The sequence below is a fragment of the Cryptomeria japonica genome, chromosome 6, assembly GCF_030272615.1.
Source record: "Cryptomeria japonica chromosome 6, Sugi_1.0, whole genome shotgun sequence".
In the NCBI taxonomy this organism is placed as follows: Eukaryota; Viridiplantae; Streptophyta; class Pinopsida; order Cupressales; family Cupressaceae; genus Cryptomeria; species Cryptomeria japonica.
The window spans coordinates 187,917,564-187,989,652 of NC_081410.1; the positions used below are offsets into that span (position 1 = coordinate 187,917,564).

General features: G+C 35.5%; 1 protein-coding gene across 1 annotated transcript; it reads left to right on the plus strand.

Moving 5' to 3' along the window:
• Window positions 1-34,424: 34,424 nt before the first annotated feature.
• On the plus strand, window positions 34,425-35,315 carry LOC131077647 (uncharacterized). Its single transcript, XM_058015190.1, has one exon. It carries the CDS (start codon window positions 34,425-34,427, stop codon window positions 35,313-35,315), a length of 891 nt encoding a protein of 296 aa, XP_057871173.1.
• Window positions 35,316-72,089: the final 36,774 nt, after the last annotated feature.

Sequence of the window (72,089 nt, forward strand, 5' to 3'; positions counted from 1 at the left end):
AAATTAAATCATTTGTTACATACATTTATTAAATTTTATAAATTAAAATATAAAATATTTAGATATTCTTTTGGAGAATAAACGAACTTAGTTATTTGACTAAAAAAAAAGTAATAACAAATATTAGTAAATATATAGATTGTGTAACTATGGAATAAAAGAATATATATAGTGTGGCGGGGGGGGGTGTTATTTGTAAGTTCTTGGATGGGTATTATTACTGATGTTAATATTAAAGAAATATTAATACTAATGTTAATATGGATGTGAATGAGAATATCAATTGAATTGATATGGGGTTTAACTTTATTAAATAACATGGATATTAATATTCCTAACATTGATATTAAGTGAATGTTATTAGGGGTATAGGATGGTAATGTTAATGGAGGGCAAGTAATTTATATTATTAATAATGGGAGTAAAAATAATATTGGCAGTGGTGCTATTATTATCATTAATAAAAATATGAGCATTAGATTAACAACATTAATAGTAAAGTGTAATATTAAAACAATAAAGAATTGTATTATCTTGTTATGAGTAAAATTAAAGTGGATACAAGAGATAATAATGTTACTAGTGAAGCATAATGTCAATAATGGTTCTCTTGTAAATGTCAAAACACAACTCATTGCTTGATGCGGAGCAACTAACCATACACAGTCACCCTTGTTTGTGATTTACACTTAGATACAAGTTGTGATATGATATGACCTTTTCATACAATATCTTATGATGTTAGTCATACATTTCCATCATTGCATTAAACAAGTGATTGGTTATTTACATAAAAGAAATTATTATTATTTTTTTACCCAGTGACATAAATCGAGCATGTCGAGTTTTGGTAAAAAAAAATGTTATGCTAGATTTTCTTGCATATTAAATATGGACATGACATTTATATAGACATTCGGAACTACAAGTCTTGCCAAATTGCAATTCCAGATATTCGACACTAGGACTCTCTCTTTCTTCTTGTTATACCCCCTTCTCTAGAGGCTAAAACCCCATGGTGGAATCAATGTTTCTTTGATTCCTGTACAATGATCAATAATGAATTAATCTAGTCTAGACCCTAGTTTACACCTTTTTTGTGTCTTCATTGATCGAGGGAGTTGTATGATTATCTCTTCAGAGAACTTCCTCTTTCCCAAACTAGAAGACTCTACATTCCTAGGGTTATGGTTTTTGCACAAACACAATGAAACAATAGCGAGAAGCTTTTAAAATTTAATTCAGGCTAAACTCTTGGCACTCTGATAGCTATAAAAAATCTAAAATTATGCAGAGAAAGACAAAAGACTAAAAGGAATGCAACAAAAAAGCATATGACAATCACTTCTCAAAAATTCTAATTATGAAAGCATAAATATAGAAAACCCAGAACATAGATAGAGCATTGTAAATGCACATAAGAGCAAGATCGGTGCTAAAATAGCTGAAAATGTAGATCATAACAAGCAAATTGGGCTCATTTACTGCAGGAACGTATGTTGGTGTGATGTCAGGAGAGAGTCGTTATGATTCATATTTGAACGTTGGGGCCCCAATAGTAAACTATGTTGGATATTGTTGGTCATTGTTGCTGCTAGGATATGTTGTTATCATTGATGTCAATATATTCCTATGATTTGCTCCAATGATTTCATTTTGGGAAGGTTTTATGATTCGGTTTGTATTGTTGTTTTGTTGATCACTATTTTGCAGAGTTTGGTATTTCCTCCAGTATATTCCACTGTGATCAAACCTTGTGCTGAGATTTTGGGATATTGTTTAGGATGGTCTTGTGTACCTTTATTTTAGATAGTTCGTTAATTGGTGCTCTGTAAGTTATCTTTCTTCGTGATAGTTGTGGATTGGTTGTGTTCTTGAGCTTTTAGATGTTGACCAATGAAGATTTGAAAAGTGATGTTGGTGCAGCTAATCCTGATGATTCTAATGTGCTTGATGGTGTTTCCCAGTCATTTCCTATTTTTTTTGGTGATCCAAATTGATTTTGTGCGAGTTCTTGGTGGTTTGCATCAACTGGTGATGATTTTCATGTTATGCGGTTCTGGTGGTGTAGCGTCTTGCGGTTGATCTTGGCGTGATTTTTTGGTGGATTTGAACATTTGGGAATTTGATTCAAGTCCATGTTATACTATGTAAATCATTATATCGGTCTGGTGGTCGATCTTTGTATCATGTGTTGTAATTTTGTAATTGAGGGTTGAGGATTTAGCCAACCTTGTTGTCAAGGCCGATGATTTGTATATATAGGTGATATATTCATGTAATTTCGGTGTCGATGTTATGTATACATTATAACAGAGAGTTTTATGTGCGAACAAGTGATTTATCCTTCGGTGTTGAGTTTGAGGTGATATTGGTGTTGCAGGGAAGACATTTGTGATTAACCAAAACCGTAATCAGGCATTTGGAGATGTTATTCTTTCAGTTCACTTCTTCCGGATTGTAGTTCGAATCTTGTTGTAAGTGAATGAGACTTATCTGAGGGTTGTAACCTTCCGGGCCATTATATTTGAGTTGTGAGCTCTAGGAAGTGTTCCTGAATGCATGTGCATTCTCCATTGTAATATTTACACATGCTACTGCAAAGTATCACCGTATTGTGGGTAGGTTCCCACTGTAGTTTTTCCTTTGACCAGATTTTCCATGTCAAAATCTTTGTGTTGTGTGTTGTGATGTTAATTTGCTTATCTATCTTATTACTATATTTTATCAGATTTGTGTTTTGTGATAGATTTTGATGCTCTGGTGAAGACTGATTCACCCCCCCTCTTCATCTTCCTTCTTGGTTGCTTCTAACAATTGGTATCAGAGCCAAATCCTCTAGTAGAAGCTTAATCACTTGAGGAGATCCAGGATAGCAACTCAAGGCATTCTCTTTAAGAAGGAAAATTTGAGGTTTGATGGAAGTAACTATACTATATGGAAGAACCGAATGGAAGTGCACTTGAAATCTATTGGAGAAGATTACTGGAAGATTACATATAATACCTATATTGTTCCTTAAAATGGATCGTCTACTCCTGATGAGATCAAGGAAGCTGAACATAATATTAGAGCGAAGGAAGCATTTCTTAGTTCCGTAACTGATTCCGAGATGACAAATGTAATGGGACTTCAGATTGCACATGAGATCTAGGAGAAGATTGAGATCCTGTATGAAGGTGATAAACGAGTGAAAGTTGCTAAGTTGTAGAGTTTGAAAGGAAAGTATGAGACATTGAGGATGGGAGATGATGAGAACATACACTCTTTTATGGCTAAGGTGAACGATTTGGTCCTAGGTATTAGATGTGTTGGTGGAACATTGAGGAAGATGAAATTTTTACTAAGGTGTTGATATCTTTTCCTCCTGCTTATAAACATAAGGTTGTTGATATTGATGAGATCTGGAGTGTGACTATAGTGACAAGAGTTGTGTTGGTTGGAAAGCTTGTTTCATTTGAGCTAAGTGAATTTCAAGAAACACATGGAAAGTTTGAGACAACATTCAAAGCATTTACATCTGTATTTAGAAAGAAGAAGTATGATCTCGATGAATGCAGAATATCTGGATATGAGAGAGAGAAAAGAGATGGAAGAGCAAGAAAGAGAGCTAGATGAGCTTGAAGCATTGATTTCCTAGAGATTGCCTAAAGGAGCTGGTAAGTATGATGGAAATTTGCCTTTGAAATGTTTCTATTGTAATAAGATAGGACATTTTGATTCTAGATGCCCAAAGAGAATGACTAAGTATGACAGGGATGATAAGTTTGACAAGCATGATAGGAATGATAGATTTGAAAAGCATGAGAAGTATGATAAGACTTACAAGCCTAACTAGAAGTTTAAAAATCATAAGTATTTTTATTATGCTGCTGATGAAGGTGTTACAGATGAAGAATCAAAAGGAGATGAAATTGTATTTATTTCCATTAAAGAAGATAGACCTTTATCTGTCGATTCCACTTGCTACACTATTGAGGAGAATGCTTTAGCTGCTAAAGTTGAAGAGAAAGATGAATGGGTTATTGATAGAGGTTGTTCACATCATATGACAGGTGACAAAAGAAATTTTTTGAGCATAGAAAGGTATGATGGGGGAATAGTTAGATTTGGAGATGACAAAGCCTATATGATCCGTGTGATAGGTTTTATTTCTTTTGATGGTAAGAATAACAATGATGATGTCTTGTATGTCGAAGGTTTGAAACATAATATTTTGATTGTTGGATAGATGGTTGATAAAGGTTATGATTTACAGTTCAAGGATGGAAAATGAAACATCCTAAATGCCTCTGGTATAGAGATTGCATCTAGAACTAAGACTAAAGGTAACATTTTTCATTTGAATGTTGGTGAGAAAAGTTGTTTGATTGCTTAGATTGATGAGGTTTGGTTATGGAATAGGAGAATGTGTCATATAAATTTTGATTCAATGATCAAGATCAGTTCTATAGATGATGTTAGAGATATGCCTAAGATTGTTAAGCCTACTAATCTAGTATGTAAGGAATGTCAATTGGGTAAGAAAATAAGGATTTCTTTCAAAAGAAAATAGTATACACTTAATGTATTTCTAGATCTTGTGCATACTGATCTATGTGAACCTATAAATGTTAAAAGTGTGCAGGGTGATAGATATTTTATGCTGCTAATTGATGATTATTCCAAGATGATGTGGGTTGTCTTTTCGAAAGAGAAATAAAAAGAATTGGAAAAATTCAAGATATTCAAAGCTAAGGTTAAGACTAAGTTCAGGTTAAAGATGGAGTGTTTAAGATCTGATAGAGGTGGAGAATTATGTTCCGGTGAGTTCAATTCACTATGTGAGATGCATGGAATTAGGAGACAATTATCTATTACTAGAACCCCTCGGCAGAATGAAGTTTTTGAAAGGAAGGACAAAGTTGTTTTGGATGTTGCAAGGACTATGTTGATTGAAGGAAATGTTCCAAAGATCTATTGGAAAGAATCTATTAGCACTGTTTTTTATGCATTCAACAAAGTTCACATTAAAGGTGATACCGGTAAGACCCCTTATGAGCTTTGGTTTGGTCATGTTTCTACTGTAAGATATTTCAGAGTATTTGGTAGAAAATGTTATATCAAGAGAGATGAGGATATAGGAAAGTTTGATTCTAGAAGTGATGAAGGCATCTTCTTGGGATATTTGACAAAGAGAAAATCCTACTAGTGTGACAATAAGAGACTGAGAAAGATAGTGGAGAGTGAAAATGTGAAGGTGGATGAGAACCTTGGGAAAGAGATTAAAGCATGTGGTTATGATGATAGGCAACATATTATTTTAGCCCCTATTCAGACTGAAGAGCCTAAGAAGAATGGTCCAGTAGAAATTGTTAATCTGGATGTTTCTATTTCTGGTGATGAAGTGCATGAACCTAAGAATTAGAACAATCAAAAGACTCTAAGGTATGTAAGATCGAATCATTCTAAAAATCAAATTATTGGTGACACGAATAAAGGTGTAATGACTAGAAGAAGGTTAGCTACTAAAGAAGTATATTTGATTTATAAAGTTGAACCCAAAGATGTTGTTGAAACTTGTAAAGATGAAAGTTGGATGAAAGATATGGAAGAAGAACTAGATCAGATTGAGAAGAATAATACATAGGAACTTGTGCGTAGACCTAATAATAAGAATGTTATTGGTACTAAATGGGTATTTAGAAACAAACTAAATGAAGCTGGCTAAGTTGTCAGAAATAAAGCAAGACTGGTTTGCAAAGGATATTCACAACAAGAAGGAATTGATTATGAGGATACCTTTTCTCTAGTAGCTAGACTTGAAGCTATTAGACTATTGTTTGCTTATGTTGCTTATAAATATTTCAAGGTATATCAGATGGATGTCAAATCTACCTTTTTGAATGGTAATCTTGAGGAAGAAGTCTACATTGAGCAACCTGATGGATTTTCACTATCAGATGATGGAGACATGGTATGTAAATTGAAGAAATATCTTTATGGATTGAAACAAGCCCCTACAGCTTGGTATGTTAGATTAGATAAATACTTGTTGAAATTGGGATTTAGTAAAGGTGTTGTTGATAGTAATCTATACTTTAAGATAGAAAATGATAACATCCAGATTGTTGAAGTCTTTATTGATGATATTATCTTTGGAGGTGATGATGACTTGAGCATGAAGTTTTCCGGTGATATGCAGAAGTAATTTGAGATGTCTATGATTGGTGAGATAAAAAAAATTTTAGGTTTGCAGATTTCACATACTAGAAAAGGTATATTTATATCTCAAACTAAGTATGTGAAAGAATTACTGAAGAATTTTGGGCTAGATGACTCCAAACTAGTTGGAACTCCTATGGTGACTGGTTGTAAATTATCTAAGGATGATGAATCTCTTAAAGCTAATCAGAGTTTGTATAGATGTATGGTTGGTGGACTGCTATATCTTACTCATACTAGATTAGACATTATTCATGTTGTGTACATAGCTCCTAGATATCAAGTTGATCCAAAAGAGAGTCATGCCATTGTTATTAAGAGGATATTCAGATATTTGAAGCAAACTGTGGATTATGGTTTATGGTATCCAAGGAATGATGAATTCATGTTATGTGCCTACATTGATTCAAATTGGGCTGGTGATGTTGATGACCAAAAGAGAACTACCAGTGGAGAATTATTTTTGGGTAAGAAGTTGGTTTCATGGGCTAGTAAGAAACAAGATTCAATGTCCTTATCTACTGCTGAAGCTGAGTACATTACTGCTACTAGTAATTGCACTCAGGTAGTTTGGATGAAGCAAATGTTGAAAGATACCAGAATTATTTATGATGAGACTACTATTATTTACTGTGATAATTCTAGTGTTATTATCATGTCAAAGAATCTATTACAACATTCAAAAAATAAGCATGTGTCAATCAAATATCATTACTTGAGATAGTAAGTAAATGAAGAGAAGGTGAAGCTGGAGTATGTATCTACAAAGGAACAAATAGCTAATATTTTCACTAAACCTTTTCCTATAGATACATTTGTCTACTTGAGAGACAAGTTAGGGTTATCCACCCCTCATGTTGAGAACTAGATGCATTAAGTTGTATCGATCTGGTGGATTTTAGAGCCTTATCCTTTTATCCAGATTAGTGTGTTGGTGCTACTCCTCTGCTAGAGTAGTCTGTGTTTTGGAGTGAGTTTGGTCTTATGTTTTGAGATTTTTTGATTTTTTGTCAAAGGGGGAGAGAGATAATGTGAAAAACTATTTTATCTATCTTTATCTTAGGGGGGTTTTGTTGGAGATATCTTCTTTCTTTTGCATTGATTGTTTTTCACATTCATATGTTGCCATTAATATCAAAGGGGGAGATTGTTGGATATTGTTAGTAATTGTTTCTACTAGGATATGTTGTTTTCATTTATGTCAACATATTCCTGTGATTTTCTTCGATGATTGTATTTGGGAAGATCTTATGATCTAGTTTGTAATGTTGTTTTGCTGATCACGATTTTTCAGAGTTTGGTATTTCCTTCAATATATTTTGATGTGATCAGATCTTGTGCTGATATTTTTGGGATATTTTTTGGGATGGTCTTGTGTATCTTCATTTTGGACGGTTCATGATTTGGTGCTATGTAAGTTATCTTTCTTTGTGATAGTTATCAATTGGTTGTGTTCTTGAGCTTTCAGGCCTTGACTGATGAAGATTTGAAAAGTGGTATTGGTGCAACTATTCCTGATGATTCTAATGTGCTTGATGGTGTTTCCTAGTCATGTCCTATTTTTTTTGGTGATCCACATTGATCATTGTGCAAGTTCTTGGTGGTTTGCATCAACTAGTGATGATTTTCATGTTATGCAGTTTTCCTAGTGGTGTAGCGTGTTGCGGTTGATCTTGGTGTGATTTTTGGTGGAGTTGGGCATTTGGGAAATTGATTTAGGTCCATTTTATACTATTTAAATCATTATATTGGTTTGGTGGTCTATTTTTGTATCATGTGTTGTAATTTTGTAATTGAGGGTTGAAGGTTTAGCCGACCTTGTTAAGGTTGATGATTTGTATACATATGTGATATATTCATGTAATTTCCATGTCAATGTTATGTTTACATATTAGAGAGAGGTTTATGTGTGAACAAGTGATTTATCCTTTGGTGTTGAGTTTGAGGTGAGATTGGTGTTGCAGCCTGTGAGTTGTTTCTTACCGTGTTTTTTCCTAGTTTTGATTTTTCACATAAATTTGGTGTTCTCTTGTGCGTGATGATTCAATGCTTTATTTTTCATTGTTGAACTAATAATATTAAGGCCGGGCTAACATTGAATTGAGTTATAAATTTTAAGTTTTTTATCAAAACTAATTCAACCCCTCTCTCAGTCTTGGTGTGTGTTTAACATTCCTTTGGCTAAAAAATGCACTACATATGGACAAACTTGATTAGAAAAACAACGTAGAAGTCAAAAAAGAAAAAAAAAATATTTACCATGTATGTAGGCATTTGGAACCCTTATGATGCAACACATAGAAACAACATAATTTACTGATTTTCACTCGATGATCCATACTTATTAAACATGATAGAGATATTTTCTATAAATCCCTCTCATGCCTACAAATACATAATCAATCATGTCCAATGACATAAAAAATGCAAAGGAGGAGCATGCTTCTACAAGAAGGGGAAAAAACTAGTAGAAAGATCCATGGAAAGAACAAATTATCTCTACGTTAACATGTGATAATTTTGGTAAAAAGAATATGGACCTACAAGAAATGATGATAATAGGTTAAACATACACAACCTAGAAATGATTTAAATATGGAAAGCCAAAATAGATTGTCATTTTGTCATCTCATGGGCATTTGTTATAAAATAAATTACTAAGTATGCATCAAAAGAAGAGATAACATATGAGAGTTGTAATGATATCCTAGCACAAGTATCTACAAACCAAAAAAAAGATGACCCATCCCTACTAGCATATAAAAAAGTAATGATAGAAAGTATGGTATATTGTGATATAGGAGCACAATAATCATGGCATAAGCTCCATAAAATACCCCTTGTTGTTTTCAATCAACCTTTTATGTATTTAAATTTTGGATGAAAAGTGTTCCATCGACTAACAAGAACAACAGATGAAAGAAAACTCCAATCTAGCTGCTTACATTCTTATATCAATCAACCTCTAAATCTAGAAAGAATAACACTACTTGAATCTGCAAGATCTTTCTCCTCTTTTGTAGGTCGTAAAGGATGCAATTGTAAAGAGAGGAAGGTAAAATCCATTTTCAATGTTTTCCCAAAATTATACACTATCCCAAAGGAAGACTCGGAACACTTTGAATCATTTTGTTAGAGCGAGCTACTCTTATACAAACATTTTTAAAATATGGAAACTAACATAAGGCTTACTAAAGATACAATAATCACAAATTTGAACCAAATGAATGCAAAAAATTATGATGTATGGCATGTCAAACACACCATCAAAATGGAAGCTAACTCCAAAGAAGAAGAAGATATCTATAATGTCATGAACACAAGGGACATAACAAAAATGAATGAACGAGAATTATTTTCATAAATGAGACTTTCAAACAATACTAACCAAGATGATCTCAAAATGATAGGTAAGCATGAGTTTGATAACAAAAATAGATGGGATCAAGTTATAATACCTCAAAATCTACATAACATTGAAACACAATTCATAAACATCATTTAAAAAATGCAACCCAAATGAACACATGCTAGTTAACCTCAATGTCCCAAACTATACACTATTGCTAAAACAAAATATAGCACACAATAATTAAAAACCACAACAAAAGTCACTAATATAAATAGTTCCATAATTTATCTTTTAAGGAAAAACAAGAATAGGAAAAACCTACCTAATTGATTAGGGTGAACTCACAATGCTAGTTCCCACTTTTTGGTACATCTTGATTTTTGCTGAAATCATACATTTTTTAGAAAATATAATCATTTAAGCTTTAAGAGGTCCCATTTGAAGTAATTAATTGAATATAGGGTATGTGCAAGATCATGGTGTGCAAAAACAGACCCTTAAGTGGCAATGAAATTTTAAAAAATCAGAGTTATGCAACTTGACATGAAAAATTGAATAAGTTATGAACATTATTCTTAAAATATGTAAGAAGAGAATCTATAGAAAATTGAATTTAGTTTCTAAGCTACTAGTTGTTTTTTGAAAAAAAAAAATCCTATTTGATGAAAATTTCAAATTTCAATGCAGTGGTACAAAAATTTTAGGAAAAAGATAAGAAGTAGGTGTATGTCTGACCACACTAATCACAATCAAATCATAATATTTTGTTATAATATTTATAATATAAGTATTAGACTCATGTTCGAATGTGACACATATTTTTTTATAATTTTTTATAAAGTAAATAATTATTTATGAATTTTTTACTACAGCTTTTCAGAAATTCAGAAACTCCTACGTCTGACCACCTTAACTTGGTCAAAAACTTATGAAATTCTTTTTTTTTTAATTTTTCCCTATAGTAGACAAAGCATAGGATGTGATGTATGTTTTAGATTCAAAAAATGTTATGCGGTTTGAAAGTTATGAGTATTCTTCAATTGGTCTATCAATCAGGACTTTTGTCAGAATTCAATTAGAAAATAAATAATAATAATTTATTAAAGTCAAAATAACACATGCCTTATATTGTTGGAAATCTGAGAATGTCCTTAAAAAACCCTTTTTGTTTTATCAATTTTGGCTATAAAAAAGTCGTCAGCTACTAGTGTAAAGTCTGGAAAATCAAGGAATATTGAAAAACATGTTTTTTCAGTTAAATTTTCAAGCTTGTCACTTCCAAGCCAAATCCCAAAGAAAACCAGAACCAAAAGATGGAGGGGAAAAATTATGTTTTAAAATCAGATATCGGATATCCGTTAAAATCAGATATCCGTTTTTGAAAAAATAAAAAATATATTTTAGTAAATTGGGCCTAACTTTTGTGTTTTATATCGAAATTTTGATTTTTTATAGGTGTTGGAAAGGTAATTAAGAGCTCTATGATATGCAATAGGTATATTTTCAATTATTTGTTTTAAAAAATAATTATAATTAATTTAAATTCATCCTTTATTTTTAAAACATAAAAAACTCATGACTTTTTCATATGATTTCCCTGTTGCATGAATTTTTGTAACAATCATCTCAAAATAAACTAAATAAGTAATTAATTAATAATAGAAAATTTATGGATTTTATTGAGTTTTATAAATTTTGATAAACCATGTTATCTATGTTTGTTCATTTCTCCACCTCTCACCCTAAACCTATCACTCCACCTATTTGTTTCTTCCTCCCTCTCTTTTGTCCATATTTATACATCTCTCTCTAGACCTATATCTCTAACTATTAATGAATAACTCATTCAATCTCTCAAGCTTTACAAGGTGCTTATATTTTTACCTCTTCATAAATTCCTCCTCTATGTCACTCTCTCTTCCCTAAGATCTAGACTAGTCTCTCTACATTTCCTTCTCATCTCTAGCAACACAATTTAGAGGGGACAAGGAGAGGGGGAGAGAGGGGAGAAGGAGAGATTAATTGGGGGGAAGAGAGAGAGTGTGTGTGTGTGAGAGAGAGAGAGAGATATAGGTAATCAGGTGGAAGGCGAAGAGAGAGAGGGAGGGGGTGATTGGGGTGAAGAGAGAATGAGAGGGAGAGTTTGAGATTATTAGGGGGTAGGAGGAGAGGGGGAGAGGGGAAAGTATCAACAAAGAGAGAAGAGAGATGGGGATAGAAGTGAAGAGAGACATAGAGAGTAATTAGGGGGTGGGGAGAGGGGGAGAGGGAAGTATCTATAAACCCATAGGAGGAGAGAGGTGATCGAGGGTAATTGAGGGAAATAAATAATGTGAGAGAGAATTGGGTGTAATTATCGGATAAGAAGAGAGGGAGATGAGTAAGTATCAACAAAAGGAGAGAGGGAGAGATGTGGAGAGAGGTGAAGAGAGTGATAGAGAGAGGATAATTAGTGGGAGTAGAGGGGAAGAGGGAAGTATTAACAAAGAGATAGACTAGAGAGAGGGTAATCAAGGGGCTCTCTCCCCATCTCTTCCCCCTCTTCCTTTGTTGATACTCCCTCCCTCTCTCTCCCCCCTCCCCTTCCCCTAATTACCTTCTCTCTAGACCTCTCTCTTTGAACCTCTCTCCTCATCTCTCCCTCTCTCCCTTTGTTGATACTTTCCCATCCCCCCTCTCCTCCCAACACCTAATTACCCCCAACTCTATCTAATTCTCTCTTCCCCAAATGTCATCTCTCTATCATACCTATCCTTACCTCTAACTTTACCATATGACCCCTTAGGTGTCGTTAGGGGTCATATTGTGTCCTAATGAGTCATATAGTGTCATATGAACCCTTAGGACACCATATGATGTTGTTAGGGGTCATATGGTGTCCTAAGGCTTCATATTGTTACTTAAAGGGTCATATGATGTCCTATGACCTCTTAGGACACCATATGACTCCTTAAAACACTATATGGTGTTGTTATGGGTCCTACGGTGTCCTAAGGGGTCATATGGTATCCTATGACCCCTTAGGACACCATATGGTGTCGTTAGGGTTTGTATGGTGCTAAGTGGTCATAAGATATCATATGACCACTCAGGACACCATATGAACCCTAAGGTGTCGTTAGGGGTCATATTGTGTCCTAAGGGGTCATGTATGGTGTCATATGAAACCATATGGTGTCATCATGGATTGTATAGTGTCCTAAGGGGTCATATGGTATCCTATGACCCCTTAGGACACCATACGACCCCTTCATATAACATCATATAACCCCTTCAGACACCATACAACCCCTTAGGTATTGTTAGGGGCCATATTGTGTCCTAAGGGGTCATATGGTGGCTCGTGACACCATGTGACCCCTTAGGACACCACATCATGTTGTTATGGGTCTTCTTGTGTTCTAAGGGGTCATACGGTGTTATATGACCCCTTAGGATACCATATGACCCCTTAGGACACCATATGGTGTCGTAAGGGGTCGTATGGTGTCCTAAGGGGTCATATGATGTCCTATGACCCCTTAGGATACTATATGACCCCTTAGGTGTTGTCAGGGGTTGTAATGTGTTCTAATGGGTCATATGGTGTCCTATGACCCCTTAGGACACCATATGACCCCTTGGGACACTATATGGTGCTATGGGTCGTATGATGTCCTAAGGGGTCATATGGTGTCCTATGACCCCTTAGGACACCATTTGGTGTTGTTATGTGTTGTATGGTGTTTTAAGGGGTCATATGGTGTTCTATGACCCCTAGGATACCATATGACCCCTTAGGACACCCTATGGTGTCGTTAGGGGTCGTATGTTGTGCTAAGGAGTCATATGGTGTCCTATGACCCCTTAGGTGTCGTTGGGGTTTATTTTATGTCCTAAGGGATCCTATTGTGTCCTATGGGGTTATATGGTCTCCTATGACCCCTTAGGACACTATATGATGTCATTAGGGGTCATATTGTGTCTTATGACCCCTTAGGACACCACATGGTGTCGTTTTGGGTTGTGTGGTGTTCTAAGGGGTCATATGGTGTTCTATGACCCCTTAAGATACCATATTATGTCGCTATGGGTCGTATGGTCTCCTACGGGGTCATATGGTGTCCTATGACCCCTTAGGACACCATATGGTTTCATTATGCATCGTATGGTGTCCTAAAGGGTCATATGGTATCTTATGAACCTTTAGGACACCATATGACACCTTAGGACACCATATGATGTTGCTATAAGTCTTATGGTGTCCTAAGGGGTCATGTGGTGTTCTATGAGCCTTTAGGATACCATATGGTGTCGTTAGGTGTCTTATGGTGTGTTAAGGGGTCATATGGTATCCTATGACCCCTTAGGTATTGTTAGGGGTCATATTGTGTCCAAATGGGTCATATGGTGTCCTATGACCCCTTAGGACACCATATGGTATCGTTGGGGGTTGTATGGTGTGCTAAGGGGTCATGTTGTGTCCTAAGGGGTCACAAGACATCGTATGACCCCTTAGACACCATATGATCTATTAGGTTTTGTTAGGGATCATACTATGTCCTAAGAGGTTATATGGTGTCCCATGACCCTTTAGGACACCACATGACCCCTTAGGACATCATATGGTGTCGTTATGGGTCTTATGGTGTCCTAAGGGGTCATATGGTGTTCTATAACCCCTCAGGAGACCATATCACCCCTTAGGACATTATATGACCCCTTAGGATACCATACGACCCCTTGGGACACAACATGACATATGGTGTCCTAAGGGGTCATATGGTGTCCTATGAACCCTTAGGATACTATATGATCCATTAGGTGTCATCAGGGGTCTTATTGTGTCCTAATGGGTCATATGGTGTCGTATGACCCCTTAGGACACCATATGTTTGGGAGAATATATGGTGCTATGGGTCATATGATGTCCTAAGGGGTCATATGGTGTCCTATGACACTTTAGGACACCATATGACCCCGTAGGATACCATTTGGTGTTGTTATGTGTCGTATGGTGTCCTATGACCCCTTAGGTGTTATTAGGGTTTATTTTATGTCCTAAGCGGTCGTATTGTGTCCTAAGGGGTCATATGGTGTCTTATGACCCCTTAGGACACTATATGACATTGTTAGGGGTCATATTATGTCCTAAGGTTTCACATTGTTTCTTATGACCCCTTAGGACACCACATGGCGTCGTTATGGGTTGTATGGTGTTCTAAGGGGTCATATGGTGTTCTATGACCCATTAGGACACCATTTTTATGTTTTTATGGGTCATATGGTCTCCTAAGGGGTCATATGGTGTCCTATGACCCCTTAGGACACCATATGGCTTCATTATGTGTCGTATGGTGTCCTAAGGCATCATATGGTGTTCTATGACCCCTTAGGACACTATATGACCCCTTAGGACACCATATGGTGTCATTAAGGGTCATAAGGTGTGATAAGGGGTCATATGGTGACCTATGACCCTTTAGAACACCATATGACCCCTTAGGTATCGTTAGGCTTCATTTTGTGTCGTTAGGGATCATATGGTGTCTTATGACCCCTTAGGACACAATATGACCCCTTAGATGTTGTTAGGGGTCATATTGTATCCTTATGGGTCATATAGTGTCCTACGACCCCTTAAGACACCATATGGTGTAGTTTGGGATTGTATGGTGTGCTAAGGGGTCATATTGTGTGCTAAGGGGTCATATTGTGTCCTAAGGGGTCATATGGTGTCTCGTGACACCATATGACCCCTTAGGACACCATACCATGTCGTTATGGGTCTTCTTGTGTTCTAAGGAGTCATATGCTTTTATATAACCCCTTAGGATACCATATGACCCCTTAGGACACCATATGGTGTTGTAAAGGGTCATATGGTGTTCTAAGGGGTCATATGGTGTTCTATGGGGTCATATGGTTTTGTATGACCCCTTAGGACACTATATGATGTCGTTAGGGGTCATATTATGTCCTAAGATGTCATATTGTGTCTTATGACCCCTTAGGACACCACATGGTGTCGTTATGGGTCGTATGGTGTTCTAAGGGGTCGTATGGTGTTCTATGACCCTCTAGGACACCATATTATGTTGTTATGGGTTGTATGGTCTCCTAAGGGATCACATGGTGTCCTATGACCCCTTAGGACACCATATGGTGTAATTATGTGTCGTATGGTGTCCTAAGGGGTCATATGGTGTTATATGACCCCTTAAGATACCATATGGTGTCATTAGGGGTCGTATGGTGTGCTAAGGGGTCATATGGTGTCCTATGACCCCTTAGGACACAATATGACCCCTTTGTACACCACACAATGTCCTTAGGGGTCATATGGTGTCCTATGACCCCTTAGGATATAATATGACCCCTTAGGTGTTGTTAGGGGTCATATTGTGTCCTAACGGGTTATATGGTGTCCTACGACCCCTTAGAACACCATATGGTGTCGTTAGGGGTTGTATGGTGTGCTTAGGGGTCATATTGTGCTCTAAAGGTTCCTAGGACATTATATAACCCCTTAGGACACCATATGACCCCTTAGGTATCGTTAGGGGTTATATTGTGTCCTAAGGAGTCATATGGTGTCTCATGACACCATATGACCCCTGAGGACACCATATCATATTGTTATGGGTCTTCTTGTGTTCTAAGGGGTCATATGGTGTTATATGACCCCTTAGGATACCATATGACCCCTTAGGAAACCATATGGTGTCATAAAGGGTGGTATGGTGTCGTAAGGGGTCGTATAGTGTCCTAAGGAGTCATATGGTGTCCTATGACCCCTTAGGACACTATATGACATTGTTAGGGGTCATATTATGTCCTAAGGGGTAATATTGTATCTTAAGACCCCTTAAGAAACCACATGGTATCGTTATGGGTCGAATGGTGTTCTAAGGGGTCATATGGTGTTCTATGACCCTCTAAGACACCATATTATGTTGTTATGGGTTGTATGGTCCTCTAAGGGGTCATATGGTGTCCTATGACCCCTTAGGACACCATGTAGTATCATTATGCATCATATGGTGTCCTAAGGGGTCATATGGTATTCTATGACCCCTTAGGACACCATATGGTGTCATTAAGGGTCATATGGTGTGCTAAGGGGTCAAATGGTGTCCTATGACCCCTTAGAACACCATATGACCCCTTAGGTATCATTAGGTGTCATTTTATGTTGTTAGGAGTCATATGGTGTCCTATGACCCCTTAGGACACAATATGACCCCTTAGGTGTTGTTAGGGGTCATATTGTGTCCTAACGGGTCTCATGGTGTCCTACGACCCCTTAGGACACCATATGGTGTCGTTAGGGGCTGTATGGTGTGCTAAGGGGTCATATTGTGTCCTAAAGGTTCCTAGGACATCATATAACCCCTTAGGACACCATATGACCCCTTAGGTATTGTTAGGTATCACTGGGGGTCATATTGTGTCCTAAGGGGTCATATGGTGTCTCCTAACACCATATGACCCCTTAGGACACCATATCATGTTGTTATGGGTCTTCTTATGTTATAAGGGGTCATATGGTGTTATATGACCCCTTAGGATACCATATGACCCCTTAGGACACCTTATGGTGTTGTAAGGGGTCGTATGGTGTTCTAAGGGGTCATATGGTGTCCTATGACTCCTTAGGACACTATATGACCCCTTAGATGTCGTCATGGGTCGTATTGTGTCCTAATGGGTCATATGGCATTCTATGACCCCTTAGGACACCATATGACCCCTTGGGACACTATATGGTGTTATGGGTTGTATGGTGTCCTAAGGGGTCATATGTTGTCCTATGATCCCTTAGGACACCATATGACCCTTTAGGATGCCACATTATGTCATTAGGGGTTGTATGGTGTCCGAAGGGGTCACTTGGTGTCTTAGGACCCCTTAGGACACCATATGGTGTCATTAGGGGTCTTATTGTGTCTTAAGGGGTTATATGGTGTTTTATTACCCATTAGGACACCATATGACCCTTTAGGAGACCATATGGTATCGTTAGGGGTCATATTGTGTCCTAAGGGGTCATATGATGTTCTATGACCCCTTAGGACATGATATAACCCATTAGGAGACCATATATACTAAGTTTCAAATAAGGAGAGATATAAGGGTGAAGAGACATGAAGAACTAAAGAGAGGGAAAAGAACTAAAGGACAAGGACATAAATAAAGATATAGATATTAAGGAGTATGAAGTGAGAGGGAGAAAAACTAAAGGACAAGGATGGATAGAAAGAGGTAGACATATCTAGATATTAAAAAGGAGAGAGGGCGATAGAGACAAAAAATGAAGATAAAGGGAGAGGGAGATGAATATATATAGAGAAAGAGAGAGGTAAAGACAAAGATAAATATATGAAGAGATGGAGAAAAAAGGATACAGAGGGGTAAAGAGAGAGATAAAAGAAGGAAGAGATAGAGAGATATAAAGGAAGAGAAATATTGATAGATAGAGAGATATAGATAGTGCAAGAGAGTGAGAAATAGAGATAGAGATTATAGATAGGGATAGATAGAGAGGGAGAGAGAAAGAGGAGGATATATAGATATATAAAGGCACTATAGAGAAGGATGTGGGGAGAGAGCCAAAGATATATAAAGATGGAGCAAATAAAGAGATAAAGGTAGAGAAAGGGAAAGATACTTCAAGAGGGCGATAGAGGAAGAGATAGAGAAGTAGATTAACCATGTATGGAGGAACATATAAAAGAGAGATTGATAGGGAAAGAGATGGAGATAGAGATAGATATAGATAGAAAGTGATAGAGAGAGTAAGACAAATGGAGGGAGAGATGGAGTGAATAAGTGAGATTTAGAGATAATGAGATATAAATATACATGAAGACAAATCTATAGGGATATAGAGATAGAGGGGACAAGATAGGGAGAGAAAGGAGGTGATAGAGACAAGAAATATATAAGTATAGGTAGGATAAGGTAGATAAGGGAGATAAATAGAGAGAAAAGAGATTATTAGAGAGAAATATAGAAATAAGGAGTGACACTGATGGAGTGGGAGAGGGAGAGATAGGAATAGAAAGATGGAGATATAAAGATGCATGTAACTTGGGAATTTATTTATCTAGATGGGATAAGAAAATAAGTGACATACGTAGAGACGAAAGAGATAGATAAAGTATATTATATAAGTATAGATAGACAAGTGATAGATAAAGGAGGTGATAGGAAAAAAATGAGACTTTGTATGCAAAATTTGTGAGTATTTACAGTTTTAAAATTGAAGGACTAACTTCAAATGATTATAATTAATTTTTTTTCTATAATATCATCAAAATACCTCATCCATTTGATAGGTCTCTAAATTACCTTTCCAACGCCTGTAAAAAATAAAAATTTCGATAAGAAACACAAACGTTATGCCCATTTTACTAAACTATATTTTTTATGTTGAGAAAAATGGATATTCGATTTGAAAAAAGTATGACATCACAATAGTGACATCATAATGGTGATATCACAAATCGGATATCCGATATTAACGGATATCCAATTTGGTTTGGTATTACCAAACCAAATTCAAATTTTGGCCGACCGAAACAAAAAGTCAAAGCAGATTTTGGCATGTTTGGAAAAGTTTAAAACACATTTTTTTTTCCATTGCCACTTTTTGGCCCCCCATGATCTTGCACATAACCTATAGTTAGATCAAAGGCTCTTAGAACAAAATTTCTTGGATAGAACCTCTCTACTTCTAAATCATACTTGCAATGGAGTCTCCTTTGCATCTATCAAATGCTTATAAAAAAATAATTTTACATTAGCTTTTGGGGGCTCAAATGAATTCATTTAGAAGTTCTATTTTTTAAGTATTAGTCATTATTATAAGCTTTTCAAATAGTATAATTTTTAATATATTTAATTTCATTAATATATTTTTATTTTATTTCTTATGAATGTAGGTTTTTCACCAGACATGAACTTCTTTGTTCAATACATTGGAAAAATAGTAAACTAATTCAAAAAAATTCTGAAAAATATCCACGCACTAGGTATTGATGTCTTCTTTCTAACAAAAAAAATAAAAATGAATTTTGATATATAAAACAAGTTATGTGTTCAAACGTACACCTATATCTAAATTATAATTAGTTGGACTTCAAAACTTAATAAAATAAAAATATTTAACATATCACTATCAAACCAATTGCATGCCCTGGGTATTGATGTTACAAACCAAAATTCAAAAGAATTAAGTTTTTATCATTTATAGAACAAAAGTTGTGTTTCAGGATGCACATCACTCTTAAAAAAATGTTGTTTGTTGTTAAAAAATACTTTTTGAGGGAGATGGAAAATCAATAAAATATTATTAAAAAAAAATTGAAAAAAAACATATTTATAATCTACAAAAAAATTTATCAAATCACTAGTTTACATCATCTTAAAATTCTTAACAATTTAAAAGTTATAGGTGTCAGAAAGTGAAGGTTTTTTACAAAATGTTCATCTAAGTGTCAAAGTTGGTCAAAAAGTGGGAACCAATATTGTGAGTCCACCCATTATATAAGGAGTGCACTATAGAGTAAGACATCGCAAAAAAAAAAATCAAATACTTACACTAGCTCCAATAGGAATTGTTGCTTCTAACATACACACATACACTATACATTTAATGTTTAGGATTCTGATCAAATAAATGCAACAATTTCAAGGACAAACATTAACAACATTTCAAAAAGATATAAAACACGTATGATACATCTTCATTGATGAGATGAGCTTCATAGGGCCAACGCTACTACTAAAATTAGACACTAGGCTATGTGAAGCCTTTCCCCACCGATAGCATGTATACTTCGATGGAGTATCTATAATTTTAATTGGTGACCCTACACAACTACCACATGTGATGGACAAACCTATCTACACATCACATTCAAATGCCAAAACAATATGAGACCAATTTATGACAGTTGTCACCTTACAAACAATGTTTTGTCAATAAGGTGAAACTCCAACACAAGCACAATTTCATCAAACATTGCAAAACATACAAAATACACAACCAACACAAGAAGATCAACAAATTTTAATGACACAAACAAACAAACAAATTACAACAAGTGAAAAAGAACAATTTGACAAACCAATGCACCTATTTTCTACTGATGATTTAGTAAGACTACACAATAGAAGAATGTTGAAATTGCTAAATCATCCAATTGCAATAAGTACTACTAAAACAACTAGACTCACAACAAATATTGAAGCTAATGATGAGCAATTTGAAAAACAAGTGCTACTATGCAAAAACCAGCAAATCATGCTCACAACCAACATATGAACACAAGAAGGTTTTGTAAATGGATCTTTTGGAAAAGTTATTGATATTGTCTATAGTCTTAGCTCCAAACGATTAGATGCTCTAATGTATGTTGTAGCATTAATTGATAATTATAGTGGCCCACCATGGAACCAAGATGACCCACAAAATGTACCAACAATACTTGTATCACTAGGTAATCATAGGGAAATACCACTCAAACTAGCATGGGCTATTACCATACACAAATCCCAAGGTCTAACACTACAAAGAACAACAATCAATATTGGAAATATAGAAAGACAAGGATTGTGGTGCAGGAGCACCTATGCACCAAGAGGTTCTAGGAGATTAAAAGTTATAACATGATAAATATAATTGCATTTGAGTCACTCATTATGTATTAAAATCATTTGAGTCCAATTGAATTCAAATGTAAGGCTATGGAAAGCCAAATTGTAAAAGTTGTTCAACTAGGTCCTCATAAGGTCAATATTGGTCAAAGTATGAAAAAATTCTCAAGGAAGGATAAATTGAATTTAATATATCATATTTGGTCTATCTTGAAGTGTTAAAAGTATCCATGTAAGGGTTAGAGTCATTTATGTCAAAAATACAAAAAATGACAAAAAGTTGTAAAGTGCAACACTGCAAAAAGTTGCAAAAATTGATGTAAAAGGTTTCCATTCAGTCCTAAAGGGGCACTTAATCAGTTATAGGGGGAAATATCTTATATATTTCATGTAATGGTTTAATTTGAGTGATGGTGACAAGGTTGGAGGAAGGCATTGTAAGTGGAGTAACTTTATACCTCTGCCTGTCACCCAATCTACAGGTTGAAGGTGACAGTCATGGTGTTTGGAACCAATTTGATTGTAATTTCTCAGGGATGAATAAAATGGTGTGCAAGGGAGGAAGTCTACACCATGAATATCAAATATTTGTAATGGTTTTGGAAGAAGTAATGAAGATGTGTTATGTTTTGTGTAACCTTTAATTGTTATTTTGTTGACAGTAACGTGGATTCCCTATTTTAATGGATGTTTACATGTTTTATTGGATTGAATGGAGTATTAAATCTATTTGAAATGATATTATATTGAATTAACTTTTTTTGAATGCAATCGAAGCATTGGTCATGGATTATAATGAAAGTTCTAGTGGGTTTTTGTCAAAACTATCACAAAACCCTTGTTTTATGGCAATAAAAATGGGTCTTTGTATGGGAGCATAAATCACAAATGAACCGTTGGATCTTTATGAATGTTTGTTATGTTGTTTTAAACCTAGTTCTCTGCATTCTCACTAGAGAGATTGGCCAAATGTTGTCGTTTATGAAAGTTATGAGCAACAGAGTTATGTACTACCAAAGTTGCAGAATGATGGCTTGAATGTGATCGGGATATGGAGTTAATATTTTAAATGGTACTTGGATGTGGATTAAGTAATCTGATTTATCTTGTTGTGATCAGGATACATGTGGTTTAAGGGTATGAAGGTAAGAACTTGTTGAAAATTTTATGATTCTTGAAATCAGAAATGAGTTATGAATGTGACCTTGAAACATATGGATGGAATGATATTGTAATGATTGGTTGAGTGCTTAAGATGCCTTAAGGAAGTAAGGGTTTGGTTAAATTGTTGATTGGATGTTGATGTAACTATTGGAAGATTGGATCCTAATGATGGATTGTGATAGTTATGTTGTTTGATGGTTGATTGGTTATTGATTATGCTTCTATTATAAATAAACTGGTGATAAAAAAATTGGAATGTTGATTGGATCAGTAAGATCCTTGGTTGTGAGTTGGTTTTCCATGATGCTCTACATCAAATTGGTATCAGAGTTCAGCAAAAGATTTGGGCTAAGCAAGATGTTGTTTTGTGTTGCTAATGAGTTTGGTTGTAGGTGCTTGTCCATCTAGCTGCAAGAGGAAGTTGGTTGTGTGTGTGTGTGGGCAGACAAGGAAGCTCTGTTAGGGCCATGGGATGGTCCATTGGTTGCCAAAAGAATAGGGAGAGAGGCAAGGGAAGGACACCTAGGTGAGGCAAAGGTGAGTTGTTTGTTGGTGAGGTGAAGAAGCAAAGGAGAGGTAGACTTTTGATTGGTAAAGCACCCTGTGTAGCAGCCATTAAATACTCCATTAATAGGAGTCATTGAGGAGGTAGATACAAGGACAGTCCTGTGTCCTTAAACATGAGGTTAATGATAGCAGAGGCATAGAGAAGTTGAAGGAAGATAAGAGGCATGAAGAGGCAAAGAAGGTGAATGAAGAAAAAGGTAACAATGATTTCAACCTAATTTTTTTTTCTTGTTGGTCATTGTACCCATGTTTCCAAGAGGCTTTGAAAATTTTGAGGTCGGGAGTATGGCGCAGGAGCATCTACGCACCAAGAGGTTCTAGGAGATTAAAAGTTATAACATGAGAAATTTAATTGCATTTGAGTCACTCATTATGTATTAAAGTCATTTGAGTCCAATTGAACCCAAATGTAAGGCTATGGAAAGCCAAATTGTAAAAGTTGTTCAACTAGGTCCTCATAAGGCCAATATTGGTCAATATGGTCAAAGTATGAAAAAGAGCCCAAGGAAGGATAAATTGAATGTAATATATCATATTTGGTCCATCTTCCATGTAAGGGTTAGAGTCATTTATGTCAAAAATACAAAAATTGACAAAAAGTTGCAAAAATTGATATAAAAGGTTTCCATTCGGTCCTAAAGGGTTAGTTAATTAGTTATAGGGGGAAAGGTCTTATATATTTCATATAATGGTCAAATTTGAGTGATGGTGACAAGGTTGGAGGAAGGCATTGTAAGTGGAGTAACTTTATACCTCTATATGTCACCCAATCTGCAGGTTGAAGGTGACAGTCATGGTGTTTGTCACCAATTTGAATGTAATTTATCAGGGATGGATGAAATGTTGTGCAAGGGAGGAAGTATACACCATGAAGATAAAATATTTGTAATGGTTTTGGAAGAAGTAATGAAGATGTATTCTGTTTTGTGTAACCTTTAACTATTATTTTGCTGACAAACATGTGGATTCCCTATTTTAATGGATGTTTACATGTTTTATTGGATTGAATGGAGTATTAAACCTATTTGAAAAGATATTTTAATATTTTATTGAATTAAATTTTTTTGAATGCAATAAGAGCATTGGCCATGGATTATAATGAAAGTTCTAGTGGTTTTTATCAAAACTATCACAAAACCCTTATTTTATGACAATAAAAATGGGTCTCAGTATGGGGGGCATAAATTGTAAATGAATCGTTGGACCTTTACAAATTTTTGATATGTTGTTTCAAACCTAGTTCTTTGCATTCTCACTGGAGAGATTGGCCAAGTGTTGTGTGTTATGAAGGTTATGAGCAACAAAGTTTTGTATTATCAAAGTTGCTGAATGATGGTCTAATGAAAGTTGCTTGTCAAGTTCTTGTTTATGATCAGATTTAGGTGTTGTGGCTTAAATGTGATCGAGATATGAAGTTGGTATTTTAAATGGTGCTTGGATGTGGATTAAGTAATCTGATTTATCTTGTTGTGATCAGGATACATGTGGTTTAAGGGTATGAAGGTAAGAACTTGTTGAAAAGTTTATGATTCTTGAAATCAGAAATGAGTTATGAATGTGACCTTGAAACATATGGATGGATTGATATTGAAATCAGAAATGAGTTATGCATGTGACCTTGAAACATATGGATGGAATGATATTGAAATGATTGGTTGAGTGCTTAAGATTCCTTAAGGAAGTAAGGGTTTGGTTAAATTTCTGATTGGATGTTTATGTGACTATTGGAAGATTGGATCCTAATGATGGATTGGGATAGTTATGTTGTTTGATATGGTTGATTGGTTATTGATTATGCCTCTATTATAAATAAATTGGTGATAAAAAATTTGAAATGTTGATTGGATCAATAAGATCCTTGGTTGTGAGTTGGTTTTCCATAATGCTCTGCATCAGATTGACATTTACAACTACATCCAATGTCAAATCATCAAATGGTCTTCGCATTCAACCAACCTTCTCCTTTGAGTGATACTCTAAAATGAAAAAAAATCCATACATAACTATAAGAAAAGGAGACGAAGCTTGATTACAACAATTATCCTAAAAAATCAAGGTATGTGATTCTGAGTCTAATCGCTCTCACACTTCAATTGTTCATGATGCATTTACTTCACTTTTTCATATGTTTATTTTGTAGAAATTGCTCCAAGACATGACAAATTCATTTACAAAAAGTCAATATAAAAAATGATGAATACATATTAGTGACAAACATCAATTGCACTCTAATCCTCACCTAAACTATATTTATTGATATGATTTATATTTTAAAAAAATCATATAAAAAATAAATTTAACTCTCTTGAAAATTTCATTTTGGAGAAATAAGGTCCAATGGATGTCTTCGAAAGATGGACATCAGTAACAAATATGACATCTTAAAAGTCAACATGAATGTTCTTAATATAATCGATTTCTTAAGTTAAATCACTTTAATAAATTCTAAAAACATTTTATATTGTTAAAACATTTTGTACAATTTAAATTTCTAAATTAATTTGCATCTATTTGTATTTTGATTTTTATATATTAGATTTTTGTATTTTAATTATTTATATTACAAATAATTACCATAAATAAATACAATTTTTACATTCTCAAATTTCTACCCTCCAATAAATTAATCAAATATATTTCACCTTACGCGTAACCGTTGCACCTTTATTTGGTGCAAGTGCTAGTTTCATTGAGCTGGCACTATACTCAAATTATAGCATAGAATTTGCGGAGGCTGAATTCAGAGCAATATAAATCCTCTATGGAAGGAAGTTTATAGTTGTTTTGACTATTTAATCGCTGATTTTTCTCGTTTTGTCTATCGTCTATACGTTTGCGACTAACTTTTTCTTGCATGGAAAATTATCTTCTTGCACAACTTGACCCTGGAGTTTAGCAATTACTACATGAGTTTAAAAAGCCATCAATTATGTTGTTTCTCATTTGTACATTGATGCTCTTTATTTAGCTTGAAAGAGAGACGTAATGGATACATAAGACAACCCCAAAAAAAAAAGAGAATTCATGGGTATTTTTTTGAGTTGGTCTAAATGGTATGCAATCTCTCATGGATAAATAATATCAAATTTTATATAATTAATTTATTACTGACATAGTATACTTTATGAATGGTGGATTATGAATGATCAATAAAATAAGTCATAAGTAATTCAAATGTTGTTTAAATTTTAAGGAATTTAATTGTAAGAAAATCATGTTTTTGAAAAGTTTAAAAAAGTTAAAGAGTTCAGTACAATAAGTTATATTAAACATTGTTGGTCTACATATTCAGTGAAAACTTAATGGAAATTTTGAGGTCAATATAAATTAATCTGTTAGATCAAATAATCATTAGTATTGATCATGACCAATTTAGATTAAAAAGTAATTTATTAACTATGATACTTTGCATCTATGTCATATATATAATTGGGAAAAAATGCTTAATCAAATTAGAGTCTTTTAAAAAAGATGGTCCTATTTTTTAGTCAGATAGGATATATTTGTATGGATGTCAATTCTATACTGAAGCAAAAATAAATGTTCAACATCTTAATAGGCATGTTATTCAAAACTTGTTGCAATGTCTCATATCAAGATTCACCACCAAATATTGTAGTAAGACTTTTATATGATTAATAATTATTAGTACACAATTTTGATTTTATATCAAATTTTTAATAGAATACTAATAAATCCCATTATTGACCTCCCATAAAATTTATAAGATATTCTATATAAAAATTAAAATCAACATAATCATTACTCCTTCTTTGAATACAATTACTAATATTTGCTAGCACTTGCATCTGGGTAAGGTGCAATGTGTAATGCTAATAGCAGTTGAAGTCAGGGGGTCATCCGTTGCATACAGCTAAAATAGGCTCGAGAGAATTTCACAACGGATACCCTATTCACCATATACCCTTCATTCGTATAATTCTTCTAATGAAATTCTAAAATGTACGTGCAATATACAATTATAATATATAGCTTTTTATACACATTAAGGCACAGTGAAACCCATCTCCATGTGTTAGACACAAATCATCTATGTAATGAATGGTCATTGTTTATACTTTAATAAAAATTAAGAATATTTTAGGGTGAGCCTATAGAATAATGGGCACCTACTAGCTCCCCAACAAGGACTAAGACATGGTCATATAAACAACAGAAGGCAACATGGACCAGTTGAATAGCACATAACAACAACAACTCGCCGCGAAAAATAGTAGTAGTACAAAAAATGACCAGTTAGAATATACTAAACGACAACATACAATAGCATTACATAAGATGGAATCTTGGAAATACAATTGTATAAGAGAACAACCAATCATAACACACGGGAGCTTCCCTTAGTGAACCTAGGTTACATCATGTGCATTCATAGCATACTAAAGAATTCTCCTATTTTCAAAAAATATTGCCCTAAAAGTAAACTCCATTTTTGACACCTCCCTCCTAATAATGTATACGCTGAATTAAAAACCCCCTATTTTTGCCAAATATTGCATTTTTCATAGCCCGAATTTAAAAATCCCATATTTTCACCAATAGTCAATATATTGTACCCTCATTTTTGGGATATTAAACCCTCCAATATGAATGCACATGATATAATATTGTCTAGCCAGTGAAGCCCCCATGCCATAACACAACTAGGAAAAAAACAACCAGCTGGGATGCTAATTCAAAATGAAAGACCTTAGACCTTGAGCGATGTAGAGCTTCCTATTCTTGAGCAACTGGGCCACTTGGCATTTGATGTTGCGAATTTCCATCTTGGAAAAAGGAATATCTAAGGTTTGAAGAGGGGACAATTGATTGACTAATTTTGGATTTTTTGAATCTTGAGAAAGGGCATTGACTTCTTTAGAAGCGTTCATTTCTTGAATAATATCTCCTTTAAGTTTTATGTTTTTGAGAGAAATTTCGTGAGAGCTTGATCCTTTGCTTTATTTTGGTCCATGAGCTTATCATTAACGCAGGGCACCTTAACATTCCTAGATCGTTTCCTTTTCCTGGAAGCCTTTTTGGATTTTGCGAAAAAAGCTTTACAAGCTCCCCGTTTTGGGACAGATATCTTCTTAAAAGCTTTATTCATTTTGGAGCCACCAACAAGAAGTCTAGAATGAGGGGAGACACACACACATATACATATATGTATACATGTACACACATATACATATACATGTATATACACATATATGTATGTATATATGTATGTGTGTGTGTGTATGTATGCATGTATATGTATGTATGTGCACGCGCATGTGCTGGATATTGTTGTGGCTCCCCACGTGCTTGGTGCAGCCCACAAGTTTACACCATCCTGTAAAAAAAATTATCCCACCACAAAGTGTTTATCAAGGTTTCTTGTCTAACGCATGGGAAAATAGGTAACATTGTGCTGGAAATGGTTGTGGCTCCCCACATCCTTCATGTTGCCCATGCGTTTACAACATCTTGTCCAACCTCGCTAGTAGTGAACACCTGCCTTGTAGATCGTTAAACATCATCATACATTTACCTTTTATTATTGTAGAAAAGTGACGCAATCAAGACAAAGGATAACAAGAAACCGTACCAAGCTCCTTCAGGTTTGCTTTTAATTTATTTGGATATGGCTTCTGCAACTTTTCTTTTGATTGGAATTATTAGGGAATTATTTTACAGGTTTCTAATGCATAGGTGTCCATTACAGATAATAGAAAACATTAACGACTTGCAGAGAACGAGACAAAGCACGAAAGCCATATCAAACTCCTCCAGGTTTCTAATCCCACGTATAGAGATTCTTACTTTTTATTTATATTTGTTTTTAATTCAAATACTTGCAATACTAATATCTCCAACTTTGTGAAATTGTTTGTGATACTACTTGTTAGGCGTAAAAATATATCAATTTGTAAAAAAAAAATTAGGGTTCAATGAAAAATGTAGTATTACCATACAATAGATATAAGAAATCATTCTAATAGGTTATGGATATCCATCAAAGCCTGATGGAAGAATTTTGTTAGGAAAAAAACCTGTCTGCAAGCACTTGAACTAAACATAGTATTGTTGCCTATACCGTAATCAATTGTTTTCTCCCTTCTTTCTCGCTGGTTGTTGTTTTTGCCCACAAATCCTTGTTGGGTAGGATATATTTTCTAGATCATTAGAAAATCTGAACGAAATAAAATCCCCTGTATTTTCTTATTTCCCCCTGTATTTTCTTATTTTCCATATAGTTTAATGATAATGAAACCCATACTCGATAACCCCTTACAAAATAAAAAATTCTTCCATATTTTCTTTGAGCTAAATCTTTGCCATTCACAATGTGACTACAAAGATACCAGTCCTCCTCACTTAGATCATATTATTGTTAATCCCTGCAACAAAAAGAGTCAGGTAAGTTGAAACTTGAAACAAAACAGTAAAATTGTAATCAGAGCTGCTTGTCTTTGCCGTAGGCATCTTAAGTTCTTAATCCATTTGTCATACGTTGAAAAAACATTTTCTAAGCCTTGTCTCAGGCCATGAAGTTCTTTAATGGTAAGAACGTTCCACATTTTCAGTACTAGAGATACCTGCACTCCTTGTCCAATATCTGCTAAATGTAATTCCAAGATCACATATTCATTTATAAGGCTTCGCTCGGCATCCTAGTTACTAGCAATGCGACGGGAGACTTCCGTTTCGCGTTTCGACGATAGAAACAGGTTTCTTGTTGCGGATGACCGTTTCAGCCGTGATTTTTCGTTTTTCTAGCAGTTGCTGTTAAAATTTAAATAAAAACTTAGACATTTTTATCTTTTCCCCAATTTTGAGGTGGAGTTTACATTAGTTTATAAATGCCAATAAAGCCCAAGCTGGAGTTTACATTAATTTGCAATTTTTGTAAGCCTAGTTAAGTATCACACAAATTTATTTTTGTCCTCCTGATTTTACTATACTTAATGTGTGAAATGTTTTATACAAATTATTTTAAACTGAAAGAATGAAATCAAAGAATGTTTAAAATTTTTATAGAGATATATGTTTTATAATTTTTATTTTTAAAATTAATTTTACTATATATATATATATTAAAAATCCGTTTCTTATACGCAACCTTTTAAACTTCTGTTTCTCATCACGTTGTGGTTGCGGTTGCATTTTTCGTTTCTCGTTTCTGGTAACATAGCTCAACATGACCTGCAAGTTTCCTAGCTTGTTACCTGCCATTAACCCATCTCCATAATGTGTTGATTATTTGCTTCTGCACATATAAATCCTTCAGACTGGTAAATATTTTTTTAAATTCATTATTGTATGTAATCTTCCAAACTGTGTTGTTGAGCAAGATGGAATCCTTATTTGGCAGATCATTAAGCTGGTCCACCATTTTGCTGTCTACATTTGGATCTAAAAAGCACCTTTTCTCAATTGCGTTCTTTGCCAACTCCTTCCACACGGAGTCAGTTTTAACAAGCATGGAGCCAATTAAATTGAAACCCAATGTCTGAACCCTCTGTAGCTGTTAGCAATTGATTTGTAATGCCACAAAATAGAGAACAAAACTCCATTAACAATATTTTTTCTTTCACTCTGGCTAGCTCTAGTGAAATGGTTTTTTGTTCATAAGCTTCTAAATGTGGATTCTCAAGCGTTTCGAATTTCTATATACATTTATACCACACTAACTCAAGATCATCCTTCCATTGCATTGGTAGCACTCTTCTTCCATCGTTGTCCAAGCACTTTACCTTGCACTGCTCAATATTCCCTAAAGCATATGTTGAAAAAACATTTTCTAAGCCTTGTCTAAGGCCATGAAGCTCTTTAAGGGTAAGAACATTCCACATTTTTAGTACTAGAAAGACCTGCACTCCTTGTCTAATATCTGTTAAATGTAATTCCAAGATCACATATTCATTTGTCAATGGAGGATCACCTGACTTCAACTGTATACTGTAAATTTAGATCATATGTGGAGACTCTCAAATGTGATATAAACTACTATCAGCGTTACACATTGCACCTTACCTAGGTGCAAGCGCTAGTTATATTTATTGTGCTATCGCTTGAGTTTAACTGAAGGTCATTTGATCTGAAGATATATTTCCCTGGTGTGTGGAGTATTTGATGCTGGGTCATGGATTGCTTGGAGGCATTTGCTAGGCATTGTTTAGGAGGAACTGGGATGTGAGAAAGTTTGGGGGTTTTAGGGGATGGCTTAAATCACACACACTAAGCTTATATTTCTACATTTAAAAGTGTTAAACATTCAGAGTTGACTGACATTTTTTAGGCTTAATATGTTGCTTAAGGTGTGTGGCCACACTAAGAATACAATTCTAAGCTTAAAAGTGTTAAACACTTCGAATTGACTAACATTCTCTAAACTTAATATGCTTCTTAATATGTGTGATTTAAGACTGACCAGGTCTTAACTTCTGCTATTTAATTGTCACGTTGGACGACTCAGTTCTATGTTGAAGATGTGGTTTTTCTATATTTGCTGTTTGCAAACATCGCCCCTATTTGCAGATTTCTTGACAGAGATTTCAAGGGGTTAAGTTCAGATTTCCATCGTGGCTGGCTAGTATAGTTATGTGGTTTCCTGAGTGTCAAAATCTGCCATTGAATGGATTTTCCATTTCAGACCTGAACGTGTGGGTGAAGTATGTAGAGGGTCACAAGCTGGGTGGATTTCAGAACTATGCAAATGTAAAGGTCAGGAATAATATTCTTTGCAAACTTGTATCAGTTTTGATAAATGAATGAAATACTTAAATTTTCAGTCTATTGGTATTTTGGAAGGCTACAACTGTTGTTGCATATTCATTTAATTTAGAGAAAATGAATATTTCTAAAATGCATATCAAACATTGCCAATATCCTTACAAACTGAAAAAAACACATCTGCACTTTCAAGCAAACTGTTTGACAAAAATAACTCGGAGTGTAAAGGGTTAAAAGTCGGTGTTAGAAAAGGGGCAGCATGGTACAATGATTACGGACTCACAGAGTGAGGTGTCATCTTAGGTTTGAAAGAACTGCAGTGCTGCAGTGCATCAGCCAATTTTACTGGCAAGGGTTTGTTTGCTTTTGTTAACTGTGTTACTATTGTTCCCTAAAAACTGAAACTACAGAAGTTATAAGTTACCAAACCAACCTATGTGCCTATTACAAAATGTGTGCAATTACGACAGATTAGATATGTGAAAATACATGCAGTGAACCATAATATAAATGATCAAACATATACATGAAAAAACAAGACAACAAACTCACAGTAGCATATTAATGTGTGCAATTACGACAGATTTGATATTTTCTGAGCCTTGACACACAACTGTTTGGGTGTTATGTGCTACAACATAACTCTTCTACCTTTTCTTTCTAACCATAATGATGACAACAATCAATAATGTATGTTTTGGTTCCATAAGTCTTGGGTACAAAAAGGTGTACACCTTCTTATTGGTAGAATTCTACAAAAAAATTGTAGAAGCATCACTTAAATCAATTAGAGATTTTTTGGGTTGAAAGAAGAGAATATATTATTTCTGAAAGATGGAAAGATTGAAAAAAAATGATCTTAATAAATATTGTTGTAGTATTTCCCAAAGGAGCAATGCTTTTAAAGGTGGTTGATTGTGAAGGAAAAATCAAGGATGCAAAATTCATTTCTAAAATCCTCATTGACTCTATAGAGATGATCCAGGTCCTAAAACTGTTGTCAAAATCATTATGAACAATACAAAAAATTGCAGGGAGCTATAAATGCTTTGGTTGAGGAAACATATGCACACATTTTATAGACACTATCTACTGTACACTGCCTTAACTTTGTGATGCAAGAATCTAGCATTCAAATAGAGTGGATGAAAGGTATGTACATTGACAAACCATCAAATGTCATAAGCCATTTTCAAGACTTTCTCAAATTTAAAATTATTGAAGACAAAATTAATAAAATTATTTAATTTATTTTAAAATTTATTATGCCATGTTTACTTTTTATTTGGTAAGTGCTGTCAAAAGGAGTAGCTCCCTTCATTAAAATAGTCAAGAAATTTTTTAGAACCATGTGCATAATGTACTTAATGCCATCTACAAACTCATAGGTCCTATCTATTTGGACGAGGGAGCACTAATCCCCATCCCAAATGCCTCTAAATTCCTATTCTCTAGACCTTGTCTAAAGAGTACCAGAGCTTGCTCATCCACCTATTTTCTATTTATTGCATTGGCATCAAAGATGCCCACAATGGACCCAACCATTGGCAAAGTTGCAATAGACAAAAAAGCTTCCTTGACCGCGTCCATATTGTCTCTGATGAGTAGGTGATGAGCAAACATTGTTCCCCATAATGTCACCCCCATAATCTGGATGACATTGAAGAAGAAAATCTCATAATCTAGACCCAAAACCTCTAGATTGATATACTATTCAAGTAAAAGTTTAATGTTTATGAAGTTTACATTACTAATTCTACCAAAGGCATATTTCATTGCTTCTTCAATGAGATATGCATGTCTATTTTTAAACCCAGTTTCTCTTAACCCATCAATTAATAGTGAAGCACCAAGAAAGGGCCAGCCTTAACCACACACACTAAGCAACATATTAAGCCTAGAGAATGTCAACCAACTGAGTGTTTAACACTTTTACACTACATTCATGTAGTCAAGCTACTTGAAGGTCATAAATGTATTCTTATCTAATTGATTTATACCTTCTTTTCTTCTACTTTTTGATTGATCAAACTAGTTTGTTTCCCTTTTGTGGGATTTTATGTCCTTTAATGCAACGAGGTTTTGTCCACACTCTGAGGGCTATATTTTGATTGTACGATGCTCATATGTCCAATATTTTCCATTTCAAATAAGGTGGTCAATGTTTGCATTGGAAGAGAAATTGCAGTGTTTACTCATAGCTCGTGTGTTGCTATTATGACATTTTTTTCATTGTAGGGTAATTTCTTTGTAGAGGGACAAAACCATTCAGGTGTAGTAGTCATCCATGAGCACTTCACAATAGACTGTGGATAGAGATTGAAGCCATCAGTTCCATTAGTTTCAAATTCAAACCAATTTAATATGTTTAGTTTAAAATAGATGAGAGGAATATTAAAGGATGTTATTTATTAAGTGAAAAATAAATTAGCATGGATAAATGTAATACCTTTTACTATTAGTGTGGAAAGGATATCTCAAAAATTGGTGGTTTGGATTGGAGTCACATGCCTCTTCTAAATTAATCATTCTTCTAGTATTTTAACGTGTATAAATTCAACATGTTATTGAAAAAGAACATAGATTTTTATGAGATTGAAGATCTACTATGATGTTAAGCCAACATGTAGGTGAGGAGAAAATTTTCTTATGCAATGAACCAGAAAATAAGATCTTCGCATTTGGAAGCCCAATGAGCTATGTTAGGGTTTGAGGTTGCGTGTTCCATCCTATTTGTTTCAGACCACATTTTCTGCGGTATTTTGTGTTTATTATGGCTCCGACCAACTTAAGCCCAGCTAGAGTTGCTGCTACGGACCCTCATGGCGCCACTGAGAAAACACCCTTGCAAGTTTGTGCCAAAAGTGTTTCACGAGGTATGTCCTCGCCTGATGTTGTATTTCTAGTTCAGGATTTTGACAATGCCTGTGATTGGCTTGAAAAATGTACTTTGATAGGATATTTTGTGGGTAGGATCCCTCCTGAAAGCATGCTTCATGATTGGGTTGCCAAAGCCTGGTCTCCTCATGGAGTTAGGCTTAATGGTGTCCAAAGTCTCACAAAAGGATTTTTTTTGTTTCACTTTTCAAACCCTTCCCATGTAGAGGCTATTCTCTCCCATGGTCCATGGACTGTTAGGTCATCCCTTTTGGTTTTCCAGCATTGGTCTCACAATTTTTCTGTCTCAGATGACAAAAAATTGCGAGCTCCAGTCTGGGTTGAGTTCCCTAGTCTTCCTTTGCCTTGTTGGCCTTTCATGCAAACCATTGCTCAGTCTGTTGGCAAAGTTGTTTGCCTCGAGCCAAACCATTTTTTTAATGCTTGCCCTCAAAAGAGGGTATGTGTAGAGGTCGATCTTTCTCGTGACCTGAAAGAGATTGTTGATATTCAAGTGGGCGACAACACCTTCACCCAGAAGGTGCTTTATTTGAACCTTCCCAACACTTGTTATCGCTACCAGTCAACGAATCACAAGATCAGGGATTGTCCCTTGGCAACACCGAAATTGAAACCCCTTGTTAAGGAGTCTAGCTCTCGTCCAGTGGATGGAGCCAAGAAGGATGAATGGACAACTGTGGTTCGCAAAGGAAAAACCCTAGCGGTTTCGGCCCAAAAGACTCCCGTCGGTTCCAATTCTCAACCGATGACAGATCCTCCTGTGTAGTCTTCGTCCTCCCAAGCGGCTCTCACTTAGGTTTCAAACCCTGCTCAATAGGGGAATGCTTCTACTGAGGGTGTTGCTTGCCCTCCATGGGTACGCACTCCTCAGGCTATGTCTATGATTTCCGCTCCACACTCTCTATGTCATTCTTGCAGCCCTTTAGGGCATGCTGAGATTGTAGATGGTGGTGCAAAAAAATGACGTGTCATCTCTAGTGGGGACCTGTATTTTTTGTGCAATAGCTTCTCCTCTCTTGGGGACAAGGAAGATATGTTGGTTTTATCATGAATTACATCTCATGGAATGTTTGAGGTCTCATAGACCTTGCCAAAAAATATTTTGTTCGAGATGTTCGTCAACGTATTGTAGGCCTAGATGTTCTTTGCCTCCAGGAAGTTAAAATTGCAATTTTCGTGCTAAATGTTGCATGTCGTGTTATTTGGCCAACTAGCCTTATTTTTTCTTCTCAGCATGAAGCTAGTCGAGGGGGAGTTGTCACTCTCCTTTCACCTCGGTGGTGCATTGCAGTTATTTCTCATGGGGTCGATCCCATGCAGCGCACCGTCTGGGTTTTTCTTTCAATTGACAATCATTCCGTTGGGATCGTTAATGTTTATGCTCCCAATGATTCGGTTGAAAGATCTTACCTCAGGCAATGGATTGTGGATAATCTTCCACCTGCCAGTTGGGTCATGTGTGGGGATTTCAATATGGTTGAGGTGGCTTCTAATAAGGATGGTTTTTTGCCTTTCCGCTGGACAGCTAGAGAGCGGGAAGCCTGGTACTATATGTGTAATAAATTGGGTATTTTCGACCCTAACACCAACCACCGTCATCCTAGTGGGGTCTGGCACACTTGGTCGAATTTCAGAGTTGGATCTGACATAATTATTAAAAGGCTTGATCGTGCTATGATATCTGCGCAATCATTTTTCTCTTTTTCTGAAGATCATGATTTGCCCGTCACTCCTCTTGTTGAGGTGAGGCTATCAAACCACTTCCCCATAAAATTTAGCATTGAATGGTAGACAGCTAAGCAATGTTCTTCCAAAATGCAATTCTACCTCAACACGTCTCTTCTGCACCACCAATCCACGATGCCCCACATTCAATGAGTGTGGAATCTTGAACCAAGGCCCCATCATCACACTGGTTGGATTGTGTGGTGGCAAGATGCCATTTCATGCTCTGCGAGGTTTCTACACATTTATGGTAGGCGACTTTCCATCTACCGCAAGCGGTCATATGATGTGACCACCAAAGCTCTATGTGTTGCCACAAAAGCTTTGTCTTTGAATCCCTTTGATTCTACCCTGCAACTCCATTTAGCTCAACTCCACCATTAGAAGCAAGTTGCGAATAGCCACTCTGCCAGAGGAGTTCAAATCAAAGCCAGATTGCATTGGCTCAAAATTGGCAATAGGGCTTCTAAGGAGTTTTTCCTGGCTCTATGTGCCCATCATACCTCTGTTGGGATTAAGAAAATTAGAGAGGGACAGGCTCTTCTCATTGAGCTACCTGACATATTGCAAGCCTTTGTCCATCATTATGAGAAGGTGTTCACAGTGCAGGGAGATTCTCTGGCCATAACCCAAGCCTTACAAGATTGCTTAGCCGTTGTTCCCAAATGGCTCTCTAATTCGTAGTAGGCCTTTTGTGATCTCTTATTGACCATTGATGATCTCAAAGAAGCCGCTTTTTCTATGGCGGATGACAAAGCCTCGGGCTGTGATGGCTTCTCTTGTGAATTCTACAAAGCTCTTTGGCCTTGTGTTGGTCCTGACCTTCATAAGGTCTATCTGGAAGCTTTTCATTCCCACTCTGTGGGAAAAATGATTAATCAGGGAAATATCAAGTTTATCCCCAAGACTGGGAACCCAAAGGACATTTTCAATTGGTAGCTTATCAACTTGCTTAATGTCTCTTATAAGATCATTGCCAAAGCTTTGGCCCTTAAGATTCGACATCTTCTTCCGCTTATTGTCTGCCCAGAACAGACTGGATTTATTAAATCCAAGTTTATTCTAGACAATATTATTGTTGTTTGGGAAGGAATGGATTGGGCCAGACGCTCTCAACATCAGGCAATCTTTCTTAAGATTGATTTCTCTAAAGCGTATGATCGCATTGAGTGGCCCTTTATCTTGGCTATGCTCAAAGCCCTCGGCTTTGGTCCCCAGTTCATCCAATCTATTCAGATGTTATTTGGAGATGCCTCGACTTGCATCACCATTAATGGCCAACAGTCTGCGGCTTTTGGCCTTTTTCAGATCCATTTGCTAGGGGTGCCCTCTGACTCCTACTTTATATGTTCTTGTAGCGGAAGGGTTTGGCTACTTACTTGCTAATGCTATCGCTGTTGGGCATGTCCATGGTATCTCCTTGCCTGTATTACCATCCCAACTTGTCAATGGCCACTTTGTAGATGATTCCTTACTCACTCTCATTGAGGATGAGGATAATGTGCAGTCAGCTCTTCAGTGTCTTAACACTTTTTGCTTGGCTTCTATTTTGGCCATTCAATGGAACAAGACGCAATGTTACAGACAGTCCTTTCTTCCTGCTCCGCCATGGATCCTTCATTATGACTGGAAATGGCTCTAGTATGATGAAATATTTCTCTTTCTGGGCATTCCTTTTGCCTTCCAAGCTTCGCCTTCGGATCTCTGGCAGGCAGTCTTAGCCAGAATCGAGAAAAAGCTTGCCTACTGGATCACCAAGCCTCTCTCTTTGGTTGGTAAATTCCAAGTCTGTTCCAAAGTGTTGGCCGCCACCCATGTTTACTATTCTTCATGTTGGGCTCCTTCAAAGGCCTCTTACATGAAGTTGGAAAGACTTCTGTGGGCCTTTCTTTGGGCCTCTGGGTCTGACCATCATGGTTTTCATAGGGTTGCTTAGGATTACTGATGTCTCCCCAAGGAGTCCGGAGGACTCGACCTCATTTCTACCCAGAACCAAGGGTTGGCCTTATGTACTAAATGGGTTATCAGAGCCTTATTTGGCGACAAGGCCTGGAAAATTCTTCGCTGGCATTGCATTTCTTCAGGCTTTCCTTCCAAAAGGCCATCCTAGAAAGGGACTGGCTTGCAAACCTTGCTCACCATGAAAGACCTTGTTCAAATACAAGGTACTTTTATGGTCAAAAGTATCTGGCATGCTTGGGAAGCTATCAAGCCTTGGCTCTAATGGGCCGATGATGGCTTTTAGGACAACTTATCCATGAATCAGCACAACCTTTGGTGGTCCCCTCTTTTTCAGGTGCAAGGGTTACCTTTGGCCAAGATTCAGGGTGTCAGTGCTCTATGCTTTCACAAGCACGACATTCGTACCCCTAAGGATCTTTTTTCCAGATCTACTATGAGCCTCTGGTCTTGGGAAGACCTCCAGGTCCAGTTTCATCTGTCTCGACCAAATCGATAGACTTATGACCTTCTAGTCTCGGCCCTTCCCTCAAATTTACTTCATAAGCTCGGTATTTGGTCTGTTAGACCTTGGTGGAAAGACTGGAAGTGGTATCCTTAGACTCCTTTTACCAACTACAAACCCAAAATGGATTATCTTTGGTTGGTTCCTCACTTGCCTATGGTCCATACTCTCAATCAACGGTGGCACTTGTAGTCTTCCCAGACTACCTAGAGATTCAGGTTTTTGGTTGTCTGGTATGCTATCACCGAACCTAAGATTGCACACTTTGCTTGGTGTGTTCTCTTTCAAGGTCTACCTTTGGGTTCTAGGCTCAAGCATTTGGGAGTGCATGATCCTCGTTGCCATTTTTGTGGTCACCCAGAAACTTTTATGCATATCTTTTGGTTCTGTAGAAGAGCTCAACAATATTGTAGCTGGAATCATGACTTTTTTCAGCCATTTCGGTCTGAGCCATTTTCCTGGCACATGGCTCTTTTGGGTGATTCGCCTAGAATCCCCTTTAAGTTCTCTCAGATTTGGCATGCTTTCAGAATGGAGATCCTATTCACTCTTTGGAAGGATATAAATGCTCTTATTTTTTCTCACAGCTGCTTGAATACTAATGTTTTGCTTTATGCTAAAGCTTGCATTTGTAACAATGTATTAATGCAGATTCAGGTACAAGCTGACAAGGTGGCCCTTGAGGTGGCCCACCTTTAGGACTTCAACACTGGGGCAATGCCCCTTGTGCAATTGCCCGAGTACCGCTGGAATCTGTCTCTGCCGACTGTACTCTACCCTGTGGCCACCGTCGCGGTCGCAACTTCTATGCCCGTCGCTCTCAGACCCCGCAGTCCCAGCCTCCCCACCACCCCTCGGGCAGGAGAGATGATGCTTGGCATCATCGTTCGGCTTCCCCGTCGTGGTGTGGCTCTGGCTCGGGGTGGCCCTCTGATGCCCCTGTGGCATTTTTTCCTTCTGCTACTGAATTTGGGTGGCCCTCTACACCACCTCCAAGTTTCCTCACCTGGATTTGGTGATCTCGCCTCCCAGGTAGGAGGAAGGAGAAATTGAAAGAGATCCTGAAGATGGGTGTTCTGTGCCAAACCCGACCCCTGACCCTGTTGATGTATGGGGCAAGAAAGATGACCCTGATCCTCCACCCTCAGCTACCTCTTCTTTGGTTTCCTGAGGAAGTTTTTGATGAATAGCTTGTTGTTTTTTTTTGTTTTCGGTCGCTGGCCGAGTGACTCTCACGGGATGATCTCGTATCCCCAGCCTTTTTTTGTGAATATGTACTTTAATATTTATTATTAATAGAGAAGGCCTATTCATAAAAAAAAAGGATCTTAAGGTTTGAAGAGAAAGGTAAGTACCAAAGTTAGTTCTATTTCATATACATGCAAATGTATATTTATAAGGGCTAGTGGAATAATGAAGTTTAAGATATAAAAAACATGATAAAATTTAAAAGCAATGTAAGAACTTGATAAACAATGCTTTTATGATATATTTATCTTTAATGGGGAAATAAAGACAAAAATAATTGTGAGGAGAGATTCTAGGCAATATGATATTTGACTTTATCCACTCTTATTTAGGAGTGATTGATATAATCTAGTGGGACAATGATGAGGAAGCCAAGATAGGCCTATAAGATATGATGAAGTCCAGATGTTGTTAGGATGTGATGGACTATTTCCTATAGTAAAAGGTTTAAAATTATGCGGTACTAATAGGTGGTTACATTTTTATAACATAATATGGTAGTGTATGAGGATCTCAAGTGGCTTGCTCTTAGGAATATCAACATTGGATATGTTCCCCAGCATAAATACATGTTGCAAGTAGAGTCCAAAAATGTAAACCTAGTAATAAAAAAAATGTGAGGGACTAAAAAAGGATTCCATAATGTAAGTAAACTTAGTCTTGTTGATATTTCTATGTGTGGTAAGGTTAATTTTTTTTTTGATGTTATAGAGAAATAATTTATGTTGGGAAATAAGGTGTTGTACACCTTGCATAATAATGTTTATAATATTAATATTTTATTTATTATGTGAGTTGCACATGGACGTGTAACATGTAGAAAATTTACTAAAATATTCTTGGGGCCACTTTGATGTTGTATTTCAACATTGTATTATTATATTATTATTATTTAAAATATTGGCAAACGATATTTAAAAAGGTATAATGTTGGTGATGATTATTGTGTCATGGTTATGCAGACATACTTTTCATATTAACATGACATGATCATGATTATGGTTATTTGGTGGTGATTTTAGTTGGTGTTAGGACGTTGTCGATTATCACCTAGATGCTTAGTTGGTTCTTTGAACATGGTACTTGAGTGTGGACACATTTGGAAAATCAAATTAGATGTTGATTTTGTGTTTGAGTCATTTGGTCTACAAGATTATTCTTTTTGATATTTGAGTTTGAAACATACTAATGTGATGATGAGTTTGCATGTTTTAGTGGTCAACCTATGTGTTATGCAGATGTATGGGTTGATCACCTATTTAGTTACAGTGGGATGACTCAATTATGGATTGTTTATGTCCACCAAGTTTGATTCATTGTGGTGCATACTTTGTTAGTTAGCCTTGTTTGTGTCCCTTTTTACATTGGTATGCTTGTTTTGAGATGAGAGGATTGATGATGTTTATAGTACCTAGCTAGTTGGTGTTGGGACTTGTAGCATGTGGTTTATCACAATGTAATGATAGCTTGGTTATTCATTAGGTACAATTTTTAGTGGGAGATTTTGACAATGATGAGTTAGTGATGTAGGATTGATTCCTTATTGGTGATTTGTTAGTGGTTGTATGTATCTTCTTGGCTTGGAGATCATGGTTACACTCAATATTATTGAATTTTTAATTGTATGTGTTTAGAGCTAGATGATCTTCATTTAGGAGATGGTTGTCATGATATCATTTGTGACTAGTTATCATGATTCAATGGGAGTTATTGTCAGTGATGCGGATTCACCATTAGATGGTGTATGATCTTCTTAGTGTGCAAATGTTTGGAGGAGTCCTTAGATCCTTTTGTTGCAAAAGGTTCTTTCACATTTTTAGGTACACTAGTAGGAGATGGTTATCTTCATGTGATTGGATATGTTTATAGGCGATGATTGGTTTAGAGTATGTTTATTATTATGTCACAATTTACTCTTAATTATTAGTATAGAGTTTGGCATGACATTTCTCTTGAGACCATGAATTGTTCACTTAGAGTATGCGATCTCCTAAGAGGAGATGGTTAGATCATATTGTAATGTTTATAAACCTAATTCCTAGGTTGGTTGTGACATTGATCTTGATGGTTCTCTTTATATTGAGTTTATGGTCATTTTCTTGATTACTTCATAATAGTGCTATGCTACATTTGGAGTTTGGTATGGATTGATTGGTTACAAGTTGTAAAGGACATGCATATTATTAAAATATTAAATTACATAATTACCAAAAATCTTCACATACTTACACATAATTAAGTAAAACACTTTATCAATTAACCCAATATGCCCAATATACAAAACTAGTTACATAAAGTTATAACTTGACAACATTGTTTAATACAACTCAACACAATATATGAATTACATGAGCCAAAAGATTTGTAATTCATAAGAAAATTACTTATGGTTACAAAATACCTCAAAGTCAAATACAATGAATTATATGATACAAAGTTGAATATCATCTTGACAGGGACTCTCAACATCTATCTCCCATGTTGACATCATGGGAGAGAACACTACTGGAGAACTTTACCACCCAACTACGAAGCATTTACACTTCCCCAGAGTTCTTCCTGACATGAAGAACCATTGACCCTACACGAAGAAGTCTAGCAACTCAAAACTAACAGGGGATGCAATTTGGTGCAACTTAGTGTATCTAAAATCTATGATGCTATTGTATCGACACTAATATATGGAAGAGAGTGAAAATATATAATGATTCACTTAGCAAGAATATACTAAGCAATCAATAGAACTTTGGCCAAAGATCTTTTAGGGTCGACTATCGACAGATGAGTTAAAGCAGAGACTTAGACCTCTCTGGAAACTCACCCTTCTCTTTTTATCCATATTCGGCACCCATTGAATGCACACAAAATAATATACTCCAATAGCACAAAAATCCACATACAAGATCATAAGTCACACAAGGAGTACCAAAAACTCACAACATTTACATGAGAATGTATGTCATACAAGTTATTACAAGAACAATCAAGACCTTACAAGTGCCTACTTAAGCATATAAGTATTGAGCCATGCAATATCCAAATGTCAATTACTCACAAACTACAAGACAACTCTACACACAATAAATATTACATATCAAACAAGGAGTCTTATATAAGCATATAGTAAACAACGGTACAAAAATTCTTATGGAAGCACCCAAGTTCCTATGACACATGTACAAGATCATTCATGTACATATAAGACTAGTCATGTTCACTTGTCTACTTAAGATTATTGATAAGAAACATCAATGACAATACACGAAAAGATATCCCTACCACCAAGTCAAGACTCATTAAAATCATATCAACTTGATATCATAAAAGATGATTTGTAATTAGTACCTTATGAATACTTAGATAAACATCTTTATACAAAATTTCAAATAATATTGAAAAAGAAAACACTTCTTAAATTAATTCCCTAGAGTGAGAGGGGACATTAGCTCTTCATGTAAGAGTTTTCTTGATTAAGGTAATGCATTTCACATTATTGAGTTTAATTCTCTCAACACCCAAGCACTCCAAGAAGATTCTAATAAAATATCAACTCTCTAATCTCCCAAAGAATATCATCCTTAGTTTTAATATCATTTTAATGACTAACAAATTAATACATGAATGCTCTTCTATATAAAGAGTCTTAATTTCTAGCTATTAATTATAATAAATCACAATTCACTAATCACTATTAATACCAAATGTTATATATAAAAACTAAAAGTAGCCTTTTGTTTTAAACTAAAGTTTAACTTTATGTAAAGATTAAATTATTATGAGTTCTTTAAAATTTATTATAATGATGATGAAGTCAAAGGGCATATATTAAAATCTAAGTTAGAAATTTATTTAGAAGACTATCACATTTTTCTTGAAAAAGGAGAGGAAAACATTCATAAGTTTTAAAATAGGAAACTTGGTACTTTAGGATATTTTTAAAACATGTAAAATAATGGAATTCTATTAAAGGAAACAAATGGTTCGCTACTATTAAGTGAGAGTGTTTATAATTTAGGATTTATTGTTCCATGCAATCTCATGCTACTAAGAGGGTAATTTTCTGGAACGGCTTAAACAACACACACTAAGCATTGATCGTTTAGTGTGGCTAGTGTGGGCCTATTTCTTTTGGTAGCATCCCTTCTCGTTTGTCCTATTATCATTCAAATTCAAACATTGTTCCTGCGTAGTACTATGTATTTGGTTATGTATTTGGGGCTGTTTTTATTTCCTAGCATTCTTTAGGCTTTTGCCAATATGGGAGGTTTGGAATAGGGTATGGATCATATAGTCTTCTCATACTCATGCCATCTCCCAAAATGCTCAAATTAATCAGTGTTATATATCTGCATTTCCAAAATAAATCAATTCCCATGTCGACTTCCAAAAACTGCATTACACGCAACATGAAACGTGTAACCAACAAGTCGGCTCAATTCATCCACAAATCCATATGCGGACCTAAACAAGATGATAATAATTTTCACACATGTTGACCCAATCTCTTTGAACTCGAAGCCAATCATCAAAATCATCCCAAGGATTCTAGAACACAGGTTACATCAAAATAGATTTGTTCTTCCTAAATTTCCGGATACCAGACCTTCAGTCTCGCTCATGAATCAACACCGGAAACTAGGATTAAAGAATAAGCTGCCTCGAACCTCAAATCGACTTCCTCTATTACCACAACCAAAGTTATGCAACCAATCAAGATCTGTGCACTGTACTCATACTATGTTCCACCTTCCAGACTTATGCCTAATGATAATAAAACTTCCTGTAAATCAAATCTACATGTACCAGATATGATTTCTGAACTGAGTTTCCATCAATGACAACTCCTAAGAATTTTTCATGCATCAATCTACATTGAAACAATGTCTCTTGCCAATAGGATATTTATCAAAGCATCAAAGAATGACACTTATGGTGAGCTATCACACATGGAAACGCTTTGGCAAACGTATGCAAAATGAGGAAGCATAAACATAACCAGATGCCTCATAGAAATTTTGTCTCATCAAATGATTTGATAGGAAGATATGTAGACATGCATTTGGTGAAAAGGATTGGCAGGTGTTTAGCCAGTCTCAAAAACCAAGTGCGATTCGTAGGTGTTGAGCCAAACTCAAAAACTGTTGACAACATTCTGACATATGTGAAAATGGGAGCTTTGGAACAGGGTGTGGACATCCAGTGCAAGATAACCATTTCATTAATTTTATCATATGTTGTTGCCATAGCTTCCCTAGTAGACATGCTTGTAAAATGTGTAAGCATAGACAAGGCATGTGAACTATTTGACATAATGCCTCCAAGAATTGTTTGACAAAAGGATATGTTAAATATGGAAGAATAGACAAGGCACGTGAACTGTTTGACAAAATGGCTCAAAGGGCTTCATTTGCTACTTCATTTTAAGATCAATTTCCTAAAATTATCATTGAAGCGAACAAATTTTTAAGTTTCTAATGAGCAACCTCCAACTACTATATCATATGATTTTCTGATGTTAAAATTATCATTGAAGCAAACAATTTTTTAAGTTTCTAATGAGCAACCTCCAATTACTATATCATATGATTTGTTGATGTTAAGCAAATTATCATAATTGGGTGATTGCTTTCATATCTAGTGATAATACCTTCAATGATGAATATTTCCAAGATTGAGTCATTCTAATACCTTCAATGATCGATATTTCCAAGATTAAGTCATTTTGTTCTTTGGGTGATTAGAAAAGGGAGTGCCTACTTTTAGATGGTTCGTTATAGGATTTTATGGTATCACACAAGAAATTTTTTTACAAATGTATGAAAGACCCAAGGGAATCATTTTTAGGATTAATGTAATAAAAGTAAAATTGATTTCTTTTAATATCTTTTGAATTTTTCAAGCTTCATCATAAGCCACCAAAATTTATTTTTAACAATATATTAACATTTATAGAAGGTTAAAAAGTTTAAAAAAATCATGAGCGGGAGTCGTGCGAGTGCGGGAGCTAGGGTTTCAGTTGTTGCTGAGGAAGGGGAGGAATCAGATGATGATGAGGATGATTGCTTGGGACCCTTGGCAATGGGTATCACTGCCTGGCTTGACCTGGATGATTCACAATGCCCCCTTCGCTCCCTCTTTCTGGTGGATCGGCTTCTGGGGTCTCTCGCTTAGGTGGTTGTTTGGGCTGCTGCTGCTACTGTGGACTTAGTGGTTCGGAGCCAGTGGGAATTTCTTATGGCGGCTCTTTCTTCCTCTCTTGTCTGCTAGGTCGGTCTTGTTAGGCCATTTTTCTCTGCTTTGGCTTGTGTCCCTTCTTTGCACCCTTTCCCCTGTTGGGTCGAAGGATTTTATGCTTGCAGTGCTTCTTTTTTCATTTTCCTCCTCTCGGGCTAGGATTTGTGGAGCTCTTTGGATGCCCTTTCAGTGGAAATGCCTAGGTTTTGGGTTGTTTCTTGGCACCCTTCTTCTCTCTATGTGCCTGTTAAGAAGGTTTTATCTCCTATAGAGGTGGAGATATCTTTTGTGGAAGGAGTTGGATGCTCCTGTTCTGAGGCGGCTTTGCAGGGTAGAGGTTGTTCTGGTATTGGGCTACAGTTGGTGTGGTCTCTCCTTTTGAGGAAATTTTGTTCTCTCCCTATTGAGGTGGGGGTTGTTTCTTTGCTGTTGGAGTTTGGTTACACTTTTGGTGGTCCTGTTTCTTCTATGTGGGCCCTCGGTGCTTCCAATTTTGGTTTCCTTTTGAGGGTTTTTTCTCTTACTACTCAGTCCCATGGATCTCTTTTTGAGGCGTTGTGCCCTCCTATGGAGGTGGAGTGATTGCTTGGTGTTTTTTGTGGTTAAGGGGATTTTTGGTGCTTCCTCTCCTGGTTTGGAGGACCTTTCTCTTGAGGCTAGTGATTTTTTGGTTGCTGGATCTTTTCTCTCAAGCTCTTTTCTATCTTCTCCTATTGAGGTGGAGAGTGCAGTGGTGCTTGTTTGGATGGATGTTGTCCTGATCGGGCCTCTCTTTCAGCTCAAGGTGGTTGAGGGTACCACTTCAAAACCCTTTGAAGTGGTTCTGGGAGCCATTTCAAAAGCTAGTTTTAAGGTTAGGGAAGCCTTTCAAAATCCCTCTATCTCCAGGCATCTTGTTTTATTTGCCTTGTCTTTTCTTATCTGGCTGGTTGCTGATAGTTTTCAAGGGCCCAGTCTAGATTGTGGTTGTTTTTGGTTATGGGCTAGTCGTGATTTTTGTTGTTTGAACTCTCTGTCTCAGGTCAAGGGAGCCGGAAACATCCTTGTTGTTTGGCTGAGGGTGCATGCTAACCCTCATCATATTTTGAATCTTTAGCCTAGTTGCTGTAGCCAACTTGATTTATATTGATTATATCTTAAGTGTTTGGCTAGTTCTTCCTACTGGTGTTTGCTGGCTTTTGCCAGCTCAACTTTGTTTGGGCTGCTGGTTTTCTTGGTTAATTTTCTTTGGCAGCGTTGTTCTATGGGTTCCAGATCCTGATAAAATTTGAGGGTTTCGGGTCCCTCCAAAACCTGTTGTAAGGGGTTTCGTGTCCCCTCAAAACCTGTTTTTCCCATAATCAAAAACATTTATAGAAGGTAACATGAAATATGTTTGGCCTCAATGTTTTGTTTGAGTTCACTTAAAAGGAATCAAAATTGATCTTATCCTTAGTGAAAGACATCATTAATATTAGACTATCTTCACTTGTGATGATAAAGGATGAACTATAAGAAGTCTATTTTTCCTACAAGTTTGAATCTCTTTTAGTTACAAGCAAATCACTCAAAAAGAAAATTGATTCAACCTTAATGAGTTTAGACTTAGTGAGAGGTTCTCCTATATGAGATTTGATAGAAGTGATTTTTGTAACTCCTTTCCCTAGTTAAGTTGTGAAATTTGTTTATGTTTTTTTAACCATTGGCTAGCTAAATTTCTCAAGATTTTTTTAACTCTAGATTTTATTTTTCTTTACTTAGACATTTATTAGTTCTAAGATAAGAGATATCTCCTTCATGAAGTAATCCTAGTTCATCCCTCTAAATATGATTAATCCTTTGATAGTTTTTATTTCCATTTCAATCCTTTCCTTTTCGAAAAAATGCTCTAAAAAAATTGTATTATTGCTCCAATCCTTGTGGATGTTTTAAGAATGAGCTTTTACTAGAGCACACATCTTAGTGCTTCTTATTTTAGGAGCTCACTCACCAATGTTTTGCAAGATCTATGAAGGATTGATCATAGAACTACAATTTTTTAATGTTGAAGGTGCATTTGGAGTTTAGATGATCTTCCATGACTTCTAAAGTTAATAGAATGCGATCTAAGCCCAAGCATAAAAATAATTTATGCTCAAGTCATTTGAGAAATACACATACAAATGTATACTATTTTACTTGAACATGGACTATTTGAAACACTTCGATACTATTTTTGAGATTTTAGAACAATCATTTTATGTAAGAGAATCTAATTATGAGTTTAGATTAATATATATTTTATATCTAGGACATGTCTAGTGCTAAGGACATACAAGTGGATCCACAAAATATCCAAGCTATTTTAGATTGGTCACCTCCTACCAAATTAACACAATTGAGAGGATTATTTAGGTTATACAATTATTATAGGGGTATGTGCAGGATCATGGTGTGCCAAAATAGGCCTTTAAGTGCCAATAAAATTTTAGAAAATTAGAGCTATGCAACTTGACATGAAAATTTGAATAGGTTATGAACATTATTTTTAAAATATGTAAGAAGAGAATCTATAGAAAATTGAATGTAGTTTCTAAGCTACTAGTATTTGGAAAAAAAAAATCCTATTTGATGAAATTTTCAATGTAGTGGTACTAAAATTTCAGGAAAAAGATAAAAAGTAGGCATATGTTTGACCACCCTAATCACAATCAAAACATAATATTTTTTAATAATATTTATAATATAAGTATTAGACTCATGTCCGGATGTGACATATTTTTTTATAATGTTTTATAAAGTAAATAATTATTTATGAATTTCTTACTACAACTTTTCATAAATTCAGAAGCTCCTATGTCCGAACACCTTAACTTTATCAAAACCTTATTAAATTCAATTTTTCTTTAATTTTTCCCTATAGTAGATGAAGCATAGGATGTGACACATGTTTCAGATTCAAAAAATGTTATACTGTTTGAAAGTTATGAGTGTTTTTCAATCAATCTATCAATCTGGACTTTTATCAGAATTCAATTAGAAAATAACTAATAATTATTTATTAAAGTCGAAATAAGACAAGCCTTATATTGTTGGAAAGATGAGAACATTCTTAAGAAATCCTTTTCGTTTTATCAATTTTGGCTATAAAAAAAGTCGTCAGCCACCAGTGTAAAGTCTGGAAAATCAAGGAATACTGAAAAAACACGTTTTTTCAGTTGACTTTCTAGGCTTGTCACTTCCAAGCCAAATCCCAAAGAAAAACCAAGCCAAAATTTGAAATTTAAAATTTGTACAACTGAATGATTGTATCAGATATTCGATTTTAATAAGTAAATTAAATAACTAAATTTGCACATAATTAATCTATTGTTTATTAATATATTAATTTATAAATATATTAGTATACGATATTAGGGAGAGAGAGAGAGAGATTAGGGGAGAGGGGGGAGGGGGGAGAGAGAGAGATAGAGAGAGGGAGGGGGAAGGGGTCATATTGTGTCCTATGACCCCTTAGGTGTCAAATTTTTGTAAGCAGTATTAGCACTGCTTTTTATATTGTAATAATGGTTCATCTTTCCACCTTATGACATACTATGACCCATTAGGACACCATATGGTGTCGTTAGGGGTCATATGGTGTTCTAAGGGATCATGAAACAACATATGACCCTTATGACACCATTTTGGGTTGGTATGGGTCCCATGGTGTCCTAAGGCATCATATTGTGTCCTATGACCCCTTAGGACACCATATGACCCCTTAGGTGTCAATTTTTTGTAAGCAATATTAGCACTGCTTTTTATATTGTAATAATGGCTCATCTTTCCACCTTATGACATACTATGACCCATTAGGACACCATATGGTGTCGTTAATGGTCATATAGTGTTCTAAGGGGTCATGAGACAACATATGACCCCTTATGACACCATATTGGGTTGGTATGGGTCCCATGGTGTCCTAAGGGTCATATTGTGTCCTATGACCCCTTAGGACACCATATGACCCCTTTCGACACTAAATTGTGATGAATAATGATGAACAATAAATACCCAATAGGTACTGAGAGGGGGGGTGAATCAGTATAGACAAAAACTTCTCTAACAACTTAAACTGCAAAAGACTGCACTAACTGGTAAACAATATCACCGATCTAAACCAAGGCACTACCGGTAAAACACAGTATGACTGTAAAAGACATAAACCGATAACACTTAGATCTTCTCACAACCTAATATCTCATCTCAACTTCACTCATATGCTTAAACAAATAATACATCAGAAATACAATGACCATTAGATCAGCTTGCATTCCGCTTAGCAGAAAACACTAAAACATCACATGAAAAAGCATCACACATAACACACTGATTTTTCACGTGGAAACCCAACTGGGAAAAACCACAGTGGGGATGAATACCCACAAGTTGTTCTTGAACTCTTATGAAGTTCGCTCTGTTAGGAGCCTAGTCTGGTTAAAGACTGTACAACAGGTTCTGCTAGGAACCGATCCTGCTAGGGATCACCCGGTTAAGGGATGGCCAAATACCCGCTTAGAGGTTAAAACCCTGTTAAAGGTTACCTTGTAAGAGGATTTGAAGAACTCAATGATTTTGAGTCACCCTGTTAAAGGATTTACAAAAAGCCTGTTAAAGCTACCCAATAAGGGGATTTTCCATCTGCTGAAATGGTTAGAAGTGAATAGGTAATACATTGATCTGATAACAACACTTAATGCCAAGGCAGATCCGCTTCAATTTCTTTACATCTGCAATCATACTCTGCAAATCTCTGCTTACTCCTTCAGTCTGGCAAGAATCACCTCACATACATTCATTTGCCAACAACTTCAAATGAAAACCATCATCGACCTTATAGACAACAATTAGGTCGATGACCAAAACCTAAAACCCTAAGCATCTAGGTTACCAATACAGTCGGTCCAATCCTGGCCATTTGATCACATTACATAGGGTAAAACAATCTTGAACAAATCTTAATACGTTCTCCATCGTTCGTTCTTCATTTCTTCTAGAAGTTGATAACCCATCACACGCTCTCCATCGTTTACTAAGAGTTTGCACATTCCCGAGGTAGATAGAATCAATCTTCTTCATCTAAGATCCTCAAGGAAATCCTTCATGTGCACAAGGATGATGTGGCAACGCGATCTAATCTTCATTTCAATACTAACTCATCACAGGACGTCGTCGGTTGAATAACACAAACTTGGAATTTATGAACCAGAAACCCTGAAGCTGAAACTACCAACCAGTAGTCATATCAAATGAAACCCTGATATAGACTTTTCATATACTAGTTCACACTTCATCATACCAGTTCACACCATCATACCGGTTCACTTGCCAATTTACTTACTTCAATATACTGGTTCACACTTCAGCATATTGACATCAATGACAACATACATTATCATCATGTCATCAAACTCTGCACATATGCCAACAATCTCCCCCTTTGGCATTGATGCCAATACACAAAGATATCTCTACATCTTCTACCATATTACTTCTCTGCTTACATATGTCTTCAATACTGCAGATATCTTCTCTACTTCACATCTTCTCCCCCTTTGACAGCAATGCCAAAGTGAAGGCAAAAGCTTCCATGTTCCACTATGCTACTCCCCTTGAGGAGTAGCATCCTTCAACACATCAATTCTGAAAAGATTTGACAAGGAAATACCTGACTGATGTGGAGCACATACCTTTAGTTCACCACTTGAAGGGGAAACACCCCTAATTCACCTCTTAAATAGGTAAATGTAGCCTTCGGTAGAGGCTTGGTGAATATATCTGCTAACTGCTCCTTACTAGAAACATGTTCCAATATAACATCTTTGTTCTGAACTTTCTCCCTCAAGAAATGATACTTGAGCTCAAAGTGCTTGGTTCTAGCATGCAATACCGGATTCTTTGAAATATTAATTCCATTTGTGTTATCACAAAATATACTCACTGGTTCAGATACAGGGACTTTGAAACCGCTTAATACATGCTTCATCCAAATTGTCTGAGTGTAGTTCATAAATGCTGCTACATATTCTACTTCTGCTGTGGACTGAGAGATACAACTCTGCTTCTTGCTCATCCATGAGACTAGTCTACCACTAAGAAGGTTGTCCACATTACTAGCCCAATCGACATCGGTAAAGATTCTGAGATTGAAATCATTATTGTATGGGTACCACAATCCATAATCTATAGTTCCCTTTAGATATCTAAGAATCCGCTTGACTGCTACCAAGTGGAATTCTCTTAGACTTTTCTGGAAATGTGCAGCAATACCCACTACATGTGCAATATCCGATTTGCTGTGTACTACATAGTGCAACTTACCAATCATTGATTGGTAATACTTCTCATTCACCAATGCTGAGTCATCTTCTTTTGGCAATTTACAACTAGTCATCATCAGTGTACCAACCGGTTTGCCGTCTTCCATGCCAAAGGTCTTCAACACCTCTTTGACATACTTGGACTGAGTGATAAAGATGCCATCTTTCATTTGTTGAATTTGTAGTCCAATGAAGAACTTAATCTCTCTGATTAGTGACATCTCAAATTCCTTCTTCATTTCATCTGCAAATGCATGGCTCATCTTATCATCTCCACCAAAAATTATGTCATCAACAAACACTTCACAGATCAGAATCGGATCTCCTTCTGACTTTAGATAGATATTGCTATCTTCACTTGTTCTTTCAAATCCAAACTTCACAAGATGGGAGTGTAAAAGTTCATACCATGCTCTAGGTGCTTGCTTCAATCCATACAAGGCTGTATGTAGCCTACACACCATATCACTATCTTCTGATAGGGCAAACCCATATGGCTGCTCTATATACACTTCCTCTTCAAGTATTTCATTCAGGAATGCATATTTTACATCCATCTGATACACTTTGAATCTCTGAAGGTTGCATATGCAAGTAGCATTTGAACTCCTTCCAATCTAGCTACTAGAGCAAAGGTTTCTCCATAGTCTTCTCCTTCTTCTTGAGCATATCCCTTACATACCAATCTTGCTTTGTTTCTTACCAGTGTGCCATCTTCATTCAGCTTGTTTCTAAAAACCCATTTGGTGCCAATAACTTTTTTGTGCTCAAGTCTGGGTACCAAAGACCATGTACCATTCTTTTCTATCTGGTCAAGTTCCTCTTCCATAGCCTTAATCCAGTCTTCATCTTTGTGTGCCTCTTTAAATGTCTTGGGCTCAAATTCAGAAATCATGCAAGAGTTCTCTCTGACTTTTCTTCTTGTAATTATTCCTACATCCTTATCCCCTATGATTTGTTTTGGATCATGATGCAACTTTACATACCTAGGAATGATCTTAGCTGATTCCTCTTTCTTTTCCTCTTCATCCTCATCTTCATCTTCATCTACCGCAACATCTACCAATGTACGAGCACTGTTACTTGTACTAGGTTGTTTTGCAACTGGTTCCCAGAAGGTTACACCCGGTTCATCTACCGCTCGCTTGCTGTCAGTTTCCTTAGGTTTCTCAGAGGTTTCATCAACTCTAACATTGATACTTTCAACAATTCTCTGAGTCTTATTGTTAAAACACTTGAGAGCTTTGCTCTTGGTGGAATACCCTAGGAATATTCCCTCATTACATTTTGCATTAAACTTGCTCTGGTGTTCACTTCTCTTGATATAACACTTTCTACCAAATACTCTGAAGTAGCTTACTACTAGAGTCTTACCGGTCCAATACTCATAAGGAGTTTTATCCTTACCTTTCTTGATGAGTACCCAGTTCATAGTGTAGACTGCAGTGCTCACCGCTTCTCTCCAAAATGTGTGAGAAACCTTCCCTTGAATTAGCATCGTTCTGGCTGCTTCAACTACAGTCTGGTTGTTCCTTTCTGCTAGGCCATTCTGCTATGGAGTCTGGGGGGCAGACAATTGCCTCTTGATGTCGTTCTCTTCATAGTACTTATTGAATTCACTACAAGTGAACTCACCTCCTTGATCAGTTCTAAGGCATTTAATCCTCTTACCACTTTCCTTTTCAACTAGTGCTCTGAAGGTTTTAAACTTTCCAAAAGCTTCAGACTTGTCTTTCAAGAATGTGACCCACATCATTCTAGAGAAATCATCAGTAAGAATCATAAAATACCTATCTCCCTGAACACTCCTAGTTTTCACAGGACCACACAAATCAGTGTGCACAAGATCAAGTAAATTATCCGCTGTGAAAGATTTACCTTTGAAGGTTGAGGAAGACATTTTCCCCAGTTGACATTCTCTGCACAAAGGATTCTTTAGTTTTTTCAACACAGACAATCCTCTAACTGCCTTGATCTTACTGGTCTTCACAATATTATCAAAATTTACATGGCAGAGTCTCCTATGCCATATCCAATTGTCATCAAACTTAGCCATTAGACATTGATTGATATTTGTATTTAACTGAAATAAGTTACTTCTGGTCTGCATACCAGTGGCCATCAGTTCACCACTCTTTCCTTTTATTTTGCACACTCCATCTTTGAATTCCAGAGTGAGTCCTTTATCATTTAGCTGGGAAACACTCAAAAGGTTATGCCTGAGACCTTCTACCCAATACACATTATCAACACTGCTTTTTCCATGTAGAGAGATGGACCCTTTACCTTTTATCATACATGGTGCATCATTACCAAATCGGACTACACCTCCATCGTACTCTTCCAGAAACATAAACTTCCTCCAGTCACCAGTCATGTGATGAGAACATCAATAATCCACTAATTAGAATTATCTAAGCGAGAGACAAGAGCCCTCTTGTCTGACACATCTTCCTTAATGGCTACAAACACTATATCTTCACTTTATTCATCTTCAGATTCATCATTAGTGACACCTTCATCAACTGCAACAAGACAGTTTCTCCTATTTCCTCCTTTGAACTTTTTGAACTTCTCTGATTTGTCCTTATTATCACTATTAGGACAGTTGACAATAATGTGTCCTATCCTATTGCAAAAAAACATTTCAAAGGGAGCTTACCTCTGTATTTTCCAGATCAGGATGTCGTCGGTCGAATCACATAAACTTGGAATGCATCAACCGGAAACCCTGAAGCTGAAACTACCAACCGGTAGTCATATAAAATGAAACCCTGATATAGACTTTGCATATACCAGTTCACACTTCATCATACCAGTTCAGACCATCATACCGGTTCACTTGCCAGTTTACTTACTTCAATATACCAGTTCACACTTCAGCATATTGACATCAATGACAACATACATTATCATCATGTCATCAAACTCTGCACATATGCCAACAAATTGTGCCGTTATGGGTCATATTGTGTCCTAAGGGGTCATAATGTGTCATATGACCCCTTAAGACACCATATGACCCCTTAGGACACAATATGACCCTTTACGACACTATACGGTGTCATTATGGGTCATATGACTCCTTATGACACCATATGGTGTCGTTATAGGTCATATGGTGTCCTAAGGGGTCATGGGATACCATATGACCCCTAAGGACAACATATGACCCCTTATGACACCATATTGGGTCGTTATGACCGTTAAGGACAACATATGACCCCTAAGGACAACTTATGACCCCTTAAAGATTCTTCAAAGATGCATTCATTTCTCAGCTCAAATGCAAGTACACGAACCATTTGGACATGAGTGTTGGCTTATTTTTGTTAGAGTTGTGTTTGGTGTGATTAGGATCATTGTGAGTCAAGTGAGTGGGTTGATACATGGGTTCCACAATATCTAACTCCTTTATCTCAAACAATTAATATCCTTGTCAAGTGATGACATAGAAAGTTCACTTGAGTATGACTGTCTATCAAATCTTGTACAACTAGTGACAGATGATGATGGGTTCACATATCCTATAGGTTCAGTTGTTGTTGTGGGAACTTGGTTGCAAACATACATGATTATAAAGAATGGAAACCTACATTTGAAGACTATGAGAGACACAAAACCATTCTCATGTATTCACACCTTATTATAGCTACAAATGTCAAGTTGTTGAAGCATCAAGCAAAACCGAAGACCAAAGAGCTATGGAAAATGACTACTGCTAATCATGAAGCAATATTGGATACTCTTAAGCAAAGAGATGACCCTTCAAGAACACTTGAGTAGTAGGTCTTTAATGGTGTCTTATTTTTTTTATCATTCATTTCATTTCAAACAATGATCATAAAACCTTAATGTTCAAGTTTGTTACGTGTATATTAAGGATGTGATCAAAATGCAAGTCTATCGATGAACATTTTTTTTGCAACACGGTTTTTGCATGCACATAGAGAGTACACTCGATATAATTTGAAGGCCCGATGTATTTTCCAACATGACTTATTATCATGCATTTGATGAGCATTACAATTTTTGATAATAGACAACACTATTTGACAATTTTTGATGATATAATTATCGCAAAACCTTTATGCTCATGTAGGTCTTTTTTGATGATATACAACACTATCGCATTATGATTTTTGCGTCAACATAGTAGGTTCACTCGATATAATTCGAAGCGACATATTTTTATGGTATATAATCTCACCTTTTCATTTATTATCATGCATTTCAATTGAAGTTATTATCATAAAGCCTTTATGTTCATGCATGCATTTTATGTGTAGACTAAGAATTCTTAAAAATATAGGTTCATGCTAGATCATTCACTGTTGACTAGTTTACTCTTGGTGATGGTAAATATTTCTTGAGTTTATCAATATTTAGCTACTTTTTAAGTTTTATTTTCAAGAACTGCAAAAATTTACACCCAAACACAACACTATATGCTCTGTGTGCATTAATGAGATTAAATTTTGTGTGTAAACACTAAGTCCCTCACATTGTCAATGTGATTAAATTTTGTAAACTTTCACACACTATGTCAAGTGAATGTATTGCCATTTAGAAATGACAATATCTACCATCATCTTCAACCATGCAAAAAATGTTTGACAGTTCAAATAACAGGAAGACAACTAAGAGGGGGGTGAATCAGTTGTCTTAGATTACCAAAACACTTAGCAATTAAAACTTTAATACCGGAATGCTTAAACCAAATACCAGAATAGTAGTTGAGCCAATCAAGCATAAACAATAATCAGAGAATAAATACCATCCACATGACACCAAGATTTATATGTAGAAAACTTGGTAAAGGGAAAAACCATGGTGGGAAACCTACCCACAGTCAGATAATACTTCTGTAGTAAGTATGTGAATTACAATTGAGGGGCCTGCACTTGCAGGAAGGCCAATAGCCTAGAGTGCACTACTCATCACAAAAAGGAGTCTCACTGACTACATAGAAATCCATACTACAATCCAGAGAAGTGATTGAACTGCAAAGATAACATCTCCTATGCTTGAGTACAGTTCTAGTTAAGCTCAATACCAGAGGACTAAATCCTCTTACATAAACCCAACTCGATCTCCAATGATCGGCCAAATCCTCTACCTAAATGATATTACATTATTCGCACATTACATATCCATATCCATATCCAATATGATTATCTACAATGAGATATTACAACATATATATATACAGACCCTCGACCATAAACAATCAAGTCAACCACCAAACAATAAACCAATTACATAATTACAAAACATGTCAGCCTAAGACCAAATAAATAATATCTAACACATATGACATCTCGGAAACACATCGAGAGGTCCAATCCACACGTTACATTGAGCCGATCCATAACCTAGATCAACCAGGACCCAATACAGGTCCACATGCTAAAGCAATGATCTCCATCCACCAAGTCTCAAACATGATCACCAACAACATCTAGAAACCATACCGGAAGCTGCATCAACACCACTTATGCAATTCATCAAAGATCTTCAACAAAATCTTTGCCGGTGAAACCTTCACCGAAACCGCAAGCCAAGCTTCCAAGTAAACAGGATAGCATCCAATCACCAGACCAAAACCAACTAACTGAATATGAACATGAGTATCATGAACAAGCCAATTCCATAACCAAACCATACCAGAGCCTACCAGATCATGTCGGATCCAAACGAACCAGAAACCACTCATCCTACCGAGACCAGAAGGGTGTCGGTAAAGCATCCAAACAACTAGTATTGACATCAATGACAAATTATCAATGCAACACATAATAAATTCCACCAAATGGCCAACAATCTCCCCCTTTGGCATTGATAGCAATACTATATGTGAAAAACATCTAAGTACCAAAAAATGCCAAACAAGTCTCCCCCAATGGAAGACAACCAATAATCTCCTACTCAAAGATATAGCAATGAAGTTCTGAAACAAAGACCAAACTTCCCCTATGAATGATATCTTTGTAAATCTCTCAATTACACATATATCTCTCCCCCTAATGTATACAACTCCTTAATTTTTTCTTTTTCACATCAATATCTCTCCCCCTTTGACATCAATGCCAGAAATCTAACAAAAATATCAAAGAAAAAACATAAACCATTGAAACTCAAAGTTAACTACTCCCCCTGATAAGCAACATCCCCACATTAGTGCCAGAATGAATAGTATCTCTAATAATGCATACCGGACTGATGCCAAGCCGCATCACTCAAGTCTCTACCGGTGGGGCAGAAACTCCCAGTTGTCTCTGAAGTATTTAAATGATTCCTTAGGCAAAGGTTTAGTCAAGATATGCACAATCTCTTCTTTAGTGTTCACATAAACCAATCTAACTTCATTTGCTTCCACTTTTTCCTTCAAAAAGTTGTACTTGATAGATATGTGCTTTGTCTTAGAATGAAATACCAGATTCTTTCATATATCAATAGCAACAAAGTTATCACAGTGAATAACTACTGGTTCATTACAATCCATCTTTATATCCTTCAACATTTGCTTCATCCATAAAACTTGTGTACAGTTAGTAGCGGCAGCAACATACTTAGCTTCAGCAATAGATAAAGAAGTACATGATTGTTTCTTCCTGATCCATGAAACAAGTTTCTATCCAAGAAATAAAGCTCCACCGGAAGTACTTTTCTGGTTATCAACATCTCCAGCCCAATCAACATCTGTATATGCACATAAAGTAAAGTTATCATCCTTAGGGTACCATAAACCATATTCTATTGTACCTTGCAAGTATCTAAAAATCTTTTTCATCGCACTCTCATGATTTTCTCTAGGATCACTCTGAAATCTTGATACAATACAAACAACATTCATTATGTTAGGCTCAGTCTAAGTCAAATAAAGCAGATTTCCAATCATAGACTTGTATCTTGTAGGATTTACCGATGCGGAAACATCTTTCCTTGTCAATTTCTCACTTGTAATCATAGGAGTACTTACCAGTTTAGAATCTCCCATACCAAATTTATTTAACAATTCTCTAGCATACTTATTTTGACAGATGAAAATACCTTTGTCAGTATATCTAATCTACAAACCTAAGAAAAAAATCATTTCTCCAATCATAGACATTTCAAAGTCATTCTCCATATTTTTAGCAAGTTCCATGCACAACTTATTTTCACCTCCAAAAATAATTTCATCAACAAATAATTCAATAATCAGTATATCATCATCAATGATCTTATAATATAAATTATTGTCAGCATCACCTTTAGTAAATCCAAGCTTCAAAAGATATTTATCCAACCTTGCATACCAAGCTCTAAGTGCTTGTTTCAATCCATATAAAGCTTTCCTTAACCTGCAAACCATGTTTGTATCATCTGATAGTGAAAAACCATTAGGTTGCTCAATATAAACTTCCTCATCAAGATCCCCATTCAAAAATGCACACTTAACGTCCATCTGATAAACCTTGTAGTTTTTATGGGTAGCATAGGAAAGAAGTAGTCTTACAACTTCAATCCTAGCTACAGTTGCAAAAGTCTCTCCATAATCAATTCTTTCCTTCTGAGGATATCCTTTACAAACCAATCTAGCCTTATTCCTTACAAATTTACCATCCTCATTCAATTTATTCCTAAAAAACCATTTAATTCCTATAACATTCTTATTTTTTAGGCTGGGGAACCAAAGTCCATGTGTTATTCTTTTCTATCTGATCTAATTCTTCTTCCATAGCGTTCAACCAATATTTATCTTTACATGCCTCAATTACTGATACCAGTTCAACTTGTGAAATTAAACATACCTCATTAGTTGCCAGTCTTATTCTTGTCATCACTCCATTGTTTTTATCCTCAATGATTTGATCTTCATAATGATTCAATCTCACATACCTAGGAGTCCTCTAACTCTCTGTTCCTTTTCTCGGTTCTTTAGTTAATGTAGAATTTTCTGATACTGCCAGAGTAACTAGTTAAACACTTTGTTTCAGTAAAGGTGCTACCGGTTCAGATATAATTATTGTCGCATGTAAAATTCATCTTCAAAATATTAATTAGAATTCAAAAGGAAATCACAAATCCCTATCTAATCAAAGAATTCAAAAAAACTAACAATGAAATAATATAGTTAAGAAATAGGAATGTAAATATATTAATCAAAACTCCCTATCCCATAATCGCATATAGCTTCCATTGCTCTTCTCTTCTTTGTGGTATGATGGCTCTCAAATATTGCGCTGACAACCTGCAAGTGACACAAAGATTCCAAGTTCGTGATTGTTGAAAATGGAGATTGAATGCTCAATTTATAGATTTTTGGAGAAGATTGATTGAAAGGTGGAACAGATTGATCAAGAGGTAGAACTCAGGTGAGCTCACATGAAAATTGATAGTTGAACTGTTGATTTAGAGGTGAAACCGAATAGATTGAATAGATTAAAGGAGTTAACTGATTGAGAAAAAACTAACTGAAGGAAGAAAAAGAATGATTGGAGGAAAATTGAGAGGATGACAAAGAAAACTTAATTTAGAAAAAGCTAACTAAAAGATGAAAATAGAAGTTGGAGAGATAATTAATTTAATTAATTAATTGATCATGTACTTGCACTTTAACTTCGATTTTCAATTTAATCTTTGCATGGGATTTTAATTCAAATAATTGAATTTAATTGAATTTAATTCAATTTAGCACTTGAATATATTTAGAACTTGACTTTGATTTTCAATTTGGTTTTTGAAATCATGCACATGTATTTAGAAGAAATAAGGAGAAATAGAAATTAAATAAAAATAGAAGAAATAATGAAATTAAATAAAATAAGAATTAATTAGCTAATTAAATAATTTAAATTAAAGGAATAAAATCATAATTAATTAAATAATAAATATTTAATTAATATTTAGAAGAGGGTTGAATTATTAGATTATTAGAGAGAGAGATTGAGAAATTAGAATTTATTTAAATAATAAATATTATTTAAATTGGGGAATAAATCAAAATTAATTAAATAATACATATTTAATTAATATTAGAAAATGGTTAAAATGATTAAATGAAGAAAGAATTGAAATAGAATAATTAGTAAGATAATGAAGAAATATGAAAATAGAAGAATAAGATTAATTAACTTAATTAAATAATTAAAGAATTATTTAATCAATTAGACGAATAATTAGTACATGATCAATGAGACATCTTTAGGTGTCTACAATAATTTCCACTACCAATTCCTTCTCATAAGCTTTGATTTGACTTCTATTTGATAGTTCTGATACTTAATGTAAGTACAAATCCAATAGCCAACAAGATGAGAGGGGGGGTGCATCATACAAACTTAATCTTCCCTAAAATCATCAGATTCAACCTTGGTAACATATACTTCAGTAATATAACTAAAACTGTTAAACATGCAAACTCAAAAGCATATAAAACATTATAAACCTCATAACACCAGATTTAACGTGGAAACCCAAATAGGGAAAAACCACCCTGGGATTTCGGACCCACTAAGAAATATACTCTTCTAGAGTATGCTCGGTTAAAAGCAAATTCGGTTAAAGATTACAAACACATTGCTAGATGTGACCCGGTTAAGGGATTTCCCTTAGATCTGTTAGGATCTTCACCTTGTTAGAAGTGACCTTGTTAAAGGATTTCAAACACTCAATGAGAATGTCACCTTGCTAGAGGGTTTTACAAATAAGACTATTAAGTCCACTCGGTTAAGAGATTTTCTATCACTTTCACAAAATAACAGTAATAAAAATCTATCTGCAACTTCACATCTAAAATACTAAAGCAAATTCCTATTTGTTCAATACAATCTAGATATAGAACTAATCTTGTCTATCTGCTAGGCTTCTATAATCTGTTATTCAAATAGGTCTTCAAGCTTCTGTTCTCAGTAATCACTATGTAGCATCCTTATGCATACACTTGCCCGCATACATTGTTTATCAACAGTTCCCTATTTATAAACAATTAGCTAACCGCTTAATCTCTTTGATCACATTTCCCATGATCAATCATAGCCATCAGATCTTCAATCTTGTCTAGGTTCAATGCATCTTTCGATCTGAAAACGTTTTACCCCGCCTAGGAACTTGCATATATCTCTTGGAACTTATGCCAGGGTATTGCAGTTCAATCTGAGTTGTAGATCTTCATGCCGACTTTCCATTGCCTTAGATTCATCAACAAACTTCATGCACAACATACCAATCATTTATTCAGTTCCAGCTCATCAGCTTCCTTCATTAAATAACGCATGTAAACATTTAATGCATTCTGTTATAGCTCGGTTACAATTTGGTAGCAACTCGGTTATAACTCAGTGAATACTAAACTTCACTCGGTAGACATACTGCCTTCATTAACCGATGCTGATAACCTTAGGGTTTACCAACTAGGTTCATTGCTTGGTAACATAGTATAGTATTAACCTTATAATCTACAACATATGTATGATGTTAAAACAATCTAAACATCATGATCTCATCATTGTCTGACTCGGTAATAGTTGCCCATTGAATACCTTATTTATCCCCTTATTCATCATATTCTTTCCTGTGTCTTTCACCGATATCTTTATACTCTTTAAATCATACTTCTCAAGATATGGCAACATCTTACTGAATTAGAAAATCAATTTCTTGACATCAATGACAAAATAATAATATCAAGATAGTAAACATCCTTAATCAGTTATATCCATAATCATCAACAACCTTCTCAATATCTTTATTGAAATGCCAACAATCTTTCATTGTTTGTTATAATGCAATATTGCCAACAATTTCCCCCTTTGACATTGATGGCAAAACCAATTGATTTGACCTTAAAAGATTCGAATTGTTGTGATTTTGAAATGCTGAAATGCTCTCCCCCATACATTAGACTTCTCCTCTTGTCTTCAACCTTCTTTCCATTCTGTAATCTTCTCAGTTTTCTTTTAGTCTTCTCCCCCGATATTAGTCTTTTCCCCCTTTGACAACAATGCCAAAAGTAAAGAACTAAAACATAATTTCTTTCTGTATGAAGTGATTTCCTGCTGATGTGTATCAATTGAGTGTCAGTTAGAGCATTTTGTCTTCAATTCATGTTCCCTATATTGTTTCCTATAATATTTCCTGTACACCTTTAGAAAACATCCTAAAGTGTATAAATCAACATCGACTCCTAAAAGATATTCGATAGAGTCATCGGATTGATGCTTTCACTGAATTCGATCAGTGAGTAGAAGATAGGGGTAGGACCCCTAACTTACTTCTGAGATATTCAAAAGTGTCCCTTGGTAGTGGTTTGGTGAAGATATCTACTATTTGTTCCTTTGTGCTAACATACTCCAACACCACTTTCTTCTCTTGAGCTTCTTCTCTAAGATAATGATATTTGATAGAGATGTGCTTTGTCTTAGATTGCATAACAGGATTTTGAAATGTTAATGACACTAGTATTCTCACAGAATATAGTTACTGGCTCGGTAACTTTCTCATTTATACCTTCCAACAATTGTTTGATCCATGCAATGTTGGTACAATTCAATGCAGCAACAATGTATTCAGCTTCTGTTGTTGACTATGAAACACATCCTTGTTTCTTGCTAAGCCAACTCACTAGTCTTTCTCCTAAAAAGAAAGCTCCTCCACTTGTGCTTTTTCTGTCATTAATGTTGCCTACTCAATCAACATCAGTATAAACTTTTAAATCAAAATCATTTCCTTTCTGATATACTAAGCCATAATCCTTAGTGCCTTTCAAGTATCTAAAAATTCTTTTGATTGTTGTCATGCGTGTTTCCTTAGGATCTGTAGAGAATCTTGCAACTATACCTATTGCATGTGTTATGTCTGGTCTACTGTGAACAACATATTGTAGCTTTCCAATCATGGATCGGCAAAGTGTCTCATCAACGGATGCAGATTCATCATTCTTTGATAATTTACAGTTGGTAGTCATAGGTGTACTTATTGGTTTTGAATCCTCCATTCCAAATTTCTTTAAGATTTCCTTTATGTACTTGGATTGGGTAATGAAAATCTCATTTTTCATTTGCAATATCTATAAACCTATAAAATACTTTATCTCACCAATTAATGACATCTCAAATTCTTTGCTCATTTCATTTCCAAAGTTCTTGCATAAAGAGTCATTTCCACAAAATATAATATCATCAACAAATATGGTTGAGATCAGTATTCCATTTTCATCATTCTTCATGTACATGTTGTTGTTCTCACTTGTCCTTATAAAGCCAATCTTAATTCAAATAAGAGTGGAATCTTTCATACCATGCTCTAGGTGCTTGTTTCAAACCATATAAAGCTTTGTTCAATTTACATACCTGATCTTTATTATTGTCTTCAACAAATCCTTTAGGTTGTTCAATAAAAACTTCTTCTTCTAATATTCCATTCAGAAATGTAGATTTGACATCCATTTGATATACTTTGAAGTTTTTGAAAGCAACATAGGCCAAAAATGTTCTTACTCCTTCAAGTCTAGCAATAGGTGCAAAAGTTTCACCATAATCAATTCTTTCTTCTTGAGCATAACCTTTGCAAACTAGTCTTGCTTTGTTTCGAATGACTTCTCCTTTTTCATTTAGCTTGTTTCTGAAAATCCACTTTGTACCGATTACATTTTTGTCCTTTGATCTTGGGATTAGTGTCCATGTGTCATTCTTCTTGATTTGATCAATCTCTTCTGTCATAGCATTTATCCAATCTTCACTGTTAAATGCCTCTTTCACTATTCTCGGTTCAAATTCAGATATCAAACATGTGTTCTGTCTCAGTTTGTTCCTTGTCATCACTGGATCATCCTTATCTCCTATAATCTGACTTGGTGCATGATGTCTTTTGACATACTTGCCTAATACAGACTCGGTAGGCTCTGTATGATCTTCTTCATCACTCAGTAACTAAATATTCTCTTCATTTTCTTCAACAGTCTTCTCAGTAAGACTTCTCGTTTGAACATAGACAAATTCATCATAGTCTTCTGGTTCCTTGGAATTTCCTTCATCATTTCTTTCTGCAAATTCATCAATTTTCACATTTGCACTTTCTACTATTTTGTTAGATGATTTGATCAGACATTTAAATGCTTTGCTTCTAGAAGAATAACCTAGAAATGTTCCTTCTTCACTTTTCTGATCAAACTTGCCATTTCTATTATCTTTGTGAACATAGCATCTACTTCCAAAGATTTTAAAATAATTTACATTAGGTTTCTTATCATACCAGATTTCATATGGTGTCTTCAAAGTACCTTTCTTCAATTGTACTCGGTTCAAGGTGTAAACTGATGTGCTTATTGCTTCTCTCCAAAATGTTTGTGGCACCTTCTTTTCAATCGTTAGTGTTCTAGCACAATCCACAATAGATCTGTTTCTTCTCTTAACTATTCCATTCTGTTGTGGAGTTCTCGGTGCAGAGACTTGTCTTTTAATACCATGATCATTGCAAAATAATTTGAATTCATCAAATGTGAACTCTCCTCCTCTATCTGATCTAAGACATTTCAGTTGTCTTCCTGTTTCATTTTCAACTCTTGCCTCGTACCACTTAAATATTTGAAAAGCTTCTCATTTTTCTTTTAGAAACATTATTGACATCATCCTTGAATAGTCATCCACAAATAATATGAAATATTTATCACCATAATAACTTTGAACTTTCATAGGACCACAAAGATCAGTGTGTACTAGATCTAAAATTCCCTTAGAAGTGTAAGACTTACTTGTAAAGCTTGATCTTGTCATCTTACCCATCTAGCATCCTCAACACATAGCATTCTTAGGTTTTTCAAGACTCGGTAGACCTCTTACTCGGTGCTTCTTGCTTATTTTGATCAGATTATCAAAATTCACATGACAAAACCTTTTGTGCCATAACCAGGTATCATCCATCTTTGCATACAAACACTTATTTCGAGTTGAGTCAAGGTGAAATGTGTTACCTTTTGTTTGTGTCCCGGTAGCAGCTAACTTTCCATTCTTTTCAAGAACTTTGACAATTCCTTTCTGAAATTCTATTCGGTAACCTGTGTTGTTTAGTTGTGCTACACTCAACAAATTATATTTCAAACCTTCAACCCAATAAACATCATTGCATCTTGCATTATCAAGAAGTGTTATAGATCCTTTACCTCTCATCGGACATGGTGCATCATTACCAAATCTAACATAGCCTCCATCATAATCTTCTAATATAACAAACTTGTGTTTATCACCTGTCATATGATGTGAGCATCCACTATCTATGATCCAAGAATCATTAGTGTTTATGTGAGATATTAGGGATTTTTCTTTATACCTTTCTTCATCTGATCCATCTTTGATAGCCACATAAACTACTTCCTCTATATTTGTATCATCTGATTTATCATCATTGGATTCCTCATCAGCTATTAAGCATGTCTTTCTTTCTCTTCTTCTAAAGTCTCGGTGTCCTCTGTAATGATTATCTTTCTATCTGTCATCTCGGTAATCTCTCTTTTCAGTAAAATCTTTGTCAGGACAGTTAGAAGCCATATGTCCTATCTTATCACAATTGAAACATTTCAAAGGTAGTTTTCCTTTATACTGACCTTTGCCTCTCGATAATCTTTTGGCTAATAGTGCTTCAAACTCTTCTTGCTTTCTGATTCCCTCATACAGTTTGTGTACTTCTTCCATGTTCTTATGAAATCTTTCACTTGCTCCACTGTGATCTCCTTTAGAGTACTTATACTTTCTTTCATTATAATAATTAGATTCATGAAGATGAAAAGAACTAAATGCAGATTCAACTTTATTTACCGAAGATCCACTGTTATCAAAATTACTTAACTCAAATGCATGTAGCTTACCAATAGTAGCATCTAAAGAAACTGACATATTAGGTACAAACCTCAATTCATTGATTGCAGAGACTCAGATTGCATAAGCTGGTAGAAGGGTTCTTAACAACTTACTTGTTATATCCTTTTCTTCAATAGTTCCACCTGCTCCTTTAATTTGATTGACAATCTCCTTTAGTCTTGTACTGTACTGAGTTATGTTCTCACCTTCATTCATCCTCATAGATTCAAGTTGTCCTCTTAGACTATCTACTTTTGCTCTTTGAACATGTTCATCTCCTCCAAATACTGATATGAGCTTATCCCACATAGCCTTTGCATCATTGCAGCCTTCTAGATCATTAAACTCTGAATCGGTCAATGCAGATGTTATTTCAATCATTGCTTGAATATGTTCTTGTTTTGCCTTTATCTCTTCCATAGTCAATGGATAGGTGCTCGGTGTAACAAAATCATTCTCCAGATAGTATACAACATATTCTCCAACTCCTGATAGATGCAACTTCATCTTTTTCTGCCATGTAGAGAAACTTGACTTGTTCAGCTTCGGTGCATCCCTCTTATACATCTTTGGATCTTTAACTCAAGTGCCTTTAAACTTTTCTTCCGAAGTCCAAAGCTCTGATACCAATTGATAGTTCTGATACTTAATGTAAGTACATATTTAATAGCCAACAAGATGAGGGGGGAGGTGAATCATACAAACTAAATCTTCCATAAAAACATCAGATTCAACCTCGGTAACATATACTTCAGTAATATAACTAAAATTGTTAAACATGCAAACTCAAAAGCATATAAAACATTATAAACCTCATAACACCAGATTTAACGTGGAAACCCAAATAGGGAAAAACCACTGTGAGATTTCGGACCCACTAAGAAATATACTCTTCTAGAGTATGCTCGGTTAAAAGCAAATCTGGTTAAAGATTACAAACACATTGCTAGATGTGACCTGGTTAAGGGATTTCCCTCAGATCTATTAGGATCTTCACCTTGTTAGAAGTGACCTTGTTAAAGGATTTCAAACACTCAATGAGAATGTCACCTTGCTAGAGGGTTTTACAAATAAGACTGTTAAGTCCACTCGGTTAAGAGATTTTCTGTCACTTTCAAAAAATAACAGTAATAAAAATCTATCTGCAACTTCACATCTAAAATGCTAAAGCAGATTCCTATTTGTTCAATACAATCTAGACATAGAACTAATCTTGTCTATTTGTTGGGCTGCTATACTCTGTTATTCAAATAGGTCTTCAAGCTTCTGTTCTCGGTAATCACTATATAGCATCCCTGTGCATACACTTGCCCACATACATTGTTTATCAACAGTTCCCTATTTATAAACAATTAGCTAACCACTTAATCTCCTTGATCACATTTCCCATGATCAATCATAACCATCAGATCTTCAATCTTGTCCAGGTTCGATGCATCTTTCGATCTGAAAACATTTTACCCCGCCTAGGAAATTGCATATATTTCTTGGAACTTGTGCTAGGGTATTGTGGTTCAATTTGAGTTGTAGATCTTCATGCCAACTTTCCATTGCCTTAGATTCATTAACAAACTTCATGCACGACATACCAATCATTTAATCAATTCCAGCTCATCAGCTTCCTTCATTAAATAACACATGTAAACATTTAATGCATTCTGTTATAGCTCGGTTACAACTCGGAAGCAACTTGGTTATAAGTTGGTGAATACTAAACTTCACTCGGTAGACATACTGCCTTCATTAACTAATAGAGATAACCTTAGGGTTTACCGACTAGGTTCCTTAGGGTTTACCGACTAGGTTCTTTGCTTGGTAACATAGTATAGTATTAACCTTACAATTTACAACATATGTATGATGTTAAAACAATCTAAACATCATGATCTCATCATTGTCTGACTCGGTAATAGTTGCCCATTGAATAACTTATTCATCCCCTTATTCATCATATTCTTTCCTATGTCTTTTATTGACATCTTTATACTCTTTAAATCATACTTCTCAAGATATGGCAACATCTTACTGAATTAGAAAATCAATTTCTTGACATCAATGAAAAAATAATAATATCAAGATAGTAAACATCCTTAATCAGTTATATCCATAATCATCAACAACCTTTTCAATATCCTTATTGAAATGCCAACAATCTTTCATTGTCTGTTATAATGCAATATTGCCAACATTGTTATGCTCATCCACCTTGACATTAGTGCTCTCCACAATTCTCTGCAATCTTTTGTTATAACATCTATATGTTTTGCTTTCATTAGAATAATTAAGGAATATGCCTTCATCACATCTAGGATCAAATTTGTCAATGATATCATCTCTCCTGATATTACAATTACTACCAAAGATTATGAAATACTTGACTGTAGGTGTGTTACCAAATCATAATTCATAAGGTGTCTTACCAGTTTCTCCTTTTATATGTACTCTGTTGAATGTATAAACCATTGTGCTTACTACCTCTCTCCAGTAGATATGAGGTAGACTAGCTTCCATTCTGCTGAGGTGTCCGGGGAGCAAAAAATTGTCTCCTTATAGCATGCTTCTCACAAAAGTTATTAAACTCACCGGATGTGAATTCTCCACCATGATCTGACCTTAAACATTTAATCTTCAATCCTGTCTCAATTTTCACTTTAGCCCTAAATATTTTAAACTTTTCAAATGCCTCAGATTTTTCCCTTAGAAACGTAACCCACATTATTCTGGAATAATCATCAATGATTAACATAAATATCTATCACCTTGAAAACTTTTAACTTTAGTAGGGCCACACAAACCAGTATGAATAAGATCAATAACATCATTAGATTTATCTTGTATACTCCTAAAATAGGTTATGACCTGTTTACCCATTTGACATTCTTTACATACTGGATTATAGGGCTTCACAATCTTAGGTATATCTCTAACTGCCTTAGTTGAACTGATCTTTACAATGCAATCAAAATTCACATGACATGGCCTCTTATGCCATAGCCAACTTTCATTAATTTGTGCAATCAAATATGTCTTCTCACCTAAATTCAAATGAAATACATTACCTTTTTTTTGTGTACTGGTTGCAATCTCCAAACTAGATCTATTAATGATTTTGCATTTTCCATCCTTGAACTGTAGTTGAAATCCCTTATCCACCAATTGTCCTACACTCAAAAGATTATGTCTCAAACCTTCAACATAATAAACATTGTCAGTATTGTTCTTACCATCCAATGATATAGTTCCTTTTCCTTTGATCATACATGCTTTGTCATCTCCAAATCTAACCAGACCGCCATCATATTCTTTCAAAGATAGAAACTTCCCTTTATCTCTAGTCATATGATGTGAACATCCATGGTCAATTACCCATTCATCCTTGTCTATAATTTTAGTAGCAAGTGCCTTCTCTTTAGGGACATTCTCTTCTAGTCCCAGAACATATTCCTTGATAGCCAGGTATACCCATTCCTTCCCATTTCGAGAACCACTAGTAGAGTCTTCTATCGGTTCATCATTGGAATCAATAATGCCTTCCTCATCCGCTATGTAGCATGACTTGTCTTTGTTTTTCCTATACTTATACTTGTTCTGATATCCATGGTTAGGCTTAAAAGATCTTCTAACTCTTTCCTCAAATCTTGAATTCCTTTCAGGACATCTAGATGCAAAATGACCCATCTTATTACATGCAAAACATTTAAAAGGTGTTTTTCGTTCATACTTACTTCCTACCGGTCCTTTAGGTACTCTTCTAGCAAATAGGGCTTCAAGTTTCTCAAATTCTTCATCTTCTCTCTTCATATCATCTAATTCTTTTGCATATAAAGCTCTCCAATCTTGCTTACTGGTTGATGATGCAGATGCATGAAAAATAGATTCAGACTTCACAGCTCTAGAAGGTCTAAATTCTTCAAGCTCAAAAGAAGATAATTTCCCAACCAAAGTATCTCTATTGATAGATGTATTATCTATTATTCTCAATTTATTAATTGTAGTAGCCTTCATTTTGTAAGCCGATGGTAGGGCTCTCGGGACTTTAGAAACAATTTCATCATCACTTAGAGTTCCACCACAACATTGAATTCCCATAATAATCTCATTTACCCTTTCCATGAATGTAGTAATCCTTTCATCTTCTTCCATCTTCAGGTTTTCATATCTCACCTAGTAACCATCAATTTTAGCAATCTTCACTATAGGGTCACCTTCATTAAGAGTTTTCAACTTATCCCATATAGCCTTTCCAGATGATTTGTTAGTTAATCCCATTATTTGCTTATCAGAAACTACACACAAGAGGGCTTCTCTTGCTCTACAATCATTCTCAATCTCCTTATCCAGGTTTTCTGAAGGAGGATTGCCAGATCCTAGATTATAAGGTGTAACACCATTCTGTGTGATCTCCCAAATCTCCTTTCCAAAACATCTCTGATGAGTTTCCATCTGAATCTTCCATACTGTGTAATTTGTTCCATCAAGCCTAGGAATATCTCTTTGAAAGATAGCTCCAGATGAACTAGATGAACTTGAACTATTAGTCACCATAGGATCTTCCTCAAGTGGTTAAGCTGTCTATAGAGAGGACCAAATCTCTAATACCAATTGTTAGACAGTTCAAATAACTGGAAGAAAACTAAGAGGGGGGGGGGGGGGGTGAATCAGTTGTCTTAGATTACCATAACACTTAGCAATTAAAACTTTAATACTGGAAT

What these genes read in the sequence shown, in the direction of transcription:
- LOC131077647 (XM_058015190.1), top strand. Translation starts at nt 34,425, where the DNA reads ATGGCTCCGACCAACTTAAGCCCAGCTAGAGTTGCTGCTACGGACCCT.